Below are 71,502 nucleotides of genomic sequence, written 5' to 3'. Positions count from 1 at the left end.
CTTGACTGTAAACAATGCGAGGAGATGAATCTGGGTCACAGTCAGTCTCTGTGGTGCAATGCTTTTCCAGGAGAGACTTGACAAAACCTGTCCTCAGCTGCTGGAGGAATAAAAACAGGGACAACCTATGAGATAATGAGCATCACAGTCTGTGTGTGTGTGTTTGTGGATTTGTGTGCTTGTGCAAGACTTGTGTTATTTATGAAAATATATTTCTAATGACCTAACGCAAAATTCTGCTGCACTGACAACAAGAATGAATCATGAACTTTTCTAACCAGCGCATTATTCAAAGCAAAGCCAGGAGACGCTCGGCTTCTGCTGCAACAATGCACGTCATCTGTCCAGCTTATATAGTACCACGGTACATACAGTGTGTGTGTGTGTGTGTGTGTGTGTGTGTGTGTGTGTGTGCGTTGAATCAAATAGCAGAGCTGTCAGACTCTTATGGGGGTACTGTATATGGAGGGGCTCTGTTAGATGTTAGTTGTCTGCTAGAGCTGCACGGCCATTAATGGAGCCTCCAATCAGGAGAGTAGGCGACAGAGCAATGAGCAGAGGAGGGAAAAGAGATATAAACAGGCACTGAGAGACATGGAGAGAGAGGGAGGGAGGATGAAACGGGATGAATTAGATCTCACAGGCTCACAGATGGAGATTTACAGAAGACTCATTAAGGATATTTGGGGTCGTCTTAGGTCTTCATGTGTACAAATAAGTAAATTATGCAACATAATACAGTTATCCCAGCTATTCTCAGATAATCATTCTCACAACAGGCAGTCATTACGCTTTAAAAAAATAACTTGTTACAATCAAAGAACCCCCGAACGTGACAGTACGTGGCAGTATTATCGTGGATCAAGAGAACAACGAGAAATGCATGCACCTAAAGTGGTGTGTGTATGTGTGTGTGTGTGTGTGTGTGTGTGTGTGTGTGTGTGTGTGTGTGTGTGTGTATCTGTGAGCGAGTGTGTGTCTGTTTGAAATTTGAAAAGTCATATCCGGAGTAGCAGATCAGGGAGATGAAGTTTGAGGAGGGCAGGCGCTGGGGGCAATGCTGGGACGACTCCACCATGGTGTGTGTGTGTGTGTGTGTGTGTCTGTGTGTCTGTGTGTCTGTGTGTGTGTGTGTGTCTGTGTGTCTGTGTGTCTGTGTGTCTGTGTGTGTGTGTGCTCGCTGACAGGAGGTCTGTGTGAGGGTTAACTAGATTCCAAACCAGGGCCTCACTGCTACACACACTCAACACTCACACACTTAGAGAGAACTTGAGAGCTTCTCCTTGTCATCAGATTCTCTTTTGTTTGCTCTCCACATTCTGTTATCATCTTCTCTTCATTTTTTATTCAATAAATTCACCAAATGTTTTCTCAGCAGATAACAGCAGCATAAAGTCACAAAGAACAAAGAATAAATATATAGATTTTGGTCAACTACTTTTGTCAAACCTAAGATGTGAAATTAGAGTTAAATTGAGAATATTTTCCCCCCAAAAAATCTAAAAATTATATGAATAAAGTCACAATATTTTCGGAAATGAATTTGAAATGTTATGGGCACAACTTTGTTTCTTTTACTTTGAATACCTCAATATAATTATCCAAACCAAACTTCAGATGCTTCACTAAAATTAACATGATGAAAATGAAATGACTTTTACTCAAGTATTCTTCTGCAACAATCTCTATTTTACTTTATCCACCGCTGGCCAGTATTTACCTGCACTTGTCAGCCATTTCAAACTCCTAACCACAACAAAATAAGCAAACTTTGAGGATGTGCTTCTGTGTCTCACTGAAATGTCACCCTTCCTCTCTCATCTTTATATTATGTGCGCACGGCCGTCAAACTTCCAAAGACGCCCTCAGTTTTCCAAAAAATAGCATCTTGCAGGAACCTGGTGACATCTATTAAATTATCATACCCACTCCTAGATTTCTTGAATCAGCTGTATTTTACCCTTTACGTTAGAGGGCTGAAAAGCAGCATTTTGAGAAAACAAACATTTCTTTATGTGAACTTTGAAGGTAGCACTTGTAGTTAAAGGGTAAAGCTTTTGCCCGAGTGTGGAAGCACCTCACCAGAGAGCTTTTCTTGATAGAAAGGAACTACCGTAAATGTAGAGATATCAGAAACAGCGCCACCTAGAGGCCCAGACTGCATGTTCAACGCATTGGATCACACCAAATGAACTTTCCTCTGTCTTCTTCGTCTCTGGATCGGTGTGGTGATGGACTCTTTGGACCCTGCTGTTATTATTTTGGGCTACTAACGGCCCACCATGGATTGATGCTGGCTTATCAAAAACTAATCAGCAGAGTTTCCAGAGTTATTGTACGGGGCCTAAGGAGAACAACTTGCATAGCAATGCTAATAGATTATCATTAATTGGAAAAGTACATTCACTCTAAATTAGTGTCTCTATTTTTATTAGTTCAATGGAGACAATTGTTTAGTTCTGTATGTGGAATAGTTTTGCTCTGTCATTTTTGTAACTGCATGATTTGTGCATAGAAACCTCTTGCGTAACTTTAGTTAACTCAACACATTTCTTCAGTGGCACCACTCACACCATTACATCAATCGCTTCTTCCTGAGACTGAATGTACAAAGTGTATGTATGTGTCTGCAGTTGTTGTAAGAGAATCGGATGCAGCCTAATTGATCCTGTGGCTGTTTCCTGAGGTGAAATTGCAGCCTTTGGAGAGCTTTTTGGATAGAACCAAATTGACCACCTTTTAGCTGGCACTTTCCTCCTCCATTACTGATTCATGGCATCTAAGGGAATTACTCGCGAACCAGACAGACAAATTGTTTGTGGAAAAAGCAAGCCATACGTAGAGGTTGAAAAGGGATAAAGGGGAACCTCAGAAATACACCAAAACACATCTTTTGAATGTGTGTGCATACGGCAGCACAACTGATAATGAAAGCTGACACAAGAACCAATTATAATTTGTACTATGCTTCAATCAGCTGCGTGACAAAGAATTTTATCTCATTTTTACCACCTATCCAGTGACGTAATGCAAGAGGACAAATCCCTCCAGAAGACCATGTTGTGGTTTGTAGCCGGTCTTCATCCCCTTGTTGCAACATCGTGTTCTCCTCCTGACCTACATACAGCAACCATTTGCATCAGTGCAGCAAATTCAGCAGCAGTGCTTGTTTTCACACCTTTGAATAACAGAATCCCTTCAGCTGCATGTGGTTGCGATGTCAACTCTCATGTTCAGGGATAATCCTTTTCGCATTTTATATACATTTTGCATGACTCCTAAAAGGGCAACCAATTTGTACAGGGCTTCCACATATCAAGAAATATCAAGCTTTTTTGTACAGTGTGCTGCCCCATTTCTATTTTAGGCTGCAGGAGTGTGTGCTTGCGTTTCATCACATGAGGAAGTATTCACAAAGGTAGTCGAGGGAAATGCAAAACAAAATCGTAGCTGCACACGAATTTATGTAAAGAGGGCGATTTTACTTTGCACAGATACTTTTGCCCACGTCGAAGTGTGCAGTTCCTGTTCTAAAATATGTGACATGAGTTCAAGTGAAATGCTATACGTTAATAGCCACAGATTGTGCGTTTACATACAGATTATGTTTCGCTCTCTCAGCACAGAGCTTTAAATTTCTCAAATTTTTTCCACAGCCCACATTGTCTCCGTCATTTCCATTTTATTGTCTTTGTATACATTTTGCCCTATATACTGTATATATACTGTCAACTGTACATATTTCTGCACCTTTGAATGATCATTTCTCGCTTCCCTACAATCTGTATGCAAATAATACGTATACAGCATTAGAAAATACTGTATGGATTTATTTGTAATCCCACATGCAACATGCAGCTATAAAACCGTAATTAGTAGTCTGATTATATATAGGGAGACCATATATTCCTTCACACCCAGAGTACTGCTTTGAATTAATCAGTCTATATTCAATAATGTGGCATGTCTGAAGCATGAGCTTCCGGTGATACACCCCTCAGCAATACAGGAAAGATGCAGGATAAATGCATTACATCAAACCATTCTAATCGTGTTGCAGGGCTCCAACCGTAACACAATCTCATAGATTAGTGAGGCAGAAATACCAATTTATAGTGACAGAAACCACTAAAGTCACACAATGTGCCGAGGCAATCTCAGCCAACAGTCTTAATAACGCTTCTCTTGTTGCATTTTATGTTTCCATGGAGCTTTAATGCTATCTTGTCCCATGCAGGTAAATTCAAGTTTGCTGTTTATCTTTTCAGTGACAGACACGTCTTATTGGAGGCACTACGGCGCAGGTTACACATCTGTTTTATAAATTCAAATTGTGTTCCCTTCTTACAGAGTTATTCGCAATGTAGTGTCAGTTTTTATGTCATATATTTTATGCAGCCTCTCTCACTTCAAACTCCCGGGATCCACCAGCATAGACTGGATAAGCAACAAGCAATTCATAAATTACTGTCTGTTCCATTGCACCACTCAGAAACATCTGGGAAGGGATTCATTTAACATTTGATTAGCCCCGGCAAATTGACTTGCAGACTGTATCTTTTCCAGTTAATGCATATATAATTTCCTGTAGAATCACTTTGGTACCTACAGCAAAGGGGGGATATTGCAGTGTGGCTTTGTTTAGACATTCAGAAATCACAAGTACATATATCAGATTTTGAATGACTTTCTTTAAGTGTAAAAGTAAAATTAATGGACATTTGGTGAACACAAACAGGATACGCTGCCAAATTACAACAACGCTGTGAACTTCATAGATAATAATAAGTAGTATGCATCTAGAACAGCAAAGCAAGGACTTCTATCAGCTCTATAATAACTTAAGATGGGGATAAATTAGAATTCATAAAGAGATAATCCTCAGAAAATCTGAATTTAACACAGATACTCTTTTTGTTTGTATGTTGTAAGCAGAGGGCAGATTCCAGTTGTGAATCCAACTAGGGCAGATTTGGTTGCTCAAAATAATAGCAATAAGAATTTGTGTGTAGCATTTAGCCAAGCATTAGAATGGTGTGTTTGAGGTCATGGGTTTCGTTGGAATTGGCATTATGAAGTTTTGATTAAGATGACACAATCATTCAAATTTGGGGCTGATGAATCAATATCACTTCCAAATCTGAAGAGCCGAGTTCTAGACCTCTCTGTGTCAGGTAAACAGAGACTGATTAATCAAATCTTGAGCGATGAGGAGACCATCTGTGCATGTAAAGTCAGTGCAGCAAACGAGCAGCATCCCAACTCACTAACTCTGAAAGCTTTACCTGCCATGCGTGCATCCTTCATCGTTCTCAGTCACGGATGCCGTCCTCTCTGTCACTCTCCACAAGTGTTGTTTACAGTGCCGCAGAAATATGGCCTGACAGCTGGAGAAAAGGGGCGTCCTTGGCTTACACCCACAGGGAATTCTAATGAGTTATAAAGTACCAAAAGTGCAAGAACTTTCAGACAGCAAGGCAAGGAATTTATCCACAGCATAAATTACCTTGTTATTGTGCAAAAGGTGCTCTCACAGTGTCAACAATGTCCAGGTCAAACAGACAGGGGCCAAAACAATGGATTGCCCGGGACCATCATGAGGATCTAGCACAGTGACCCACTGAAACAATTGTACACACTCTCGGTCTGTAACACACGCACACACATATACAGTATACACATATGCAATAATGGCCGTCCCCAGATGAATGGGCAGAGAGATGTGGTGTGACAGAATGCTGAACCCTCCGTGGCTATAATGAGGCCCGCAGCCAATGAGGATTGACTGGAGTAGGTAGACCAGTGTGTTTCTATTACTACTGGGATACAGGGGCTGCTGAGGATCCTGTAAAAATGACAGAAGACTTGTGGACCAGGGCTGAGACCACAGCACAGAGGGATCCAGAAACCAAATGTAAAAGTCTATAGAGGCTGAGACGGGAAACAACAATGTGTTTTTTGTAGCATCATTGCTAATTGTAATTCCAGCGTTAAGGGAGGAGATGAATAATACATCCTGTTAGAATGCAATAAAGAGACGTATCAGGGATATATTTGTCCGTTCATTTGCATGGGATGCTCGTCCCAAGTGTGTCCTAAATGAATAAGGGAAGGTTGTGGAAAATTGCCGTGTTGGTTATTTGTTCTCTCATTTTGGCGTGAGCTATGCAATAGCACAGCTTAAGTGGAAGTATAGCAGTGTGGTGTCAGTAGATGTTGTCAAATAAGTGGCAGATCTATGCATCAGCACATGCAAAACAAATCATTTTTGCGAATACGATTGTGGAATGACGAGTCCAGCACATCTGTAGACAGAACTTCTGATGTAACCGCTTCACTGCCGCTGCTCTAATTTCAAAAATCACCGGAAGAGCACAGACTGACGGCTGTGAAATATTTAACGTGAGGGGATTCAAACATCCATCTAGGAATATTCCACCTCCGCATCTCCTTTGGCGCTGTTCAACCTGCTTCCGGAGTATTGATCGTATCCATGTGAAATGTCACAGCCTGTCATGAACTCACTCCAGCATCTCCGCCCCCTCCCGCACATTCAAACATTCAAGACCACAGGAAACAACCCCATCCACAGCATCATTCGACAAGAGGCCCCTCTGTCTCTATTTTGCCTTAGGGGTGACCTGAGAGAGTCCTTTAGGGGAACCCAGGGCACCTCCAGGCTGAGTCAACTTGACGTGAAGAGGTGAGCAGGATAAAATGAGAAGAAAGCTAAACAAAAGGGTAAACAGAGAGCATGAGAGGGAGCGGAGGGAGGACTGATAGTACAAGAGGATTGTCATTGTTTGGGTTGCGCAAAGGGACGATTTGAAAAGGAAACGTGGCAACAAAGAAAGACTGAGACTCAAGAATCAGGCACAGCTCTCAGCTTTGTTGTTGTTTTGTCTAATTAGCTTTTGGATATAGGCCATGGTTTTTAATTGTATTGCTTCTCTTCACTCTTGTGCATCCATTAAGAATATTATTTTTCAGTAGTTCACTGAAGTGAGCCGTGGTGCTTTATGTTACAGCCATTACATAAATACCCTCCATTGTCCCTGTTGGGCTCTTTGGTGCTTCATGGCTGGTTCTTTAGCTCCAACATCAGATAATACTTGTCAGTGTAGGATGCATGAATTCAGCGCCGTCGATCCATTCGGGCTTAACATCTGGAAGGGGAGAAATTTAGATTGTTATTATTTGGGTTTGTGCTCCTCAGACAAAGGCAGAGTGCAGTTCTGCAGGGATAGAATGTGAGCAAAGTTTCAAAGAAAAAAATAAACAAAGTCAACCAGCCCAAACAACTATTCTGCAGAAAATGAATCAGCTTGAACAATAGCCTTCAGTTATAGTCTATTCATAGTCTTAAAAACAGTAAATTACACACACTGTGCTCCACATTTTGGCCAAATGGCTGAAAATCAATGCATTTGTGTGTGTAGGCCCACAGTCAAAGAGCTTATTGGTGTATATAGCTTGCACATATACAGCATGCATCACAGATATTATTTTTGATATGTTCATTTTACATTACGATCATTTAGCAGACGCTTTTATCCAAAGCGACTTACATTACAGTACCACCCATTACAGAGGGGGGAGCAGTTGGGGGTTCGGTGCCTTGCTCAGGGGCACCTCGGCAGGGACTCAAACCGGTGACCCTCCAGTTCCCAAGCGGAAGTCCTACCGACTGAGCTACTGCCGACTGAGCTACTGCCTCCCCATTTCATTCTCTTTGCAGGGCTTTCTATTTGTATTTTTCTATAGCACATCCACAGCCGCTGCCATGACCCAGTTTCTGGTCAGAGATGATTAAACTTTCATATAAATCCAATCTAAAGGGAATTAAAACAGAACAAGACTTTCTGGTTTTAACTGCGCATCAGGAAAGTCCGGGCCTGAAAAATTCACATGGTCCATTACATAGAATAAAAAAGAAAGAGAGAGGACATTTATGGATGTGAATCTCTGTCTCTCTCTCTCTCTCTCTTTTTTTGAGAGAGAGAGAGGTTTTTATTTTGAACTCAACAATGTGATATCTTTTATGTCTTCGTGTGGTTGATGGTTGGTGTGTATTTTCTACATATTTTGTTGTTCTTGTGACAGTGCAAAGGGTTGAACTTCAATTTCAAGCCACTATCTTTAATTTCAAGCCAAAAGACTAACAAATATCCCTGTCTGACAATTAATTCCCTCATTTCGTTTAATTTCTGTGCACAAGATAGATCATTTGTTCCCACCATTTACGATTCCTTCTCTTGTTTTGTTTATTTCACACACACACACACACACACACGCGCGCGCACACACACACACACACACACACCCTTAAATAAAACATTTCCTGGATTTCTAATGAATTTTATTTCCCCCTTATGTTCCCTGCCGGAGCACCGTATTCATCTGTGGTTTCCTCTGAATTGTTTCTTCTTAACTGGCTGCCTTCCATCCACCATTGGGCTCCTTGATTTTGGTCCGCTATGGATGGTTGGAGCCAAATTGGCAACGGGCTGTACATTTGAGGCTGCCGTGGAGCCCATACTTGGCACAGACATCGCAAAAGATCACGTTCAGGCTGCATAGGGTTCAACTCGTGAGCACTCGGGATGTCTCTCAGCACCCGCAAATGAAGCCCACACAACCCAAACCCACACTGACTCCACCATTTGGAAGAGGAACATCATTTCTATTTCACCTTAATTCTGTGATCAGTATCCAGTAACAGCTGACGCTTCACAATTCCTCTATCGGTCTCCCTCTCAGCTCTGCGGCTGCTGGCACTGGCAGAGGGGTCGGCGGCACTGGTGTTGGGTATTGAAGGTTGTATAACTGCACTGAGTTGTGGTGTTCGGGCTTCAGCATCTTTGTCAAAATACAGGCCTGCATTCCAGTTGAGCAGCCTCTGCTTGGTGTATAAACAGCAGGGCATTGTGCTGTAAAAATGACTTTTTGCCCTTTATCCCCCTCTCGTCTGCTGCGTATTGAGTCTTCTGACATAACCGTGAAAGATCCAGCCTGGCAAAGTGTTTCTGTGTTTGACAGCTCAGCCTCCACCTGACCACCTTCATCAGCACTCTGCCACGGGGACCCAGCTGGAGCTCACAAAGACATTTTAACACTCGGGCCGATGCACAGTTATGTACAGTCACTACACAGAGGGCCAGTATGAATATAACATGATACGCACAAGGTCACACCTTGGTGAACCGACCGTGTAAAATGCATATAAAACAAATCAAAAATGAAAAGCTTTATATACATAAGGTATGATCACAGAGAGGCGTGCTAGTCTCCACACACTCATAAATGTGCATGAATAATTAAGCTGTGGCTTTGTTCAGTGGCGTGCTATGCTACATCAGGCTGTTGCCAAAGGAAGGAATTTTCTACACACACTCGCCTGAGGGTAACCACGAGTTTGACCAATGAATGAACAGGAGATAATCATTCAAGTTGATGCCCATGCTTGCTTGTGAGTTTGACAAGATCACAGAGGATGAAAATGGAAGCGATATATCTAGTCGAGTCTTCAGAACATATTGGACACATACAGGGATGGTGGAAGTTAAAATATAAGCTGCAGGACTAATTTGTGAATATGCGATTGTATGCGACAATGCCTTCCTGCTTGAGATTCTGTATGTGTTGTGCATATGCATAAGAGGACATTGAGGCAAACATTGTGCTTTTTTATTCAAACAGCCTCTGTTATCTGTTTTTTTTTCAAATTGAGTTTCCCTTGGAGAGCCAACAAAGCACTAAACAAACCCTTTTTCAATAAACAGGTTTCCATCATTGAGATCCACGGATTAAATTATGCTTATGGGAAGTAAGCAGGGCCACGGGAGCGACCACACACAATCACAGTGGATGGCCTCAGTCCAAATTCACCAGCAGACAGGCTACAAAGAAAACAAACAATGGGCAACTTCTTCACCTCTGAGACGATCCCACTACAGCTATTCCCAATTCTCCCCGGGTGCATCGGCCTCAAGGTACGCCAAGAAACTCAAAAGCCTTTCTCAGCTGAAGATACTGCTCTCCTTTTACTCCCTACAGACAAAGAAGATCACATCGTCGGTTAAACAGCTGAGGGGAAGAAAACCCCCTGTGAGCACAGAGTGTAAAGAGAAAAACACAAATAAGAAATGTGTGATCAGCTCCAATGTTTCACATAAAGAGCTGTCATTTTTCCAAAAATATTTAACTTGACCGAATCCCTAGGACTGCATCAAAACCACCTGCAAACCATAACCGGTGCAATTAAACTGAGCAGAGAATGTTCATAAGACTTACATGATGGAGGTGTAATGCAATCTGATTATTCATATGTGGGAATGTATCGTGTTGCTCTGTGTGCCGTCAAAAATGGTGCCAATTAGAGCTCAATTCATATTCAGATTCAAATGAATGCATGTGAACCGCAAAATCTTAACATGACCTTGATTCATTATAACTGAGCTTTACCTGTCAGATTCAACACGCTAACATCTAAAATCAACCTCGAGACTGAGCTCAAAGTCAGAATTCTCATTTACTTTTCTTGAAAGCAGCTTTCTTCCAGCAGAAGTTATGATGATGATGGAGGGAAAAGTTATTCTCCCAACGAATTGACAGCCAACTAGCCCGGGTGAATTCCCAAATGTATTGGAATCGAGCAACATTTTCACAGGTAAAAATAACAATCACATTGTTTTCTTTCCATCAAAATTCTCACAACAAATAAGTACACACATGGAACCCCTAGAAGTACCACATATGTTGCTGCAGTGTGTGTGTACACCTGTGTCTGTGAGAGAGAGCGACACTACTAGAATGCCTGAGGGATCATCTTAAATAAACTGATTAATCAACTGAATGGACTTTGATTCTTTTTTTATTCATCACCAACACATGCCCAGGATATACAGTTTAGACTAAAACCGGAATACATTTTTGTGTTTGATGAATAGCTTCACCAACATGCAAATGAGGAAGCACCTGTTTATGAATGAGGAAACATAGTTGCCTGGAACTGTTTCACTTCATTGATTTTATAATTTACTCAATTGGCTCCACGGCTGTAGTTTGCTGGAAAGAAAATCTTCCAAAATCATCTGCATCTGTGTGTAAAATAAGAGCATATTTTTCCATTTTGCAACAGAAAGCAGACACGCAATTTAAGGCAGCAAAGTTTTGCAAAGCAATGCTGTTTCTTATTGCTGCATTTTAAATGGGAGTTGTTGAGGTTTGACGTTTCCACTCGCACAATTTCCAGTGCATTTCAGCTGCAAGCGCCTCAGCAGCTCTAAGAAGCTATTAAATACTACCTCTTGTGGTTTAGATTCCATGTCCCTTCCTCAGCGTCTCTGAGGGTCTCTGACACGCAGCCTGCATGGAGGACGCTGTGACCTTTCTGTGTGCAGTTTGCATGTTCTCCCCTCGTCCGTTGGGGTTTCCTCCCACCTGCCCAAAGACATGAAGGTTAGGTGAAGTGGAAACTGATAAGTGTGAGTAAGCTTGTCAGTCTGTGTGTGGATCTGGATCTGCTCCAGCTCCCCCACAATCCCAAACAGGATAGGATTATACACAAATATACACAATATTTTATCTGAGTAAAAGCATGTTAAGCTACAGATGCATATATGTGCGTTTCTTCAGCTGTTAACTGTCTCGTCTAGGTTAGGAACTGAGAAAAGTGAGCCAGATGAAAAGGAAAGTAGGAGAAACAAACAAAATCTGCTTTACCACTCAAATGTCTGCTGGTTAAGTTAAGTCTAGCTCATTTTTGGAGTCAAGCGAGTAAGCTCATGATTTTCCTGAACTGAGCAACAAAGATGATTTTGCTTTTGCTGTGGACATATTGACACACATGAATGAGCTGAAGGTGAAACTACAAGGGAAAGATCAATTTGTGCACAAAATGTACAACAATGTGAGAGCCTCCTCGCCATAAATGGATACAAATTGCACTGTAGTATCCCGGACGCACATGTACACACGCACGCATGGCGGGAGGTAGCACCCCTAGTTGTTGGCCAGGGAGAGACAGGGAGGGGTTCAGTTGTGAGAGTCAGTGAGTCTCTTGTTGTTTTGGGTGCGCTCCCAATGCTTAGGTGTATAAATGGGGAATAAACTTGCCATTCTGTTGACATTAACAACATCTCTGTATTCCTCTCTAATAATAACAGCATGTTGAACACGATTGCATGTCGGCAATACAGAAATATATATAAACATAAAAGAAAGAAAGGACAAAAAGTGTCCTTCACACTGGCCAAGCCCGTCTGTCAAATTTAAAAATCATTGTGGCCCCTTAGCCAAAAAGTTTGCCCACCCCTGCTGTACAATGTTTCCGTTTACAGAATTATCCAGCAACAGTGAAATAAAGCTGTGTTGAACCTAATTTCAGGCCACTGTGTGTTTTTAAACTTGAGTAGGCTTGTTCCCAGTAAATGTTTAGGAAAAGGACAACTAGTCTATTTGAAAAACAATGAATGGACTAACACATATACAGATAAAAAAAACATTCAAATATGGTTGTTGTGGAACTCAAAATGTTAACTACCGTTAGTAGTCTATGCCCATCAGATAATTAGTGACTTTAAACACAACATAAGAAACCAAAGTATAACAGTAGGTGATTCCTTAGTTTTTAACTGGCCTTTATACTACAACAGCGTCATAGAAATCCTGAAATTTAGTTACTGCTTTTGATTTTAGTGGGCCACCCCAAGAGTTTCAGTAGCCCCACTGCAGAAACCAGAGACAGACCTTTACTGCCCCCCACTGATAGAGATACATTACATATTATCTACAATAAACCAGTGGCAGAGACAAAGTTGCAAACCTTTGATCTTACTGGAAAAAAGAATTAAGTGTATATGATCATTATGCCATCTAGCCGCTTTTAACTTTTGCAGAAGTACTTTTGTTTAATTAGTGCAGATTTAAATCATTTCGATTATGGTAATGTGACTAGCTTGTAGCTGAATAATGAATGAATAATATTTACATATATTTAATATCTACACTTCTTTGTAAACACTTTTCTTGCATTTTTGTAGAGGATCATGGTATGAAAAAGTACATCTCTGGAACATTATGCCATTTCTGAAAACCTGTAGGCACTACAGTGTTGTCTCCTAGCAACCAAAGGAAAGGCCTGGCAATGTAGAGATGAGAGAGAGAGAGAGAGAGAGAGAGAGAGAGAGAGAGAGAGAGAGAGAGAGAGAGAGAGAGAGAGAGCGAGGGGGGGGGGGGGTATTATCCCAAACCACCATCCAATGATTTGGTCTACATACCAGACTACTTGTATCTCCATGTTTCATTACAGAGACTATGTGACTGCACACACGGGAGTTTTCCCTCTGTGCTTGGTGCAGTTAGACTGGAGTATTTGCCACAGCAACAGTCCTGGAGCAGAAAGAAAATGGTTCAATGATGGAGCATCAGATAGTTGATATTCTGCTGACTGTGCTGCAGCAACACCTTTTCTGCGCCTGAAGAAACTGCAAATAATATGATCTATTGTTTTCTATTCTGTGGCTAATATGATAATGTTTCAATGATGAAGAATTAATCCCATTTTGCCCCTAAATCAGTTTCAGCTTCAGCGTGGTCCAGTTTGTACCTGGAAAGCGAGAAACACCAAAAAGAAGATTACCTGTCAAAAGCCAGTCGACTATATGCTGTAGTCTGCTGTATGATGTTCCACGTCCCTTAACAAGCTTTAAGCTCCATGCTGTCATCTAGGAGAATAGGAATGAAAGTAGTACAATAAACCATTTTAGCGCATTTTAAACCTTTGGAAATGCTTTAAAACTCTGATCCACTTCGATTTCCTGTTGCTGTTGCATCACTTTATACACTGAGTGACAACAGCCTTTGAAAGCAGCCCTCTCTTAAAGCTATAGGTGAAGGAGCCAGGGTTCCCTTAAATTCTGACTGCAATGTAAATTAAACTTGAAATTTACTTTGCATTTACATTTTAATATTTGCAGACAACGTTACAGCAATACAGAAAATGCAAAGCAAACCTTTACACAATGATTTTGTACATGAATGAAGAATGCTGCTGTTTGAGTTATGCCGCTGCCACTATTCCATACTGCCACAGGATAAACACACATACATAATGTTCATATTACGCAACACATCTGCAGTTCTCAAGTAAACAACACACAGCCTGAGTGAATACATGGGAAAACCCATATGCATAAAACACACACACACTCTCTCTCTATCTCTCTACACTACCCTTAGCCCTGGTGAGACATGCATATTTTATAGACAACCTTTCACTCCGGTCGCAGTACTGAACTCATGGGGGCATTCTGGGTAAAAGTCACATCGACTAGGCAAACATTTTCTACCATGCTGCCAAGAACTCAGCAGGATCAATTCCATGAGTTGTAATTTTGTGATTTCACAGCCTCCTAGAGGATCTACAAGATCAGTGCTCTGTCTCTGCCTCCGACAAGATTGTTATTGCTCTGTGTCATCAACAGATGTGGCCCACAGAGCCAACTTTCCTGTGTTTGCGTGTCCTAAACAACAGTGTCTCAACCGTGGGTGCTCAGGGACGGAGGGGGGAGGGGGGAGGGGGTGAACGTGCATGATGTCATCTTTTGCTTATAATGAGGTAGGATCCAGCCCCAGAGGTGGTGTTACATGGAAAAATAAGGGACATGTGGGATTTCCATCCCTTTAGGAAACGTAAGGATCTACACAAACACGCCCAAAGGGACTGTGGGTCCACCAAATGAGTCAGAAGAATATACCGTTACTTTAAGGGGAAAAAACCATAGTGATCCTCAGAGCAAAACAAGAATGAGCACATATGGCTTAGAATGTACAGCTTTAATGCAAAGCGGATAAACCATGTCGTATGTGTGAGTTTTAATCCTGAACCGTGTTATATTTTTCTGAATTCTGAAAGGGAAAGGGAAACCTTTCCTCAGTACAATGTTTTACTCAAGTTTTTTTCTCTGTTTTGACATGTATAAATTTGGATGATATATTCAGAGGTTTTGCAAGATCCAAATGTGCGAAGGCGTGAAGGAGGGTGCAGAAGTCTCTCTCTCTCTCTCTCTCTCTCTGTCTCTGGAATATTCCCTGAATTGGAGAAACGGGGTCTGAAGGACAGCTGGGCTCGGCCTGCATGCTGAGAGAGAAATTAAATGTACTTTCCTCGCCAATCAATACCTCACCATGTGGAAATGATAGAGGTTTGTTGGGGTGAGAAGTGCTGTGTTTATCTAACACGTCCTCAGACCAGGAGGGGTCATCACGTTCCGTATAGCTGCAAACTTAAGCCAAAATGCTCCACAACTCGATCTTTGGTTGACCTGTAAGACACTAATAAATTCCATTATTGTAACAAACTGGGATTTCTTTTAATCATAATTGAAAAATGTATCTTTATGGATCCTTTGGTGGCACGGCAATCATTCTTTTCCTCTTTGCATAATTGTGTGAAATTTTATGCTGGATCGCTTTGTTCCTACCTCACTAAATGCAAAACAAACTTAGGTGCCATTATTGTTGCATGCAGCATTTTAAACAGACACCAGCCTTCACCTTCTCCCACACACTTTCGACTACACAACAGCTGCCCATCGTGTTCCTTTACAAACATAAAATAAAGTTGCTATATGGGGTCCAAAATAGCATGAAAAATTAAAAACACAATCAATGTGAAAAATATCAGCGTGCCTCCTTTGCCTTGTGAATAGATGTAGTAAAGATTTGTCACCATCCAGGGAAGGTTCATTGTGTTCTTGACACTGAAAATCTGTTATGCAACACAGCCACCTTGTGTAACATTACAGTGCAATGCCCTGAATGTGCAGTAGCAAGGACGTAAACCTGTAATAATAAATATGCGTAGCACAGCAAAAGTCTTTCCGAGCAAGGCTGCAATAAGCAAGAGAGCCAAGTGAAATAGGACAACTGCTCATGTTGACACTGTGGTCAGCAGCTAATTTGCTCCCAAACACTCCTTTCCCCAGAGTGGGATACAAGCATGGATTAAACCCAACACAATCTCAGTTCAAAATTAAGATAATTCCTCTTCTTGAGGTCTCCGCGAGTTTAAGGGCTTGAAATCCACACACGTGCAGTTCCAGTTGCTGTGGTGTATAATAAAGCCAATCATTTTCTATATTGAGGCATATATTTTGGAGTGACAGTTTGTCTGTATCTGTCAAAGATCAGAAAATCTTCTCACACGCAAGCCAATATGTTGCCCATCAAGAAGCTTATATTTACTCATAAAAATAGCGGAACTGTAACAATTGTATGCAGGGATTGAATCCAGACGCACCAGCTGAAACACGATCTACATGACCTTTACATGCATTCATTATTCATTAATTTGTCTGAATAAATTCTATACCCGGCCACAGATGTGTCTTGTTTAGGCTTGTGAATAAGACGACCTGCACGGTCAATAAATTCAATAATTTAGTCGAGTATGCATAAATCTGTCTATTAAAATGCAGCAAACACCCACAAGGTGTCACACACCCAGCTGTCTGTCAGTTAACTGCCAGAATAGAGTAACACATCCACAGTTATTATTTTGCACAACAAGCTATTTGTTTGACATAAAAGGTTTGTGGACTACAAAGGTTCAAACTAGTAAACTTAAGTGTTTTCTCAAAATGGGCCTGCAGTAAGATTGAATCTTTATGGCTCTGCTGTCTAAACACTGCCCCATATTTGTCGTTTCATAATGAACCCTGGTTGAATTAAATGCAATGCTGTTCTTTGGCTGTAAATCAGCTCCGTTGGTACGGGGGTGGACTCACGTATATGCATAGAGTGCACATGTCTTGGGGACGGGAGCACAGCTGGAGCCTTTGTTTCATCGCCAAACACCATTATGGAGTTAGCTCACGTTGGTCAGCCCACGCTAACCTCATGTTATTGTCCTCATTTTCAATATCTATCTCTTGTGATCACAAGGTCTTCACTGTCTTGTCATGCCTTAGGACTGTGATGAGGGAAAGGTTTAGACACAATCTCACTTTGTGGTTGGGCCTCCAAATGACCCTGATCAGCTTAAACTGTAAGTGTTTCAAATACTCTGAATTATCCTGTAAGGCACTGGTCTCCAACCTTTTAGTCTCTGTGAGCTCCTTTGACAAAATAAAAGTGTCCGAGAGCTACTCATGTTTAACATTATAAGTAACATTTATCCACATGGTTGATTCTCCACCCAAACCAGCTGAATAAGCGTCTTTTGTGTGAACATTTACAAAATGTTGATATCCAAACCTCACATTTTGTATCAAAATGCACTTCAATTCAGCAACATAAGCGTGTTTTTTGCTGTATGCATTTTCAGTGTCAAGCACACACTAATAAATTCACGTCATATTCATCTCATAGAAAACAAAACAATGTTATTATTTTCTTTATATTATTAGTTGCTAATTTTACTATTTTACCAATACAATACCTTTCATAATTCACATTTTATGTCTGTCCACATATCACTGTCACATTTCCCTTCACATTCTCTGTAATTCAGGGAATTCCCTGTAGTTCCCATATCATCTGTACTTCACATGCATTCAGTCTGTTCTAATTTTAATGAGATGACAGAGAGTGTGTTACTATTTTCATGAGGAATTAAAATAGTTCTGGAATGTTCTTGCAGTGAAGCACGTTCTCTGTCATACAGTTTTGGAGTGTTTTCCTGTTTGGAAGAACACACACTGGATTGAGAGCCTGGGCGGATTTTTTTTTTTTCTTCCAACTGAACTGTTGGATGCACAGTTCTCATGTCTGTGAAGGTTTTTTGTGGACCCTGCTCGACGTGACGGCTTCTGCATTCTGCTTTTATGTTGTCACAATTGTTAAAATCCATCCATCCAAATGCTGCTTTTTTCAAGATGTCACTCATCTCTGCTTCTCTCTGTCTCAAACATTCAGTCTTCCCCGTGTTCATGGCACGGAGAAGACCATCCTATCATTCTTGTATTAAGTTGCAGAAAAAATTAAAACGGCTCTCGGACCGGAGGTGGCTCCCATCATTCACCTAAAAGAGCCGGCTTTTTGAGCCGGCCCGTTCCTGAACGACACATCACGCCCTGCTAGCAGCCGGAAAGTCCCGCGAAAAGTTGCTGTGGACTTTGGTGAAGTGGCGCTCCACAGACGCGTTCGCACCGCAAATGACACACGCAGACACTTGACATTCACATTCGGACATTTTTCATAAATAATTTCATAAATTCCTCATGAATTCCTCTATTTGTTGCCTTTTATCGGGGCGGTCATCCTCAAATCCGGCTAGCGCTTGCTAGCCGAATGTTACCATGTCACATAACCAAACTTGACAGCAGCGTCAAGTGTTGGACTGACAGCTGATTGGTTTATAATCTTTTTGTGACAAAAGGGGACAGAATGTTTGTGAATTTGATTGGATAGAAATTTAAATTTACCAAGTGACGTTGTGTTGTCATATTGTTTGAACCTTTCGCGAGCTACGTGTTGGCGACCTCTGCTGTAAGGCAAACAAAATAAAAGACGGATGACAATGAGGTCAAGGGTTTATTAGACAATTAAACGGGTTCCTCTTACCCTGCAGACACAAACACAATCTGTCTTCTAGGAGGTCTTTTTTGAAACAGAAAGAGGGGGGAAAGGAGAGAGAGATAGAGAGAAGGAAAGAAGGTTGTATTATTGTTATAATTGTTGTTGTTTAACTTTTTTTCGAAGACCCTGAGGTAAAATAGGCAATATGAGGTACAAGTAGATTGAAAATGAACCAGCAGGAAGCCACGGCCGCTTGAGGTTGTGAGAACATGGCGCAGTACCGTGGACGTAGAGTCTGTCTGTCTTCTAAAACTTTACCACATACAGAATCTCAAACCAGGTTGATGATATGACCTCAAGACAAATTTCTAATTTTCCAAACGACTGAACTAATAAATTAGATCATTTGAAAAGACTCATTGAACATCAAAACCCAGTAAAAAGAGGAAGCATATGTTTGACCCAATTTTATATTGGATTTATATTGATTTTATAGAATGGTCTTGTGTGTTACATACAGTATGTGTATCATCTGTCATAAATGTTTGACATTACATGGTCCCTTCACGCAATGGGGTATTTTATACTTTTGCTGCTTTCATTGTCAAATGAACAAACTAAGCTAAACCCCCAAGACAACCATGGCGATGACGGGGCCCAAGGCAATTACTTGTCTTGCTGCACCACACGTCAGCAGTGATTGCCTACAATATTCTTGGTTCAGTTGAACTGCGGGAAGGAAATATCAGAAATGAGCAGGCTAACCATGCTCCAACTCACGCCATACATCTGTAATGGTAATCTGACAAAAATGCTTTTCTTTCTCATCATTGCTGCGCCTGAAGCTACAGAAAATCTCACTTCCACACCACCAGCCGTGACTTCATACACATGCCAACGTGACATTGTGAACTCTTTCTATTTGACAGGAACATTAAAGAAAATAATAGCCCACCCAAATGGCATTTTGAGCCTTATATCAGTTTCATTTTGGTTCATAAACATCAGTCACATCAGGTTCTAGTGGAGGAGATGGTGCACAGGGAAAATAGATAAATAGATTGATAAGATTGAACTTGGTGATGTAATTAATCAAAACCTGTTACTGCACTATTTTCCCTCAGTCAGATTCCACACAGAGGAACAAATGGAAAGCGCCACAGTGAGTCTCTGCTGCCCCCTATAGCTGTAACACAATGAGTTATGATTACTGTAAAAATAAATGTCTCCCCTCTGAGGCAATAACTTCATATTGGAGCTCACCTTTTAGAAACATACAGAGTTTTCATGTAAGGAACTGCTGCTGATGCTGATAAACAATTCAGTGCACTTTTAATTGCTTTTCATGGCGTACTTACTGTTTCTTGGACTGCTTATGGGGTTTCCTGGCTCTTGAAGACAGAGGCTTCAGATCCCGAATTGGAAGCCTCAAATAACTTTGCCGCAATGAAAAATCGGAAATGTAATGCCATTATAGAGCGCTAAACAGCCAAAATAGACTGTACACGGTGCTGGGCTGCACATGGTTTGTCATCACTGAGGTATTTTAAGCCTCTCGGAGAAAATGATTACTTAGGTAGAATGTTATGTTGTAGCATATCCATGACAGAAATTAGCTGTGCAGAAGCTTACATAAGAAAATTTAGCATAGCACTGAGACACAAGGAGTTCATTAAAAACAAACCTGTACACCCTTTGGGGAACCACTCCCTGATTCACACTGTGGCCCAGTCTGAGGAAGAGTCAACCCATTTTTCTGTCTATGCATATGAAGTAGGTTCATTATGATTCCCTTTTCTGTCACCTGTTCTTTGTTTACATCCCTGTGGTTGATAGAGGAGTAGTTAGACGTCTGTATTAAAATCTCTCTCTCTCTCTCTATGTAGAGTCCTTTGAAGCCGCCTGATATAAATACATTCCGACATGAATCAGCCTATGATGAAGGTGTCAAAACATTACATAGCTATCTCATCCAGCAGCAGCCCTCTGAGTTGGTTGTCAGCACTAACGCCTGAATTCTGTCTGCGCTGTTGCTAATGTGTTTGTTTGAGGTTCCATACTTCAGAATGTCTGAAGAAATATGACATGAGGAAGCTGTATTTCAGCCTTGCACAGTGTGGCTGGCTGAGAGCTGCAGGCAAATGAACACCGCCAGGGGGTCAGAAATCTTCCTGTGGGCATTTCAGATGTCATATAAAAAAGAAATATGAAGCAAAAGGGGAAAGAAATTAGTATTCATATTTCTTTATATGCATATGTTCCCTCCCTTTCCATCCCATTTCCGAGACTAATGGGATGTCTTTGATATTATATGTTATATCTACGTCATTTTTTTCATAACTTGACATTTACTCTACTTCAAATGTTAATCTTATTTTTAATCTATTTTCATGTTGTGCAGAATTAAAAGTCCTTGGCTGTGTTTTAGGGGGGCGCTATGGTCTGACACAGGGTTATACTGCCATCTGGTGGTAGTGAGATAGCAGGCATCCATTCGTCAATAGTACCTCTTTATAGAATAGAATCTTTATTGGGTCAAATCACACATGCAGATCCGGCAAATTTGTCTTGCGTGCCCCTCTAACACACACACACACATGCTTTTTACAGAGGGGTCAGCGCAGGGCAGCCATGATACGGCGCCCGTGGAGCAGTGTTAGGGGTTCGGTGCCTTGCTCAAGGGCACCTCGGAAATGCCCTGGAGGCAAACTGGCAACTCTTCAGCTGCCAGTCCACTGTCTTGGTTCATACGGGACTCAAACCGGGGACCCTCCGGCTCCCAAGCTGAATCCATATGGACTGAGCTACTGCCGCCCCCATAGTCTTATGCAGAGAACAATATTCTAAACCTGATGATTGATTGATTGATTGATTGATTGATTGATTGATTGATTGATTGATTGATTGATTGTTAAATACATTATTCACTTGGTGGCCTCTCTGTATGATCTAAGGCTACAAGAGTTGAATATATGTTTTCAGGCTGATGGATAAATAAGTTAGCAGATCAATTGCATTCAACCGTCATTCAACATCATTATCGCTTTTAAGTTCCAGAAGTATCTCAGAAGGCTCTGAGAGTTATACAAGATGGACAAAAAAAAAAGGTCAATGCTCTATTACAAAAAAGACACCAAAGCTTCCTGGGAAAAGGTGGATTTTGTATTGCGCATCTATGGCCAATAATAAAACATTTTATGGTGGGGAAGGGAGTGGAGATGATGACACATGTAGGAGCCTCACAGATGGGGCTTTCAGGAGTGATTAGTAGTGAAAAACAGAGAGCTATAGAAAAAGACAGAGTGGAGTGAGGCAAGGAGAGAAGAGTTTATGGGCTTTCTCGTAAATCCATCTATATTGCATGCTGTGAGCACTCCCCCTTGCATCGGGGCTGATTCATGGGGGACCTACTGTTCTGTAATCAAGATATATAACATAGCTCTTTGTAGACAAAAAGGCAACCCAATTATCCAGCTCCAGAAAGAGAAATGCAAGTCATGGAAAATGCAATCCCAACTTCCACAAGCCTCAGTGTATCCCTCTGATTGGCCCCCTGCACCATCTTCCTCTCCAATGACTTTGTGTTCTGGGCTTACTTGTGAATTCAACGGGCCTCAATGCTGATTACCAGCAGAGCCATCAGAGCTGAACAGGAAGAACATGATGTTCTCTTGTTGTGTGTAGATGTGTGCTGCTGTCCATGGTGCTGAACCTCATGTCATTCCATGTGCAGAGAGAGAGAGAGAGAGAGAGAGAGAGAGAGAGAGAGAGAGAGAGAGAGAGAGAGAGAGAGAGAGAGAGAGAGATCAGCATAATCAGTCTTCTCCTACGTAACCTTCAACTCTGCCATGGAGGTTCATGCAGTGAGATGGGTGGGACATGACCCGAAGATTTTAATGATATGTTAACTTTCCAAAATACTGTAGACTACTCGAAAAATACATCAATCTCAGAAGGAATAACAAATCTGGTCTAAATCCCATGTCCACATCCAGATAAATAGATATTTGGAAAACTGCTGTTCCTTATGACAAGGAACAGTACTGTTAGAAGTTGTCTTACTGTTAGTCATTTCTTACCTGTTGACACACAGACAGATTGTCCTTGTTTCAAACCACAAGCAAGCCCTGATCCTTTTCTTAGAGAAGCTTTCAAAGAAGTTAGGATGATGATTGACCACATAAAACAAAGGAAACCTTCATTATCCAGTTTGGGGCCTCCTACATGCCATCTACAGCAACGACTAGGGGCCATGCACCACTGGTTTGAAAATCCACTGTGTTATTTATAGCAGCAATAAACACATATGAGTTACAATAGATAACTATTTATTTGAAAGAGGCTTGTTCAGCCTTGGTGTGTCACGTTATGCAGGACAGAGGACCCAAGTGCAGATTCACAGGTACAGGAGTTTAATAACAGGCAAAAGTAACCAAGGGTGCAGGCAAAAGGCGGTGTCAGGGACAGGCAGGTTAATCCGTGGGCTGGGGGCGAGAGACGAGGTCGGGGGCAGGTGTAGGTCTGAGGGCTGGAGACAGGAGGCGTAGTCAGGTTCAGGCGTAGGTCGATGCACTGGGATGGTAGACATAAAACGGGGGACAGTAACAGAAGTACGCAGGTAACAGAAGCAGACGTTACATCAGGTAACAGAAGCAATCTGACGCAACGATCAGGTAACTGAAGCGTGCAGAAGCAAACTGACGCAGACGTAACTGAAGCAAACTCACGCATACAGAAGCAAACAAACATCAGGTAAGACTAGCCACGATCTGACGAAGGAACCATGTAACACAGGGGTACATATACACACCAGACAGGGGAGGAGACAAAGGGACACAGGTGAATCACATTAGGGAAGACAGGTCATCACAATGATGGGAAACACATGGGCAGGAAGTAAAGACACCAGGGACATGGACAAGACAGAGTTTCACAACAAAACAGGAAGTACGCAAGACAGACCCTGACATGGTGGAGGAATTAGCTACAATGACCGCTCCTCTAGATTTGTAAGCATTAAGGTACATCACAATAACAAAGTATTACCGTTCAATTGGTCACCTAACGTAAGGAAACTCAGGAAACTAATTCTCAGACTTCACCACAAGAGGGCGACAGACAAAAGCTGCTATACAGTATAGCAGGCGTTTTTCAGGCCAAGGACCCCTAAACTGATGGAGAGATGGAGCAGGGACCCCCTACTATATATATTGTATAAAATTGTGTTTTATATCAAACTGGGCCTAGTGCCATGTATAAATATAGCTACCCTGTTATTGTGCATTCAATTCTAAGCTATTCAAGCCAGTGAGGTGCGGTGAGTTTCGTGGCTGGGGAGGCACTGACTCTTTCAAAGTTAGATTTACAAATATGTGAATTCAACAGAGTAGCATAAATTCACACTATTCAATTGGCTGCTTGCACATTGACTACTGGTTATGTTTCATATCCCATATCAGCATTCTTTACACACACATAGGTACATATTTGGCCAAAGAAGAACAAAAATTTATAGCTGCTCAGAGAGCGCATTTGTCTTCTTAATTTGACATCACAATTCCACAATTCATACTCATTCAATACAAATGAAAGTACACACAGTCCACAACAAAAACACAAATGTAGTTTTATCCTTTAAAATAACTTAATTTTCTTTTTTATATTGTGTTATATAATTTTTTGTTTTTACTATTAAAAAGGGCTAGTCTTTAATTTTTGTCGTGGACTGTACAGCAGTGAGTGTATGCATGTCTTACGTTACTTGTAAATGAATTCCTGGCCTATACCTCTGGACAAACACCTCAATGACTTTGGTGTAGAAGTCCTCTTTATCTTCTTTTAGTTTTAAAAAGTCTCACTGTCTCAATAGAGATTATTGCTAGGGATGAAAGTCGTGATGTGGTGGACTTGACTTCCTCTACCTGACTTTTTTTAGCTACCCACAATGCCATTTGTCTGTAACACCTGAAAAAGAACAATGGCAGAACAAGCCCGTGCACACACAACCCTCCTGCTTTTTCACTGCAGCGTCATGTCAGATCAGCAAGACTAAGCTGGTCGAAAAAAACGACATGAAAAAACCTGACATGATCCCAAATTTGTAGTTTTTGTCTTTTTTGCATTTTTTCACTTTCAAACTTCATCCTGCGGGCCGGATTGAACCCCCTAGCGGACCGGTTTTGGCCAGTTTGTGAGGGATTGCGCAATCCGAGAGGAGGCTCAGCCAGTCACTGCCTCCTTTTGCGTCGGTCCCCTATATTTGAACAGAAATTTACACAAATTCAGCGATTTTGACTATAAAAATCATAAGAATGATTGGAATCATACAATAATTACATTTCTATCACAGATCAGTGGACAAATATTTCTATTTATTTATTTTTATTATTTTTCTTTTATTATTTTATCATTCATTATTTGTTTTTCACATTTCACCTGCCTCCCCTGTCCGCACGTCACTGATTCAAGCCTTCAGCCTGTAACATGCGGCCTCGTGATTGGCACAGCAGCGATAGGGGCGGGTCCTCCTATTTGTGTACAGGAGGCTTAGAGGGAAAGGCTAGTCTCGTGCTGTGAGTGAACCGGTGCCCAGCCTGAGAGAACTCCAATATCTTGGATTCATGTTAATGTGTATTTAAAGACATTTAAATTTGTGGGGGAAAAAAATGGTTTAAAAATAAAAAATGAATAAATAAAATTGTCTAATCAACAGCAAGTTTCGCGATCCCCCCTGCAGTACTTCCACGGACCCCCTGTTGAAGACCCCTGCAGTATAGAAAGTATACAACCACTCTGAACATGGGTGTTTTTTTGTTTCGTTTTGCTATTATGTTTTTATTGAAGCAAACATTTTACATGACAGTGCGCATACAGTTACAGGACATTTTGGAGATTTTTATTTTTTTATACAGAAGAGGGGGAAAGGAGAGAGATAGAGAGAGAAAGAGGGTATTATTATTATTATTGTTGTTGCTTTTTTCGTAGACACTGAGGTAAAATAGGCCCCCCTGGCCCCCTGCTGGTGGCGCCACTGGTTCAGATCACTTTTGGTTGAATCTTTCCGATTATATAATAATATATAATATTATAATATATGATGTATGTTGTTCAACTTACTTTAATTTCATTTAAATCAACTTTGCTATTCTTAATGTTTAAATGCATTTTGTTGTATGCTTTTATCATTTCAAGGTTTATTTGTTGTTTTGCAAAGAGCAACACAAAGGTCTTGTGCTTTGTTGTGTCTCTGAATATATGGCAACAGTGCAATTACATTACCATTTGTGCCATTAAATTCCCTGCAGTGAATATGGGAATAATGGCATGCTGCTGAAGTGAGGGCTCAGCAAACTGTGAAGCCTCTCTTTCAGTCTGTATCCCAACTACAATAATAACACACCTGCTGAAACCGTCAGTCCTCTATGTTTGGATGTTTCGATCTTTTAAATTCACCAGGTCAGACTTTGGCAGTAGAAGTAGAAGAGATATGCCTCTACCCATTTCAATTTCAGTGAATAGAACATGATAATGTAATGCATCCGCTCCTTTGGTGTGGGTGGTAGGTCAAAACAGAGAAGAGAACGGTACATTTTCAGATACTTCCTTCTGCAATTACCTCAGTTCTTCTTATTGATTTCTGTTAGATGAGCTTATTCCTTTCAGAATCCTTTCGGAGACTATTGAGTCATGGGACAGCACAGCCCATGTTTTGATGATCCCACCTGAAGGAAGAGACAGACTGACTTTTACCACATGATCAAAAGACACTGTCTAACTCAGTGGTTCTTAACCTGGGTTCGATCGAACCCCAGGGGTCGGTGAGTCATTCTCAGGGGTTCGGCAGCGGTCAAGACACAAACAGTATAGCCCCGTTCACACTGGCAATTGACTGCCGACAATTTGGCAACACACAATTTTTCTTCGCCGTGTTAGATTACAGATGGTAAAAAATGGTTTCATCCCACCCTAGCAAATAAAACAACATCCATCTTTGATTTTTACGACTATGTCAAATCCTATTTGTCTCCAGTTCAATTGTGTATGGATTGAGGATTATTGCAAAACTTGTCAAAAACCTTTGACATTTGTTTTCTGTGTTTATGCGCCATGCTGAGTGCCAGAATAAGCTCAGTCGAACATGAAACATGGGGGCCAGTGTAAATGTAATGTTGGACCACTTTCTTGACATGAAGCTCCACTATTCTGTCCATCAAAACCCAACAATCCAAGGATGCAAGACAATTTTAAGACTCGTTGCCACGCAGGGTGTGGGATTTATAAAGATGATCATATATGTGTGAATGCAAAAGCTACCAGTAGCAGGGCCCTCCCGGTGAGCAACAACTGTATGTGTGTGTGTAATGCTTTAAAGAGGGGTCATGCAGGCGGGACCGCAGCTAGGCAACGGAGCAGAGAATAGTCTAGACAAAAGAGTGATAACAGACCACAGCTGTGCCTACGCAGGTAAATGTAGCAAGTGGATAAATGTAGCAAGTTTAAAACCGTCAGAATGCAGAATAACGGGAAATGAGAGCTAGGCCGATAATGCTCGCGACCGGGGCCCAACTGCATTATATGGCCAGGGAAGTGAATGTGAGGAGCCATGTGGAAAAATACCAACAAAGAAGAGGCGGGTTTCCGCGTTGCCAAGGGGCTTCCCTGTTCTGTCTGTTACCCTCTGGAAGGCGATACAGATCACTGAACACGCGCACCACCAAACAGAACAGAGTCATATCCAGCATGGGTGAGACACCGGCTCACGTTTAGTGTTGCGACAGCAGATGTCAACGCCGAATACCTCGACAAAATCATTGAACTTCAGCAGAGCCAGCTTCAACAGCAACTCATCAGAACAACAACGCCAACACAACTCAACGTTTTGGTGTCACCAAATCGTACCATACCCTGTTATTGCTAAGAAAGCCCTTGAGATAGTCACACCGTTTGTTACAATGTATCTTTGCGAGCAATCCTTTTCGAGGATGGCAGACATGAAAACTAAGAAAAGAAACAGACTTTGTTGCGAAAATGATATGAGAGTGGCACTTCCCAAGGTGAAACTCTCAACTTGTATCTAAAAGGCAACAGCAAAAGTCACATTGATTTGCAGTAAATATTCATTGAGTTATGGTTTTGTGTGAAATTCATGTTTTGTTGGTTTTGTTCTTTGAACATAGTGATTTTGTGTGCAACTGATGCACTGATAAAATATATACCTAAGTTTTGAAGAAATCATATTTTATTTTTCTGATTACAAAGGGTTCGGTGAATGCACTGATGAAGCTTGCAGGGTTCAGTACCTCAGATAAGGTTAAGAACCACTGGTCTAACTAGAATATCAACTTGTTTTTTTTCCAGTGAAAAACCACAGATCTTCCTTTTGTTCTTTTACATTTGCTGGACTAAGGACGATGTAATCAGATCACTTTGTTTCTAAAAAATGTCCTAGATTTAAGGAGATGAAACAGCCCATTAGCACAATCACTAACAGCCCCCAGTGTTACAATGCACAATGTGGACGACTAACTACGCCTTGCTTTTTGATGAAAAATGATGATTGCTGGGATAAATGATCAGGATAATTGACTTTGTATGTTAAGAGTTTGTGTTAGTGTCTGTGCATTAAAACTTTAGGTATATTAAATAAATTATAAACTGAATTTTCATTGAACTGTGACTTAAAACTGAAATGTTTTTTCTGTGCTTACTATTTTCTATGATTATTTACTGGCCCCTTCAGGCTCTTTCCTCAACAACTTCACTCAAAATGTTCACGCTGCAGCCTAACCTTGTAAATGGTCATTGTGAATGTCAGCCAGACAGGGAACCGCCATCTGACAAAGTTGAAGTGAAGTTCATCATTTCTGTCATGGTGTGGCTTCTTGCTGACAAATATCAGTGTTCACTTTTTCTTCTTCCTCTTGCCTCTTTCACCATCATGTCTCCTTGTATGTTCAACCTCAACATCATGATGTGTGATATTGGGCTGCTACGGGGGTTCCATCCATGCGTTAGCTGTGACATTATGGGGGTGCTACAGTAGCTCCATTCATGAGTCTACTATGACATCATTCCTGATGCTGATGTCATTCTGGGGGGGGGGGTTAGGGAAGTTTGGAAGCGATTGATTGGATGAATGGTGCTCATTTGCAACTCAACACAAATTTCAACTCAACACAAACACACACACACGCTCCAATTATAGTAGTAATAATAATAATATATACAATATAAATGAAGATAGATTCAACTGAACATAATACTCTCCACAAATGTATCCACTGGTTTATGGGAATGTAATATAGTAAATCACACTACAACACATCCATTGAGGTTCTTTATCGTACTTTTTAAGATAAAGTGCAATTAAATAATTATGAATGTGTTGCCTATAGTATACTTATATTCAAATCAGATGTCCAATCTGAACACTTCCTGAAAGAGACCCCAAACATACATGCTTTAATCAAATCTATGCTGTTGATGCTGTGAGTTAGGGTGAAAAGCACAGGTGTAGCTCATAAATTAGATGAGCCAACACACACATAAAGCAACCACTATAGATGTTATACCTGTGTTACACTCCACAGGTGTGTTACCTCAAAGTTTATGGTTTAATGGATTCTTTTCAATCATTCATTCAGACGTTGTCGTTTCCCATAACCTTTTATTTCTGTTAGGCGACCACACATAAAGCACAAGTTGAAGTCTTACAGTCTTAGTTATGCACAACTTTTACAATGCACTTGTCACTTTTACTTGGGTTAAAATAATGACACAAGTTAATACACGTTTACTATATAAATCTACATTGTATGTGCAACCTAATATCACATAAGCTAATTTCAATCTGCCTTAGAATTCTTTATTCATTAGCAAACTCAGCTGCCTTGGAGAAAACCCGAACAATAACAGACGTTACTTCGTAAAAAGTATATATTTCCATGACTTAAGATTGCACCCTCAAAATGAAAAATACCAACTTCAGCGTTTATAAGTGATTAAATATGAAATGTAGCGATGTAAAACAAACAAATCCACGCGTGTTTCCCCCCCCCAGGAAACGGGTTGATGCCATATTTGAAAGGGTCCACGCTTGGCTCTATGCTCGGTTTAAAGAAGCAGGTTCGCCCGGCAGAGAGACGGAGACTCGACGCCGGCAGCTTGTGGCGGTGAGTGCGGGTGCGGGACGCTGAAAAAAAAATAACTCCGCCACAATTTCCACGAACGGCGAAAATGAACCGTCTGTTATCGTAGCGGTCGCGTCGTGGGACATTGAGGTGAGTTTAACGTGTAAAATAGCGTGTCTGTTTGAGGGAAAGAGCCGAGGCTTGGTGCCTAAGCTCTGGCTCGATACAAAGCCTTTCTTTGCTGGAGAAAATGCCGGGGCTGCAGCAGTCGGTAGGCCCGTCTGTGTCTTTCAAGTCACCGACTAGCTGCGTTTACTGAGCCCGTGTGTCGCACATTTCTCCGCTTTTGTCCTCGGCGTTTGTCGATAATGTGTTAGTAAAGGCGGTGAATGACATATGTCACTTTTCGCCGTGGTTTCAAACGGTGTATCGTGTGTTTTGACTACCACGGCCGGTACCAAGAAACATGGTTGCTCTGCGGTGTCTCGTAGCGCTGCACGCCCGGCATCAGTGCAGCTCGCGCCGCTAGAGGGTTACGGGGACAACCGGGGTTTCTCTGCGGCAAACAGGAAAGCGTCCGGCAGTGAAAATCCGCGCAGCAACACGGTCGGTTACGTAACGTTGTAAATTGCTTTTAGTTCATGTTGTTGTTTTTGATGAAACTTTTTGCGCTCATATGTCAAAGAAAGTTCAAATAACATTATAGCTTGTGACGTTTCTGCTCTTTTTCTGCGATTTTCTGGTCTATTTTGCATGGCGTCTCGTGTGATCAACCCCAGGTTTCGTGCCGGGAATCTTAGTGCCACTTTGTTTATTTGATTTCACTTAAACGCATGATGGTGATGACAAGTTGTCGTCTGCTGTCTTGGTGGTTGACATCTTATTTGGTGACGCGTGCAGCCTATCGAGCTAGAATGGAGGATTTACATTTAACTTAAATCGTAGCAAAGGCTCATGGGGGTGAGGCGTCGATCTGGAGCCGTGTGTGTGTGTCATGCTTGCTGGCTGCGTCCTCGTAAACGGAGGCGCAAATGACTTTCGAAGTGTAACTTTGGTTGATGCAGTTGCAGTGTTGCAGCCACTGTGTCTTCTTCTGCACCATCGTGGGTTCAAAGACAACTGCTACGTTACCATCCAGTATCTCCTTTTTCTCCACTTTGATGCAATGGAGTGGTCACTCCATCTAGGGGCCGTGTAAGGGAGCTAAGAAACTAGTCCCACAGTGTGGGAGTCACACTCATTTTAGTTCGGGGCTACATTCAGCCCAATTTAAACTCAAGTGGGCCAGAGCAGTAAAATCAAAGCATAATAACCTATAAATGGATGTAAATGGACAAGTCAAAGTTTTCCCTTTGTTTTAGTGCAAAGAAGTACAATTTCATATTGCAGACTTTTACTTTTATTTAATTATGTTTTTACAAAACATAATATGAACAACCTGAAATTGCTTAAGTAAAACAAGTCCAAGACCAATTTCAACAATTAACATTACAGTATATAGAAAACAACTTGAAATGATTTTAAATGTACATACATTTCCACATCTGTGTAGAAATGTGAACTGAACCAACTCACTATCTGTGGATAACTCCAAAAAAGTCTTGGAGAAACAGAAAAAAGTTTAATTCTGCCTGGACAGTCACAATTTGCTTTCACTGACAACAATACAGGAGAGATATAATAATAATTAATAATAATGTGCTTGCTATGAGGGGAGAAATTAGAATAAGTAAGAGAAGTAAAAGCCAAAATGTTTAAAGACATTTCCAGAACAAACATGCAGCATTTACTGAAAAGTAGGGGTGGGGTGACGCGCCGACGTAAATCATCTACTCGACTACATAAATTTGTCGATTTGCATAACAGTGCGCCGACACGTCATAATGACGTAAGATGGCTGCGCCAGGTGGAAGCATGCAAGCAACCGGAGAAAAAGCTGCGGCGAAAAAAAGTTGCCCACGTTCTAAAGCAGGGTTGGGGAACCTCCGGCCGGCGGGCCGTATACGGCCGTATACCCCTGGTCTAAGGTGCTCTTTGGGGGGACAGGCAGCAAAGCTTGATAAATACAACAACAAAATAACTGATACACAAATTATTACAGACTATTTTGGTGTTCTTTGATGCAGACATGTTTATAATCCTTATTAATGGTAAAAGTAATTATTTTGTCCCACTTTGGGCGTTTGTTGTTAAGCACAGTGACGGTGGGTTCCCCTCATTGTGTGTGAGCATTTTTCTCATGACTTGTCTGACCTTATTATCAAACTTTTGTCGCACATGTTTGCTGTAGCCTTGTCTTTGTTGTCAATGTTTATAACAGGACCATAAATCAAAGTAAATATCTTAATCCCCAGGAGGGAAACTGAAATTGTGCATTGTTATACTCATGGTGAACCCATGCAATAATCATGCAGAGAATGCAAAAACACAGAATCCTCGTTAACCACCTCTCCCTCTCCTACAGTCGATGTTTATGCCATTTTCCTCGCTTATATGATTATAACCACATTAAGATTACCAAAGTAAAGCCATACATACACACACACACTACCCTCTGCTCTCTATGACAAAAGGTTTTTTGCTTCACCTTGTAATGTGGCCATTCAGTAGATATGTAGTCACGTTTTCCTTCCTCCAACTTGAGTCTCATGGGCTGCATTGGACGAAGCACACGGCAGCTGTAATCGGCATAGTTACAGCTAGTCATGGTTACAATGAGTCCACCCACATGGTGGCAGGGTTGTGCTGACCTCCTCCGAGTCTGCTGAATAGTCACGGTTTGCAGCAAATTGGCTGGATATCTATTTTTTGCATTTGTGCCATTTAGGGTTGCAAGATATCGATAAAAAATGCGATGTGCGATAAATTGTTTGCGATAACGCTATGTGATGGGATAGGTCACATTAAGGGCTACAATATCAGTGCCTCCAATTGTGCATGCGGCCTCGTATGCACGAGGTATACATGACTCACAATTGGGATTACATATATATAATGTTTATTTACATATAAATGCAATACATCGCTCAGAACTAGTGCCAAACTGTCAGTCAACCTACGTGATCTTAAGCTGAGCGACGAAGAAACGGAAGTATGACAACATGAACTATGATGCTGGTGCCTGGGGTGAATACTGCCAGTACTTTAAGACAACTGAGTCCATTACGTTGATTGTTTCCTGTATATTCTAATGAAACACTGTTGAACCAAGTCAGTCAATTTAATACCTAATAGTTTAATAGTTGTACTGTGCCGCATGGTAGTAATGCCAATGAGAACTTCAAATCAAGTGATGTTGTTTTTTGTTGTTTCCTTCTCAGATTGAAAAATGTGATCGGAGGCCACTGCCCTCCAATGGTTCCAGACCTCAACTTAGTTCACTAGAATGTACTTGATGAATGTACCGCCTGTTGCAGCAACCCGCACAGAATGGAGAACATGTGGCACACCAAGAGGCTATAGCCTTCCGATCTGCTTCAATGACTCTGACACTGAGGTGTCCACCCGAGGCACGCCTGTCTCAGATAAGGTCCAGATGATCATAGAGAGCCTAAGGAGCACCCAGTCCTCACTCGAGATGGGAGACGAGATTGAGGGAAATGTGCTATCAGAACAGGAAGATCATCCCCACGTCTGCAAGGTCTCAATGGGGTCTTTTGTGGGACCCAAGTCCAAAGGTAAAGATCCCACTGAAAGCCAGAAGGCAGAGTTTTCTTCGCCAATCTACCAAGAGAGGCATGACTCTGACAGCGATGATTCTGTGGACAGAGGAATCGAGGAGGCCATCCTGGAATACCTAAAGGAGAAGGATGATCACAAGCGCAAGGCAGAACCATGTACCAATAGCCTTCAGTCGTCCAAAATTCCCAGGAAAAGCTCACCTACGTCTGAGGTTTCCACACAGCATTCTGGGAGCAATACATTTTTGTTTGCCAGCAGCCAGTTTCCAAAAAGTATCAAAGTAGAATCCCCCACATCACCAGCTGTCATACCCATGAAAAAGTTCATCAAAAACAAGGCTTTCCTTGATGAAAACCCAGTTCAGAAAATGTATTTCAATAAAATGACAACCACCAGTACTGCAGCATTTATCCATGATCAGACAAACCCCCCCTCAAAAACAAACAGCATCTTTAGCAATGTAAAGTTCCCGGTTAGAGTTAAAGTGGAAGAAGACTCCTCTGATTCCAGCAGTGACGACGGAATTGAGGAGGCCATCCAGAGATACCAGCTGGAAAAAATGGAGCAGCAAATCGGGGGCGATGGTGTCAAGCCGCAGGCGCTCAAGGAGGAGTCGGACTCCACCAGTGACGACGGGATTGAGGAAGCGATTCGATGCTACCAGCTCCAGCAGCTCAAAGAGAAGAGGCCGTTCTTGCACAAGCAAAGTCCTGCAAGTAAGTCTTTAATTCACGCTGCTGGAAGCACGGAATACCCCAAAAAGCCCAAATTCAAAAAGAAAAAGAACAGAGCAGAGAAGGAAGCCAAACCTGTTCTGACCCCTGCCTCACCTGGTGCCATTTCCAAAGATTCGCCATCGGAAAGCCCGAAAGGAATTGGACTGCTTTCTTTCAAAGAGGGAAGTTTTGCAGAGGAGCAGATCTCAACCCCTCCAAAGGTGAATACAACAGCAGAGCTTATGTGTGCTGAGGCGATTCTGGACATTTCAAAAGCAGTCATGCCCGTCGGATTCCATCACGATGTCGGCCTCATCAGCTGTGCCCCTGTCGCGTCACTGTCCCTCCCCGGTAGCAAAGACGACGGAAGTGATGACAGCTCCATTGACAGCGAAGATGGGATTGAGCAAGAAATAAGGAGGTTTCTGGAACAGAAGGCTCAGATGCAGCAACAGCCATCAGGCTCTTCTGCTATGGCGAAAGGGCCAGTGAGCGCAAATGACCCAGATAAGGTCAAACCCAAACAGACGGCCCAAAAGAAACCCTCACGATTGTCTTTGACGCAAAAGAGAAGGTTTAATGAAGAAGCCTGCTGTGTTACTAAGGAGTCGGCGATAGATGACAAGATGAATGAGGCCGCCCTCAAACCGACGCCGGAGCACGGGAAAGAATCAAGCCTGCTGGTATTAACTCAGAGGAATCAAGCACTGGAAATAACGCAATTACAAAAGTTTGAACCAAGTGGGGACAAGAGCAGCTCACTGGACAGCGATGAGGACCTCGACACGGCAATAAAGGACCTGCTCAAAACGAAGAAGAAGTCCAAGAAAAAGACAAAAGACTTGAAACGTAAACCAAGGAAGTGCCTCAAGGATGAAGGACAACCGCCAGGAGACGCATTAGAGACCAAAAAGTTGAAACCTGTTCCCATTTCCAAGCGTAAGACCAAGGATGACGCGGGAGATAAATGTAAATTGAGTAAGAACATTTTGCAATACAAACAAACTAATGAGAGGAAAGAACAACGCACGCATGAAGGTGAAACAGTCAAAGGGGGCGAGAGCCGAGAAAGCCTTTTGCTGCACAACACTCAGGCTACTTTACAGATAAATGAAGATAGCAGTTCAGTAGACAGCGATGATAGCATTGAGCTAGAGATCAGAAAGTTCCTGGCTGAAAAGGCCAAAGTTTCCAATGTAGAGAAAAATGAAGAAGTAAACTTGTCGAGCAATGGTAATGTCCTGATTTGTACCCCACCTCAAGATAGAGACATTACACAGGAAAATCAGCTGGCTGAAATTCCTACCAAATCTGTCAGTCCCTCCCCAGGCCAACGTCCTCTCTGTATTAGTACACCAGACGCAGGGAGAGAACCGATACCACCGTCTCCAATGCTTGACAACTACAACTACATCTCCACTGTGAGCACATCACCACGCCTCTCCTCAGTCCTGGCCAGGAGTCCTAGTCTCCTGGAGCCTGCAGACGGGGCAGGGGCTGCCCGGGCTGAGCAGCGGAAGGCCGGCGCCGGCGGCATCCAGGATGTCGCCGCAGAGGTGTCAAAACCTCAGCTAGTTCTGAGTGCCGACGCAAATCATTTTCAATCGATTAAGTGGCGCCAGAGCCTGGGACTCCCCACTACAGACTTAAAGAGGCTTAGTCGAACCCCATTCCAAATCACCTCCTCAAAGATCGGCGAGACTGCACCGGCAGCTATGCGTTATCAGGGTGAGGGTGTCAGCCGCAAACCCCAAACCCCAGTCACAGTTTGGTCCACCATAAGGAACAGTAGACCCCTGGTCCCCCTCCCCTCCTCTTCAGAGAAAAGCGTGAATACCATGTATCATTCCCCCGTCTCCAATCTTATGTCTACTACCCGACGGCATTCGGTGATGTCCTTTGCCCAGAGGCCTGCACCTGGAGCATGTAGAGCGCAGTGTCCCGTAGAGGGGGAGACTAAGAGTACGGTGCATATGGCCAAAGACCAGAGTGTGTTTGTTGAACTGGAAACGAATAGGACCAACCACGTCCAGGTCCGAAGCAGGGAAATAAGCGAGGGAAAGGAGAGGGAGGGCGTGCCAAGCGAGACAAAAAGAGGCGAGAGCAAGAGGCTAGATGATAAAGATGTGCACCTAGAAAGGACAGATGAAGACTTTGTAGATGAGACAGATTGTGAGTCAGACAGAAGAAGTCCAGAGAAGAAGCAGGGATTTTCCACATTGTAAGTATCAGCAATTTTCTTTGGTTTATATGTCCCATAGGAGCATAAAGGAAGTCTTGAGTTCATTTCTCGATTGTGCCCTGCTAATTAATATTTAAAAAAAAGTATCATGTAGGCTTTGATCTAGCTTATTCATTTATAGACATGATGGGGGGGGGGGGAATCATACATTTTTACTGAGTTTGTATATTTATACAGCTATGTAACATAATGGCACCAATTTGAAACACTTCTTTTGTGGTCTGAAGTTAAAATCATGTCATTCAACCTTTGAAAAGCAATGAAATAATATTTTGGTACACTAGGAAGCCATGCATAGGTAATACCACCGCCCCTTGTTCCTTCACACTTTACTGCAGAAACTGATGTGATACTAAATGTCATTAATATTTATAAATGACCTAAACAGAACCTCTCAAAAAATACAAAACAGAATTAAGTCACAATACTAACTAACTTACTGCAGCGATGGGACAATATGCTTCAACAAAGCCAGCGTCAAGATCTAATACAGTATGTACATAATTGTACACTATCTCAAGTCAAACCACTTCTTTGTGCAAAGGTTCAAGTCTTAAGTGCTTGTTTTATCATCATAGGTTATCACTTCATTGATCAGGCGGGAGAACATTTCACATTTGTTGTTGTCGTGATTGCAGTTTAAAGTCATTCCATTTGCAAACATTCATGGGAAACAGTACATTCACAAACTACTAAACTGTGTTGCTTTGTGAATTTATCTCTGATACGTGTACGTGTGTCTCACACTCCACTAGGTGACAGTATGATGAGTATCCCCTGATGTTTTTGAGGCAGATCTGAAATGGACTGATTTTAGTTGTATTAAGTATAGGTTGCGTCTCTTCTCCTCCTTCACCCTTTGCCTTTTTAACTTCTGCACCAAAAGAGAAAAAAAAGCCACTACAAATAATGTTAAAAAACAAATAATATAACCCAGTGTTTCCAAAACTTTTTCTTTCACGCCCCCCCTTTGTAGATCAGAACTTCATCCACCTTCAGAGTGTCTTTTAAGACACGTTGACATTCGCAGTCTCGGGCCAGATGCTTACGAAATTCATACAGTTACTCCTCTCTCATCTTACTCTAGACTTGACATTTAGCGTGTTGATTTTGTTAGTTTTCATGTTTAAGGTTTTCTTGAATTTCTTATGTGATTAAAAAGGTTATTTATTTTTGTTTATCGAAAAAAAAGAAAGACTTACTGAACATGCTGTGCATTGCCAGTTTTTGTAAATATTTTCTAAAATGTTTTTTCTTTTACTCTTTCAGATAAAAAAAACCTTATGCTGTGTCTTTTAAGTGCAACTATGTAATAAAGAGTGGAATCCAAGCAATAATGACTCTTGTTATTAGTAGTGTGTAATAAGTTGATGTCTATTTGTTTTAGTTATTGGTTGGAAACAGCAAAATGGAAAACAATGAGTAGAGCGTTGCGTAATTCTTGAGGATCGGTCTGATGCCTCTCCTGCTCTGCCTTGTCCAGGTCTTTGTCCAGTGCCATTGACCCTGGACTCGTCCTCAGTCCTTGCATAGCTCTGACCACAGAGGAGAGAAGCAGGAGGTTCAGCAGGAGGTACATGGCTGGAAAATGCAATCAGGTACCATAATGTACAAACGTGACAGTGGTGGAGATTAAAGTAACATGCCGGTACATCCTCCACCATGTAAATAATCGTTTACAGCACAATCATGGAAAGCAAGGATGTTTTATACTGATAGATTTCTACATAGATTCCACAGCAGTGAAGTTTTGACTGTGATTCTTGCAGGAGAATCTTTCATTCTGTCAGATTCCGGTACGTAAAAAGGCTCTGAGATGCGTCAAAAGAAGGCTCCAATTTGTTACACTCAGGCGGTATGTGATGTGATGGGTCTTTTAATTGATTCATGTCCATCTGAATCCTGCTCAACTTAAACAAGTTTCATCTTTTTCAGGAGAAGTGAAGCAACCTGCCAGCACAATGTGATTTAATAAAAGCTCAAACTCAGCTTTTGTGTTTTGTTTGGAGGGATAATTGAGCTGCACTTTATTATCTGATGTCTGGGCTTTTGTTTAGTTTGATATTGCATAGAAGTGGCAATTTGTTTTACTCAACACAAATTTCATTTTGGGTATTGCTAGTTTTTGTAATGGCCTGTAATGTTGTACATTATATAATGTAAAGTTAAAAACTGGTCACATACTGTCATTTTTTGTTAGGTTTACATAGCCACAGGCCGAAATCTTAATTTTTCTTCCTAGTTTTGGCATGTAAAGTGTAACAGAGCCCAGGAAAGCATTTCATGTTAGGAATTTCCCTTTGATTCTTCCCTTTGTTCCAGAATGAATTCCATAGTATAATAATTTCAAGCTATTAGTTAATTGTTCATATTCAAAACGAGTTCATTTACTGTCATCGACTAAAAGTCAGCAATATTATTCATTTATAATTTTATTTTTCCTTTCACTCCTTTATTTTATTTCTGTTTTACAGCTATTTTTTTCGTGTAAACCAAGGCATATGTGCATTATTTAATTTAATTTATTTTATTAAACGTTTTATAGCTGCAATACCTCGTTCAAGGTCCTTTGTTGGCTGTTTCCTTTGTAATAAATACAGTTGAGTAAAAAACGATTCGATGTGTTTGTGGGAATTTGAGTCCATCGTTTAGATCTATCGCGACACTTGCTGTTTTACGGTAAGACATGAACGGCCGCGCATGCGCTGTTCGGTGACCTTCTGTGGGAAGCAAGCATGGCCGCCAGAGCGCTAAGCAAAGGTATCTTTACATATTTGATTCAACTTAGTTACATGTCATGATGTTATAATAATATGTCGTCCGAATGCCTTAAATGTAACGCATCTGCTGTAGCGGTCTTACTTCTTATTATGTGCTTGTCGTCGTTAACAAACTTAGCTAACTGACTAACGCTACTAGCTGTCACAATACCGTTTAATGCAGCGAAGGTAAACTCATCGTTGTCTCTATGCAAGTAGAAGGAGATTACGTTCATGAAACTCTGAGTTCATGTTGGTAGTACACATATTTACAGACATATGTATTATAGACAAACTGAAGCAGCTACATAGACATAGAGCACTTTCATGTTTATATCAGTATCAATAAAATATAATTTGTAAAATGAATCTTTTCATCCCGAAACTAACAAAACTAATTAAAAAATATAGAGATTTATAATATCTGTAGCTTTATATATTCTTTTAGATTTCATTGTATATTTTGTACATTGTTATGAAGAGTTTTACTGTACAAACTCGGCTGCTTTCTGTGTTCCTCCTTATAATTCTGCTGCATTTGTCCTTCAGGTTTTTTGGGGCTACGTACATCCTGCGCCGCTCCGTTGGGATACTCCTGTGTGGGATCTCACTATGCCACAGCAGCATCTATCCAGGTTTCTCCTCCAGAGACTGACATTAGCATTAAAGGTGAGCTGGGATATGAGACGGACACACACACGCCCGGCAACAATATTTTACCAACATGCCGAGTATTGATTTGCAATTTTGAGTGATGACATTTCTCATACCTGCAGATAAAACACTGAAGAAGTCCCTGGAGAGTCCAGACTTTTTCCGTGTGTCCGAGCTCTTCACTTTGAAAGAGCTGTTTGATGCCAGAGTTCATCTCGGCCACATGAAAGGCTGCAGGCACAGGTTGGAACAATTCCTCACAGCGCATCAGTTTTTTATTTGATATTTGATTTGTATTTAATTTGTTCTATCTCCCTCTTCTTTAGGCTTATGGAGCCGTACCTCTATGGGTGTCGTTTGGACCAGGATATAATTGATCTGGATCAGACTATGGAGCACCTCCAGCAAGCCCTGAACTTCACCGCCCACGTAGCGTACCGGGGCGGCGTCATACTCTTCATCAGCCGCCGCCGACAATTCAGCCACTTGGTGGAGACCACGGCTAAGGGCTGCGGGGAGTATGCCCACACGCGCTACTGGCAGGGGGGCCTCCTCACCAACGCCCACGCCCAATACGGAACAGGGGTCCGCCTACCTGATCTCATCGTCTTCCTCTCCACTCTCAACAACGTGTTTCAGCCGCATGTTGCCATCAGAGACGCGGCGAAAATGAACATTCCCACTGTGGGAGTGGTGGACTCAAACTGCAACCCCAGCTTGGTCACTTACCCCGTGCCTGGTAACGACGACACTCCCATTACCATGGAGCTGTACTGTCGATTATTTAAGATGACTATCGGTCGCGCCAAGGACAAAAGAAAACAAATGGACATGCTCCACGGTTTATCAGCGTCTAGGGTCATGAGCCTTTAAAACATCAGGACAGTCCGCTGAGCTTTGGTTAAACTCGGCTGTACATAAAGGCACAAATGAATCTTGTCTCTGTCACATGTCGTCTTCGCAATTAAATGCTTTGTACATCATTAAGCTTGCATCATGTCGTAAAACTGTGACCAAAAAGACTGTCTTGTACAGTAATGTTATTTTTTTGCCGCAGCACTGTATGCAACAATGTTGTCATAGCTTCCTTCGAGCAGTTCAATCTTCCTGTCATGTTGTCATGACACGTCACTGTTCTAATTTGCTTCATATCAAACAGTTTTATTACAGTTTATGGATGTTTTAACAGTTATATTTAGCCATATGGTGTATCAGCTGGCTGAACATATGAGATGATCCTGTTCAGATGATCCTGTTCACTGATGGGCTTTTGATGGAGTGTCGCCAGAACATCGTCATTATAGTGTTCCATTTATAAAACAGATTTAACATTACTCCCTGTTCACGTTTTAAGAAATTATTAGGTTAAGTTTTGATTATAGAATCTGTAAGTGACTGAATTGGTCGCTGACAAATAATTAAATGCTGATTGAATGATTAGACAACCAAAAACAGGTAAACTATTGAAAACATGCAAACATTGATTGACAAACAAGTTTCTTATATCAAATTTTCAGACATAAGACATTAGGATGATGTGCAATTAATAATGACAACCTTTTATTGTTGTGCAAAGCAGTGATAGTACAAAATGTTCTGTGTTGCTTGAGGAAATTGTGACAACTGAAGGATGTTTACGATTGTGATTATATTACATCAAAATAAAAACAGTTGGTGGTGAGCTGAAAGTGATTCATGCCTTATGTCCTTCTGAGGCTTCCGTATTCGGTTTGACATTTCTCCGTGAACCAAACTAGTCAAACAAGAAGGTTAGTAGAACACATGGCTTTCAAAACGGCAGACTTTAGCTTCATTAAGTGTTCATTGTGTTTATCGTTTATATATGTTGCTGTTTTTATTTGTTTAGTTCAGTTTTTAGCAGTTGTAAACATAGTGTTAATGCGCAAATTTGTTAAATTACCTTTTCCATGTATTCCAGTGGTCGTGGATATATTAAATGCTTTAATTTACAACAGGTAAGATAATTTACTGTTTGTTCATAGATTTTACTGAAACAGTAGTAGATGTTAAAGTTATTTGCGTGCGTGCGTGTATGTGTTTAGGTGTGGCAGTGTGTCACTTCTGTATTAATTAATTTACTTAATTTACATTTAGTTGAATGTTAACATATATTTTGCAAATGAGAAAGAAAGTTCAAACTTGTACTATTTTGCTGTGTTTGACTGTGTAGAAACTTGGAGGTTGTTGCACATCAAAAATTCAAATTCATTTTTTTTCTATTAATTACATGTTTATGATGAATCTTGTCTCTGTGACTGATATTAACTCAAAACTACTATGATTTAATTGGTATGAAATGAGATGAATCTGCTTTTACATATGAATACTTTTGTATTTTAATGTGTGTGTGGGTTTTTTCTGCTCCATTTTCTGCTCTTGCTCATGTAGGTACTTGCACAGTGAGACGATGCCATGCTTGCGACTTTCACTCAGACCGGTAACTGATCTATTTTAACATATAAGTAAATGTGGACTAACTTCTCTTTGCCCCTTGAGACGCAACTCTGGCTCCAGTGCCTCTGTTGCACAATAGGTGGGCTAACAGAGATCAGCTCACGATTGCTCAAGGTCCGCTGCTTGGTGGACTTTGGGCAGGGAACCGGGCCGAATAGAACTAACAGGCCTTACTTTACTGCCAGGCCGGTGCATTTATATCAATCGAGTCTGTGGCAATTCACAATCAAACTTTAAGGTTATTTGAGTTCTAACTGTGATCTTGCAGAGGAACAGGCCTCACTGTTAATGGACTTGATGAACTTGTTTTTCTGGAGCAGCAGCATCAACAGTTGCTTGGTAAATGAGAATTCATGGTGGTTTGACTCTGGCAGACTCTTTGCTCTAACCCAGCTTGCCCCTTGAGGCGTTGCAGTCCAACACTGTGTAAAGCCTGTGTCATAAGGTGGCAGAGAGTATAAGGTCTACATCTGCATCCGGTGCCTAGAACAGTGGGCGCTTTGAGAGATGGACTTTTTCCGACAAGTGTTTGAATTTTAATGTCTTGTTGAGATTACAAAGTTACACATCCAAACCCCTCTAACTCAAGTTTGTCTTTACAGATAGAAGGTGCCCAAACATGATCCTGTCTTTGTCGCAATGTGAATCTCTTGAAGCATCTTCATGTGAGCAGATAATATCGGAAGACCTCCAAACAAATGATTCAACAAATTAAGGCCTAAAATGTTTAATTGTACGTCAAAATGCTGTAAATATAAATAGTGGCTATAATTGAATAAATTATCCTCTCTTTTTTTCTATGTTAACGGTTTAATCCACAATGTGCTAAAAACTCACTGATGTGTGAGCCAGCTCAATGTTATTCATGGTCTCTGAAGTTCAGTCATTATGTTTAATCATGTCTCTTTGACATCTATTTGTCCTTCAGTCAGTTCAAGTTGAGTTGAACACAAGATCAATATCAGATCAATACCGACAGGGACCTTTTAATGGAACATTTTCATTATTCCATTGAAGATCAGGCCTGCAATCACTTTCCCTTCTGCCTTTGCTGGTAAATGACTTTGCAAAATAGTATTGTTTATATTGTTAAAAATGATCCAGCATGATTTTTTTATTTTGGAAAAACTATTTAATTTTAGGATTTGAAAAATAAAAGTATAGGCAAAGCCCTGAGAATATTACATTTACATAGATCAATGTGTAAATTTTGAAAGCAAAAAAATAAAAAGGGCTGATGTGATATTACAATAGAAGTATGTTTTATCATGTAATTTTCTCATATCCTTATTTCATAGTTTGCTGTTATTCACAGTTATTGTTGATTTAAAATGTAACATTGACATTCCACTCACTAAAACATTTGGCAACATTTCAACAGCGTTGTCTCAGTCTATCTAATAATTCACTAGTATAGAAATACAGCTTTATGTAATGGTTGGATCTCCTTAAGAGTACTGAGTGTTGGAGATTTTCTTCCACAGTAAGGTCTTCAGGTTGTTGAGTACTAGTGAATGATGCACCTCCATCTGGCTTGCCAGGCCACTCAGTGTCACACAGGTGCGTAGCTGCTTTTCCAGGTCTCCATGGAGATCTGATGGTGCTCCGAAAAGCAGGTAGTCCTGCAGCAGTGTACACACCTTAGCAAGGTTGGGCTGTACTACCTCAGTGTTACACTGTTTCACAAGTCGATCACAGGTGGCTGTACAGTCCCGGCCATATGTGCAGTCTGCATTAGTCTCACAACGGCGTCCCTTTAAAAAAACCCTCACAACTGCCTCTGATGCCACATTGCGCAGGTTGGCCATCTTGCAGTCAAACTTTGCATTGTAGCCCACGTGGCGAGGACTGGCATCGCATATTAGGAAACTCCCATAGGCCCCGTGGAAGACCTCCTCCACAAACTCCAGCAGGCCAATGGTGATGCGGGCCCTGCGGGGCCAGGATGGTGCAAGCCAGTGGTTCAGGCTGGAACTCAAGGCTTCTGGAACCAGAGTCTGCAAGTGGCTGGGCACCTTCAACCTGTAGAGGGAGCTGTGGCCCACATGTTCTGTCACATACAGATCCCCACAGAAACCCAGCAGCTTGGGGGTGTGCTCCTTCTCCTGCAGCGCCATGTTCAGGAGGAATTCATTGATCTGGAGGAGAGCCCAGACAGATTTAGCCTCTGCAAGGGAGACTTTCCGATCCTGGTTGACATCAGCCATGGTAATGATCCTCTCCACCAGGGTGCTCAGGGACGGCTGTTCACCAAGGTTAGCCTGCAGGAAGGAGTAAGACACAAGCAGCTTATTATGGTTAATTATTAGACAAGCCTTTATTTTCTGGTGCGTTATCCTCAGCTCTGGGTTATGAGGTTGAAGGATGATTCCAACATTCTTGAAAATATGCTTAGTTAATCTTAAATGAGCTCATTTGCATCTCTGATGTTTTGGCTGTAAACAAGTGCATTTTCCAAAATGGCGGTAGATTAGACTGGTAAAGTTGCTGTGTGTAAGAAATTATTACAGTATGAATATTAGTCTAAATCCTGATCTGATATTATGTTTATACTTTAAACTGAATCCCTGTCATCAAACCTTTTAAATGTGAATTTATTTACAGTTTTAGAGCTTTTGAGAACCTTAAGAAAGCTGTGCAGCATCTCTTTAAATTCATCCATTGAGGTTCCACGGGTGGGTTTGTCGAATAAGCTCATCTCCTGTTGTAGCACCGCATCCGGAACTCCATCACCCTTGACCAGCTCCTCTATGCCACATTTGATCACCACCGGTCTCTCCTTCCATAGCCCACTGTATACCTGCGAGCAGAGACACGTGAGATCATGTGCCTGTATGCATGATAGAGGGTTCAGATGTTGCTCGGGTAAGTACAGTTCACACTCTAATTCTGATACTCGTACTGCTAATGGGGATAATCTGTGAAACCAAATACAGCTCCTGTCTCACTGTCTGTCTGTATTTGTCGCACAAATTGAAGAACGCTACACCAACTTAAGTTTAATTGTCTGTAAGATTTAGTACAATCATACTAAGGTTTACTTATCTGAAATTTGATTGATCCATCTAAGGACCTGGTTTCTGAATTGGTTATAAAGTTTTGATAGAGACTCTAAGTGGCTTAGGGTTATGCATTTTGTGTTTTCTTGTATTTTATAGTGTAATACAATAGGAGGTGTGTGTTGAACATGTCCACATCACTGCAAAACATTTCATGAGATACCCATGAAGTGCAAGGCTATGGCAAGGGACAGTACCTAACACAACACTATCTGTTTTTCACTCATGCACAACAGGGCTGCAGGGAAGGAAAGAAGGAGTAGACATATGCATTGTTTTAGCACTTTAAAGAAATGCTAATGTTAAAAAACAAGAATAAATTAAAAGAAGAACCTGGACATAGCGTATGTGTAATATGACCCCTTTAGTGTGAAAACGGATGAATGAATGTTTAATACATGATGCCAGTAAGCAGATGAGGATCTCACATTACATTGCACGAATAATTGGGTGTGTATGTTTGTGTTGTATACCTGGTGTGTGGCAGAGGTCGACAAACAGCGCTGAAAGGTTAGAGTTCTCTGATCACACAATGCATCGCAGGATGAGCCCGATATTATGCCCCTTCTGTAGTGATCACACTGCGAAAGCAAACAGGAAATTCACAAAATTAACTACAGGAAATGCCCAGGAAGAAACTGTCCAGGAAGAGCGTTTTGTCCTCTCGCAAAGCACAAACCTAAATTTAGATCACGTTTTGCAAGATTTTTTTTTATCTCAGCCCCCAAGGTTCCATCATCGGTCACTCAAGGGTTTGCAGATTGTATTTCTGACGTGACAGGAGGTGAAAAGAACCAACGGCAGTCTTATCAATAAAAAAATCTATATTATCTAATTTCCTTGCAAATCTGTTTCTAAAGGTCACATTTTCTATTTTGGTATGTCGGCTAGTCTGTGGTTCAGGCTGGGTCCTTGTGAGGCCACAGCACCTCATTATTCCTCCTGTCTGCAGCACCAAATCACAACATTGTTAATGTTTCCTGCTGTTTCACATATTCAGCTGGCATGCCCTAAATGGAATGCAGCCATTATTCATCTCTGCAGTATTGGTGTCTGCAGTTTGAAAAGTACATTAACATGGATTTATTGATGATTTTCATACACTATATTATGTCCAAACTTGTACACAGGCACGTTTGCACAGGGAAACATGCGCACACAAACTCACACACAGTGCAGACAGGACCCTTTACTATAATCAGGTTATGTTGTTGACCTGTCTTTGTGCATTCATTACCCTGATTAGCTTTTCTGTTAATCACCTTCCTAGATTTTAATTTTTTATTAAATGATTTGGCCTGCTAGCTGAATGCCCGAGTGGAAACATCTGGGCACAGCAGTAATGCTATTTCATCTACAGTCCTTACTCAGAGGAGATGCACTAAATGAAGGAGGCCCCTTTTTGTCTTTCCTCCTCATCAAAACACTGTCCAGTTACTTACAATGACCATGTGGCAGACGTGCCCACGGCAGAGCTCGGAGTAAGCGGCATACTGCATGTAGATGACCCAGCTGGTGATGAGGATGGTCAGCCATGCCAGCAGCAGATACTTCACCTTGATAGCTGGAGTCTTTCCGGTAGCACAGAGAGTAGAGAGTGTTTGCATGATCAGTCAAGCAGACTAAAACAACTTGTGTTACTTAAGTACATGTCTTATACAAATTTTAACACAGGTACTATTTCTTTGTTTTTGTTGACTTAATTTTCCTGTAATGTGCCTGTAATTTCCATTACTATTTCTAACATGTGCAATTTGGAAAAAGATGTGAATAGTCTACTTTTCAACCCTCGAATGACCATTTGGTTCTTTGAGCTTGTGAAAAATATGACAAAATGTGTCTTACTATGATGGCCAGCAAGTTTGTATTTTACATGTTATTTTAGGACTCTACATACACTACACTACACTTGGACATGCCATCGGTACAAATAATGCTTTGTAATGTGGAAACCAAGAACGAAGACAGCGCACTGTACTTTGGGTATTAAAAGACGATAAAATAATGTTGTCAATACCTGCAGGCCCTTGGACAGGGGACAGAAGAGCCCCATATGGACCAGTCTCCTCAAAGCTCTGGGCATGATGAGCGACTCTGCTGGGATGTGGTCGATCCAGATCAGAGAATCGGGGAACCACGTCCCTGCCGGATCACATCTTTATGGCACCTTACGCCATGCGTCACAGAGAACCGACTATTTATTAAACGCAGCATATGCCATAATATTTCCATCCGCCAGTGAGCCTGTTTTGACTGCAACGACGCTCACCATGCAGCATTTATTTCCTAATCGAATTTTTCCACACAGATCATTTGTTCATCACCATTTATGCGTCCTTGAAACGGAGCAATTTCAGGTCCAGAAAATCTCAGCAAACACAGAGAGGAAGATTCTTTCCGCGTCCAGCTGCGAGTGCCAGAAAATCCGATTCATTAAAAATACGTTTCTTCATTATCTAATCAGATTAAACTGGACATATTATGGCAGAGAAATAGCTGCCCCGTTCAACACACAACCCCCTGTTTCACTGCGATCGTCACAGCGCGTCATTAAAGGGAAGGACGCGCGGTGTCAACTGTGTGATGTTTTCATACCGCCGACAGAAATACATCCTCTTATTCTGTCTAAATGGCTGAATTTGATTGGATTCCTGTCGGCAAAATTAGAATGTTTTCAAATATATTGTTATGTTGCATTGTTTACTTTAGTATTACTGCTTCTTTTACTAAACAATATAAAACACATGTCATATAGTATTATTAATGGAACATGTTGTCAGACGAGAATAAAGTGGAAGGCAGAAGCAAAGGATCACAGAAACTAAAAAATAAACCGATTAATCACTATGAATCAATCGATAGCTATCAGATGCAGCAATTCACATTTCCGTTACACTAATACAAGAAAATCGAGTAACTGCACAAATTAACGGTTTGTTTTTCGTCAGAACGCCTTGTCTCGATAACAAAATGATTTTTTTGCCTTTAGAACGAAGAATTTTGACGGAGGACTTAAATTCTTTGCTTTAATAGGCGGATGCAACCTCTGATAAGTGACATCTCTGTTGCGTTCAAGGACTGTCGGAAAAATTATATTTATAATTTAGGAAGAGGTAAATCATTATTTTGGAATAGTTTTGGACCTCATTTTTTATCTCCGATGTCACAAAATGACAGCGTTAATAATATATTTAATAAAAAGTGTATCATATCATATATAATTGCAAGTCCTATGTCTATGTCTGACAGTCGAACGCACTCAATGCCGATGACGTAAACGCACCGCTGTTGTCATGTGTCGCAAACAGATGGAGGCTGAGCGGAGGGCCGGGCCGGTCCGCTACTGAACAACACAGGGACGCCGATACATCCTCACACTGCTAGTGTAAGGTAGAACAAGCCGCAATGAAGCGTACCAGTTTAAGTTAGTCACGACTTCAGTGATAGTTTCGCTAAAGAACAAGAACAGACGAGTGACGTTTGACAGGCTAACCGGGGGCTTGGGCTGTCTGCAGGTAGCTAGCCCGGCGTTGACAGGTGGTGCCACTAGCAGAGACGCTAGCCTCCAGAAATGCTATTATTTTGTCTATTTCGTTACTGTTAAGACACTTTTGCAGGATGTCAAGCATGTTATAGTTACACGCTTTGCTCGAGCTAACAAATGCGTGTAGTTGTTGGAAGCATTTAGCTCAGCCGGCCATTTAAAAGTAATTTTGACCAGAAAACACTAGGATTCATGCTTCATAGTGCAGCCAAGTCCTGCCCAGCAGCCTCAGCCACACCGTGTAACAATGAGTGATCGACTATGAGTGATCATTATGTGAAAGTCAAGGTTCAATTCGAGCAGATGAAGTCGTTCGGAGAGGATGCAGAGCAGGAGGGTGTGGATGCAGAGGTGCAGGGGACGGATTCCGTTTCACCGGTCACTTCTAGTATCACCACACTAGGGACAGATTCACCCAAGACCCCCATCAGCTGCAAACAAAGGAGTAAAAGTCGCAGTAAACCGAGTAAAGAGGAAAAGAACAAACACATCTCTGATTTATCACTGTTCGGCTCTGTAGCTGCTTCTCATGTTGGGAAGAACTTGAATAGATTGCATCATGAGAGGATGCTTCACGTCAAAGGAACAGGAAGGATACTGCAGGGCAGGTCAGAGTCTAATGGCAACTTCATGCTCAACAATCCACCCAAACATATGCAAGAAACCCGGCGTGGAGATGGAGCCAAGCTGGCGAAGAAAAAAAGACCCGTGACAGTGGACACCTCCAAAGCCAAAACCTCCCTGGAGGCCCTGAAGATAAGCATCAAGCAGCTGAAATGGAAAGAGGTCTGCTTGCATTCTATGATATGTTTGGTTGTTTTGGTTGTTGATTCACAAGTATAATCTTCAGCAGAGGCCATTCCATTCTTGCAATAGGGTTATCGTTTCACAAAAGAGATCATAATCATACAATTTCGGTTAGTAACTAGGTATCAATAGGAACAGTGAAGTTTCTCTTCTGCGAAACCTGATGAAGAGCCTGGCAATTTGCCTTTTCTTTATAAATAATATCTGCAAAGACTAATTATCTGCTTGAGTGTGTAACCTGAGATGATTTTATTCTCCTTGGCATTTCACAGTATGTAAAAGATACTGGAATCTGCACTGTTGCAGTCTATAAAAATTAATGACATGGGCAGTTCAGATGGGTGTATGATCATGGAGATCATGTGGCGATAATTGCTCTACTCCACTTCCCCCTCTTAAACCTATCCGGTCTGAATAAGAGTTGAGATTATGCTTTTTGTTTTTGTTGTTGTTGTTGTTGTTGTTGTTGATGTTCTAGGTTCTGTAACAGTTTATTTCTTTATTTCGTTTCTTACTGAGTAGTTCTGCGAAATCATTTTTTTTTTTAATGTTAGTCAGTAAGTGTCTCCATGGGTTTCATCTGGGTGCTTATGTTACCTCCCACATTCCACAGATATGCCGGCTAGTTGCACTGGTATCCCATAATTTCCTTAAGTCTGTGTGTTGTTGCGTGGCAACATGTCTGTGTGTACTCTACCTCCCGCACAGTCAAAGCAGGTGAATTTCATTTCAAGGGGCTATAGAGGATGGTAATATTACAGACAATTTGAAAGCATTATTACTATTTCGGTTACATTATGAAATCTCTGATGTTTCGTATTTGTAATTCTTCACAAATGGTGATGTTAAGTAGTTGATTGATCTATGCTGGCACATTATAAGTGAAACGGCAAACACTTTTAACCCTCGTCACCATTTGACACCATGACTGAAAGCTCTTCCAAGTCTTTGAAACATTTATGAGAAGGTTAAATGAGCAAGTCCCTCTTACTCTGATGAACGCCATCTGGTTAGTTCCAAAGCAATTTGCATGCAATGCAGTTAATACCCGATAGTGGCCAGCGTGATCGTGCTCTCTATTATGCATGAGAAGTAAAGAAGGGGAACAGTGACGAGTAAGGTAAAGCCTCAAGTTATTTCTGTGGCGAAATGCTGATATGTAGACCTCTCCAGTTCCAGCAGGCCTGGTGGTGGAAATGGTAACCAAAAAGCCTATACGTTATAAACGCAGTCTATATAATGTATAGCTCACACAGTCTTTGTACGCATTCTGCACCCACGACAATGTGAAGGGAACCATAGATCCTGTATGATTTTTCTGAAGGAGCCGAAACTCCAGTAACCTTAGAATTTAAGTTCTGGAAAATGTTTTCTTCAATGTGAATAGAAATGTCCAAACTCTCGGTCACTCAGGGTGATGCTGAATGTCGGATTATATTTCATAGCATTTCTTTTTAGCAGGAATTGCAGCTGTCAATTGAGTATCAGCATATGGCATTCTCTTAAAAAGGTGGGAAATGATTAGACATAAGCTCCTCTGATCCAATTGAGTTTTAATACTCTGTGAGGCAGAGAGAGAAAAGCAAGAGAGAGGGTCTGAGTCACAGCTTTGGAATTAGAGACCAACAGCTGTCTGTTTAATCACGGTGTTTGTCTTTTGATAAGGATTCAACAGGCTGAAAGTTGGATCCCCGTCAAATGTTTTTTGCCTTTGCGGAGTGACGGATGGGACCACTGTCAAAGTTAACAAGTAGTTTCTGTTTCTTTGGTCCCACATTAGCATTTCTGTTTTATCAACATTGGGTCTCGAGACAATCAAGTAGGATTTTATGAGCCACATTGTCGAAGGCTGCACTTAGATCTAGGAGAATAAGTACCAAAGAGGCACCAGAGTCAGCGGTGAGAAGTAGGTCGCTTGAGACCTTTGTTAACGCAGTTATTTGCGTCAAAGTAATAGGTAAGCTGATTTGCTACCAGACGCTCAAGAATTTTAGAGAGGAAAGGGAGATTTGAGATGGGTCTATAGTTATCTAAGCCATTTGGTTTTAAGGTGGGCTTTTGTTAGAAGGGGTTTAATATCAGCTGTTTTAAAAGCAGCAGGCGCAACCCCAAAGAGAGCGACATGTTTATAACTTGAAGAAAATAGGCCCCAAGCACCGGGCATAGGTCCTTTATAATTTTTGCAGGGAGAGGATCAAGTAAGCAGGTAATGGGCTTGGAGCAGGCAACTATTGTGTTAAAACTGGCCAGTGAGACTGTCTCAAAAATGCTTAGTGTGCAGGTCAGAGGGTCCCTCTTAGGGGCCACATCAGAAAATGGGAGAAGTAATGACTAGTCATTAGTTTGTTTTGAATAATAGCTTATGCGTGCAGAACCAAGTGCTAGTTTATAGTCTAAAAGGCTATCAGACCAGGCAAGTTGAAAAACTTCTTGTTTGTTCAGATGCCACTTCCATTCTAACCGTCTGCATGCCTGTTTAAGTGACCGGATGTCACTCGAGAACCAATGGGCCACTTTGTCTCATTTGCAGGACCTTTGCTTTAGAGGAGGAATAGACTCCAAAGTTCTGGCCAGTAGGGAGTTCATGTTGTCTGTAAGAGTATCTAGTGAGACCTTATTGGGTTTTAATACCTCTAGGGCAGGAGTGCCCAATGTGTCGATCGATCGATCGGTAATGTGGGTAGATCGCATAGCATTGAAAAAAAAAGTTAGCCTATCATCCATCCTTACTATGGCATTTGCCACTTGATAGACGTACAGGTAAGCCAGTCTGAGATCTCATCTTTTCTAACATGCAGTTCACCACGCATGTGCGGTCAACCGCGCCAGCTGCAAATCACTGGCGGGCTGATTACCTAGCCTTCCAATTTATACAATTTTACTTAAGAAAAGTAAAATTGGCTGGACCAAGTAAGAAACCAAAAACTTACAACTTCCATCCAGAATGGGAGGAGGATATATTCAAACATATTCAAAGTGTGTTTGTCAGATCTGCAAATCTACAATCGCTATCTCGAAGAAGGGAAAATTGGAACGGCACTTTCGGACAGCAGCCACCTTCCATCACTCACAGTATCGCGCACTTGCCCCCCCCCCCCCCCCCCCCCCCCCCCCCCCCCCTTATGTAGGTAGATCATTTTGACTTGGTCATTTTAAAAGTAGCTCCCAAGCTGAAAAAGTGTGGGCACGCCTGTTCTAGGGCTTGCGATAGTTCCACAGCAAGCTGGTTAATGACGCTAGGACCTATAGCACGGCTAAAGAAGGCATTCGGTTTGCCTTTGTCACAGGTTAGTCCCTCGACAAGGAAGATGTTAAGAGAATGAGCCGATAATGTGGGCATAATGGGAAACATTTTAACACTGGTCACCCCTAACCCATGTGCCAGAACTAGATCGAGACCACCTCTGTGGGTTGACGTATTCTTGGACGTATTGGGAGAAGCCCACTGAGCCAATGAGGGTAGTGAAAGCTTTACTAAATGAATCGTTTCAATTTTTTAAGTGGATATTAAAATCTCCCAGAACTATGATATTGTCGACATGAGTTACCATGTCTGAAATACAAGTGGAGAATTCATCTAAGAACTTAGTACAAGTGGTAGGGTGGAAGGGTGATAGATGACCACCGAACAGAAGGAGGGTTGATTTCCTGCCTTGGAAGGTGCTGGATTAAGGATCAAAAACTCAAACGACGAAAAGGTCAGAGTTAGCGCATCTCCTGGTGGCAAGGTTGAGAGAATGGTTAAAAATAAAGCCTACACCACCACCCTTTTTGGAGGTGCATCCAGCATTAGCGTGGGTGAAACAGGGAGCAGACGCTTGGTTTAAAGGCATATGGTCATCGTCCTTGAGCAATGTCTCGCAGAGGCTCAACATGTCAAGGCTATGCTCTTGAATCACATTAACTAAGAGTGATTTGCTAGCTAGTGTTGCATGCAGCGATACTCCTTTCTGATGAAATGCAACCCTGGATTGAAATGTACATAGATTACATTCACAGTCAAGTTACCCATAACCACTAAACTAAGCATTTACCAGAAGAATTTTTTTGATATGTCCATTGTTTAACCTCTGTCATTGCCTATTTTAATTTGATGACATGAAAATAATATGATAGTGATACTGATTTTGGTGTAGTGAGTTTAGACGTGTGTGTGTAGGTGAGGGCAGCCTGTGAGGAGTGGACGTGCAGAGGTTAAGCGTTGCGTGTCATGCCAGCTGTCGTGCAGGATTTCCCCCACCCGTCCAAATCCCTTAACAGTATCACTTCCTCTTCTTTCGCAGCTCTTTGCAACAGATCACGCAATTGCCACCATCGTTGTGCAGATTATCCCCGCGCTCTGGGTTCGCTGTGGGGACAAACACCCCTCCTCACCCACCCAGCACCTAAGTCATTCTAGTTAATCACCAATACAACCTTTATCTCCTCCTCTTTCTCTGACTCATGGATGGTATTGTGTCTCAGGGCTCTGTGGATCACTTAAATCAATCTCAGACACCTGTGATAATTTGTTTGCGAGGTGAGCCCAGTCAAAGGAAAACTACTTAAGAAGGATGTTCCATATTATTAAGCAGGCAACAGGTTTCAAGCAATATGGGAAAGAAAAAGGATCTCTCTGCTGCCGAAAAGTATCAAACGCGCAATACCTTGGACAAGGTATGAAAACATAAAATACTTCACAAAAACTTAAGCGTGATCAGACGGGGTCGTGCAGATAAAGGCATAATGAGGAAGGTTTCTGCCAGACAAATTCATCGGATTAGGAGAGCAGCTGCTAAAATGGCATTGCAAAGCAGCAAACAGGTATTGAAGCCGCTGGTGCCTCTGGAGTTCCGCGAACCTCAAGGTGGAAGATCCTCCAGAGGTTTGCAGTTGTGCATAAACCTACTATTCGGCCACCTAAACAATGCTCACAAGCAGAAACGGTTGCAGTGGGCTCAGAAATACATGAAGACTAATTTTCAAACAGTCTTGTTTACTGATGATCGCCATGCAACCCTGGATGGTCCAGATGGATGGAGTAGTGGATGGTTGGTGGATGGCCACCATGTCCCAACAAGGCTGCGACGTCAGCAAGGAGATGGCGGGGTCATGTTTTGGGCCGGAATCATGGGTAGAGAGCTGGTAGGCCCCTTTAGGGTCCCTGAAGGTGTGAAAGTGACCTCAGCAAAGTATATAGAGTTTCTGACTGACCACTTTCTTCTGTGGTTCAAAAAGAAGAACCGTGCCTTACGTGGTAAAATCTGCAAAAATGCATAACAATGCACCATCTCATGCGGCAAAGAATACATCTGTGTCATTGGCTGCTATGGGCATAAAAGGAGAGAAACTCATGGTGTGGCCCACATCTTCCCTTGACCTCAACCCTATTGAGAACCTTTGGAGCATCCTCAAGCAAAAGATCTATGAGGGTGGGAGGCAGTTCAGATCAAAACAGCAGCTCTGGGAAGCTATTCTGATATCCTGCAAAGAAATTCAACCAGAAAGTCTCCAAAAACTCACAAGTTCAATGGATGCAAGAATTGTGAAGGTGATATCAAAGAAGGGATCCTATGTTAACATATAACGTGGCCTGTTAGGATGTTTTTGATTGAAATAGCTTTTGATTTCAGTAAATATGACCTAATGCTGCAAATTCAACAATTCATTTTTAGTTCTTTACAACCTATAAAATGTTTTGAAACTTTGAAAAATACTGTGATCATTGGGAGGTTTGTTCAATACAATTTGAATCATACTCTAACGGTTGATGTATTGAAAATTATATTGAGTGTCATTTGCATTGACTATTTAGGAAAATCTGAGAAAAATATCATTTAAATAATAAATTGGAACGCGGTGTGTTATTGTTAAAAATGGTGCTTATTCATCTGCAGACTGTTCTGTCGCTCTCACCCCTCCTCTCTTTCTTTTGTCAGTTTCCTCTGGGACGTAGAGCAGCCTGTGATATCTACTGGCACGGAGTTTCCTTCCATGATAATGAAAATATAAACTCAGGGCAGGTGAACAAGTTCCCAGGTATTCATCTCTCCTATAACCTCCTGTTTACATCCTGCACCTCACTGCAATGCTTGTTGTACTTGTGTGTAATGGCCTGCGCTTAGGTTTGTGCGGAGGTCATGCCAAAATGTTATTGTTCTTTGGACTTGTATAGAATTGATTTCCTTACACTGAATCTCTCTGCGTCTCCAGGACAATGTGATCTTCCCCGTGGGCTGTGACATTTTGTTTTATTTTACAGATGTAAAGCAGTTCTTTGTGCAATTGCAGGTATGATTGAAATGCTGAGGAAGATCAACCTGAGTCGGGCCGTGAGGACTACGCAGGAGCTGTTCCCGGAGGAGTACGACTTCTATCCCCGCTCCTGGATCCTTCCTGAGGAGTATCAGTTATTTTCTACACAGGTATGCAGGCAGGGTGTGCACTTGCTCCTCTTGTCGTTATAATTACATACATGATTATTGGGGGAAAGTATTGAAGCAAAATTGACAGACTTGGATACCTGCACTTGTATAATCAAAGTTTTCTGATACTGGATGGGGAAATTTGAAGCATTTGAGAGCATTCATTAGACTTCTGTGTTTCCATGCAGTGCATAGCGATTAAAAACAAGAATATGTTGTTTGAACACGATTTCAAACAGGGTGTAGCAAAGGAACTCGCTACAGGAAAAAGTGTGTGCCCTCCAGAGAGGAAGCTGGCAAGAGATGAAATATTTTAAGAGGTGTGTAAACGCACATTCCAGGAGATTAGAAGGATTTTTGCCATCTTGCCTCTCAGTTTTAGTTATATCACACTCATATACTGTTCCTCCTCTGAAGAGAAACTCTCCATTTTCTATTGCACTCCCTTTGCTTTGGATTAGGTTTATGTCACACATTACATTGCAATCATATTCTACCTTCAAAAGCTATTGTGTTCTGCTGTTTATTTAAATCATGGTACATAATTATGTGATTTTAATTACCAAATCCAAAAACCTTAGTATTTTAACTGTGACTCAGAAACTGTGAGGGATGGTTGAATTTATAGCGTTTAATGTTTTTATCAATCACTTAATTGTTTGTGTCATCGCAAAGGAAAGGGTCAATAATTTAGCTTTACCAAGTAATGAGTATTTAACAAGTGCAAGTTTTTTCCACAAGAGGGCATCAGACTAACATTTAACTTCCATGTTCATTTAGAACAGACAGTTGCAGGGTAACACTTAAGGTGAAAACTTAACTTCTTTGTTTTCTGTATGTTACAGTGGTAAAATAAGGCACTTTCTCAACAAAAATGACTATATGAACAGTCTGGATGGAAGAGGGCTTTGAGTGTGAGTGGAGCACTAGCAGCACTGGTGATTCTGTGCAATTGCTGAGGAGGGCACTAATGTATCACTGTAGAAATTTGAAAACAACCCTCAGATCTCTGTAGACTTTGAAAGATGGATGCAGTGACAGCTCATAGCTCAGGCTACATCCTAATGGATAAGCTGATTATTATGACACCAGGTTTATGTGAATGACACAATGTCTCGCGCTTTGACTACACCTGTCTGGCCTGACTGAAATGATATGAAGATATTCAAAATCCCGAGTAAATGCAAACCTTTTGAGCATTCTGTGAAAATAAAATAAAGACGTCTGCAGCACACAAATCTTTATTCCACGCCTCTAATTTATTCTCTAGGCTTTCATTCAGGCAGAAACATTCGGGAGACAAATTGTCTGAGTGCAGTGAGGAATGATAGAATGCTGTCTTTTCATTAACACCATTCTTGCATATAACACCTTTTTTAGATTATTTATTTTATTATTGATGGAAGCCCAATGAATTGCAAAAATGCCCAAGGCCTCAATTCTAACCTCAAAAGAGATAAAGTTGTTGTATTTTTCAGGTATATCATGTACATCTTTATTATTAGTACAATATATGGTTATTCAGAACAAATTCATGCAATACTCAGTTCTGAAGTATTTCAATAGTCTGTTATATAGTTTGTCGCTGCCTTTAAATCAGTCTCAACAAGAGGTAGAAACTGAGTAACACAAAGTGGCTGTATGAGGCTTTTCACATATCTACTTCCGCTGAATCCATTTTTCCAAGCCAAAAAGAATGACTAACCATGCAGTTTCTCATGTCTAATGCTGGAGTAGCCAGATGCTGCTCAGAAGATCTCTAGTTCAAGTTGAATCAGTGTAGAAATTGCTGATTAATATCTGATTATAAATCAACCGGGTCAACATGATGTAGTTATTGTTATTCTAATCAAGAATCATAGCTCATTGTGAAACAGTGACCTTTAATAATACTGTTAAAAAATGTGGCGTAAGGCTATGCTTAGAAATGAATAATATTTTATATTTTATATAATTATTTTCAACATATAATTTGTTTTTGCAAGTGTTTTATCATTTTGTCTGGTACAATGACCATTAACTGCAATATGGCAAATTTTGTTCCTTTGTATTAGGTACACTTTAAACTTATGACACATAATGAATGGTTAGATTCATTCAAAGCATCACATTTGTTTACAAACTGTAAACAAACAATTAAACAACAAATTGTAACTTGTGCGGTATGTGATTAATGATAGTGAGTAATGATGATATATGCAGTGCTTAGTAGTCCGAATTTTTGTTTTGTTTTTAGATGCGCATGGTGAAGGAAAACGACTCAACTGTGAATCCCACATTCATCGTCAAGCCGGATGGGGGCTCTCAGGGGGATGGCATCTACCTCATCCGTGACCCCAGTGACCTAAAGCTCATGGCGGGTTCACAGGCCAGACAGGCTGTAGTCCAGGAATACATCCAGAGGCCTTTGCTCATCGACAAACTCAAGTTTGATATCCGGCTGTATGTGCTGATCAAGTCTTTGGAGCCTCTGGAGATCTATATTGCCAAGGAAGGCTTGACGCGGTTTTGCACCGAGCCCTATCAGGTAGCCATGAAGATCTTAATGATGATCATCTTTTTACAGCACCAAACATTTCAATTAATATGAGAATGTACGATTTTCAATAAAGCATTCAAGTATGTCAAACACATCCTTCCTCTTTGCTTCCTGCATAATCAAAGTTTGGAGGCGATTGTAGGAGTGATGTTCATCGTATTGACACGCTTACACACACAATCTCCAATTATAGAAATAGGATATGTTTGAGTTAAACTTACACCGATGATTCTCTCCACAGAGAGATAGGTCAGCATTCTTAAAAATATGCTCCTAGGTGTTTCCTTATTTGATTTTTACATATTGATTTTTGTGTAAATGGTGTCATTGCTCTGTTTGCTACTATACATTTAAGCCAGGGATGTCAAACTCATTTTAGGTTGGGGCCACATTCAGCCCAATTTAGATTCAAGTGGGCCGGATTAGTAAAATCATACCATAATAACCTAAAAATGGATGTAAATGGATAACTCCAAGTTTTCCCTTTGTGTTAGTGCAAATAAGAACAGGTTCATATTGCAAATGTTTACTTTTATTTAACTATCTTTTTACAAAACACATGATGAACAACCTGAAATTTCTTAACTCAGTGGATCCCAAACTTTTTCTGAAGGGCCGCCCTTCTGTAGATAAGAATATTTTCTTGCCTCCCGCATGATTTTAAATGTACACACATTTCCACATCTGTATAGAAATGTGAGCTGAACTGACGCACTATCCGTGGATAACTCCCAAAAAGTCTGCACAGTTACAATTTGCTTTCACTGACAACAATACAGGAGAAAAATAGTAATATTTAATGATAATGTGTTTGCTGTATGGAGAGAATTAAAGAGAAATTACAATAGATAAAATATTCAAAGACATTTCCAGAACAAACACGCAGCATTTAGTGAAAAGTACAAAGCAGGAAGTTAACTTAAAATAGCGATTTGGATACTGCTGTGGAAAGCTGGCGAGAGCAAATCGATCAAGAAGATCGATTTGAGAATATTGTAAGGCACGGAAAGCCGTTCACAGACGGAGATTACATGAAAGAATCATTTACGGATGCTGTCACTTTGCGTGTCACAAAATCGACATGCGCTGTGGGAAATGTAGTTTATGGACAATTTACGCTTAAAAGCTCTTTGCTCTCCCAGGCCACATAAAATGGCGTGGCGGGCTGGATTCGGCCCACGGGCCTTGAGGTTCACACCTGTGATTTAAGCACATTAGTGTTTACCTGTCTGGTGGCATATGTGATCTGACTCCAAGTTGTGTTTTAATTGATGCACTGCTACTGATACTGGATTGTATTGTAAAACTTTCCGTGTTGAGAGTATAAGCACATCGATCGGTTCAACTTTTAGCCAGTTCATAAGGAAGTGTATTGTATTGATGTTAGTGCTGTATAGACACTGTACTAGCTGAAGTTGGCTTAAATGTGTTTTTTTGTGACATTCATCCATATTAGCGGGCAGTAATACACTTGTGAAAGAATAAGAGGACTTAATAAAAGTTTAGTTCTATCAGGCGCAGATAATATAAAAATTGCGGTGTGATATAACTGGAAGAAAATAAGCTTTATCTACATCTTTTATTTAATACATACTGCAATCACATCATCTCAATTGGCTATATCTGATCAATCCCATTTAATTTAGTTTGAATGTTAAATTTACTGAAACCTGCAAATGAAATAATTCCATCTCCATGTGAAATATCATTTTTTTCCCCTGATTGTACAGGAGCCGTGCCAAAAGAATCTGAGTCATGTGTTCATGCACCTGACAAACTACTCCCTCAACGTCCACAGTGGCAAGTTTGTTCACTCGGACAGCCAGAGCACGGGCAGCAAACGCACCCTGTCCAGTGTGCTGTACAGGCTGGCTGCTAAAGGCGTAGACATCAAGAAGGTGTGGTCCGACATCATATCTCTGGTCATCAAGACTGTGATTGCCGTGGTGCCCGAACTCAAGGTCTACTATCAGGCTGATATACCGCCTGGCAAACCAGGACCCACATGCTTCCAGGTGGGGAGTGTGTGTGTCATTTCTGTTGTGTTAAAAGTGAAGTGTGTTTTCTATATGTTCTGTTTAGTTAAAAGTGAACAATCTGGTGTGTGTGTGTGTGTGTCAGATATTAGGTTTTGACATCCTGCTGATGAAGAACCTAAAGCCAGTGTTACTAGAAGTCAACTCCAACCCCAGTATGAGGATAGAACACGAACAAGAGGCAAGATTGACTATGATGACACTGGTATCATTATTGGTATTTTATCATTATTATTATCTGTGCTTGAATAAACACTTGTGGTGTTAATTCCAGGTGACACCAGGAGTGTTTGAGTTTGTGCCCAGTCCAGTGGATGAAGAGGTGAAAGTGGCTGTAATCAGGGACACACTGCGCCTCATGGACCCCGGTCACAAGAAGTTTTCATTGTAAGTTTTCTTTGTTTGCTGGTCTTATAGGGCCATGGCTCCTTACTGCACCTCTTTCTCTTCCAAGACCTTCTTAAGGAACACATTCACGCCAAACCTCACTATAAGCGTGTCAAGTGAAAAAATTACATTTAGCTGAGCTTGGTTGGACTTTCACACTTGATCATACTAAATGCAGTGTTTCGGTGACTCTGGCAGACCGACCAGTCTGTCAAATTTCTCAGGGCTTGTATTCTTCTCTCCTTCTATTTTCCTTCTCCATTTCCCCCTTGCTCCTTCCTCGCTTCCCCTCTGAGATCATCCTTCGACAGATATTTGATCTGATTTGCTCTGCAACTGAGAGGAATTGCTTCTAGGGATAAAACCCTCTTAACTGTTTTATTCATGACCAAGTGCGTATTGGTTTAGTCCCCATATAATATGTTTAGTCCGTATTCTTCCTGTATCGGGTTCAGGCTGGATTCATCAGAGCCACATTGCTTACTTGATGCCTAGATGTGTACACCAATGAATTGCTGTACACATCCTAACCTTGTAGGGTAATGTAGTACATTGATTTGTAATTATTTTTGCTTCTAACCAATTCCCATCCATTTTGTGAGACACTAATTCCTGAATTTAATGTTGAACTTCACAATTTACAACACTTGAGAATATTGAGACATGCATTGAGACATGCCTTTCTATGGGAATTTAACTGGAGTAGTGGTAGTGTGTATTACAGTTTGGGTATTACATGGAACTGTTTTCATATACTCTTTAAATTTACCAGTTACTTCCTTCTCCTCTAATGCTGACCAGCCGTTGAGAAAGAAGTGGAGAAAGCAACATGGTTCAATATTCCCCAAGCAATAGGTAGCCATTGTAATATTGGTATTTAATTAAAAAGCGTGATGCCTGGGATTATATTACATTTTGGACGTGTAAGTAAGTGGAAACACATTAAGGACTTAATCTCCAAATTTTAAATAATTTAAGTAGTGAAAGAAAATCCTTATCAAATGACCCTGTGTAATAAGAGTATCCACAATCTGCGATCATGTAAGGAGACGGATCAATAAAGGCAACACGGCCATGATCTCAAATTATGTCATTAGTCCTCCTGATAAAAGTGAGACACTGCTCATAGTGAATTTAGAAACATAGTGACACTTGCATGAACAGGCTTTCGAGTGCGATGTAAAGGAAGTAACGAGCAATGATTTCAGCCCACCTGTGTAAAAATAGTGGTAGTATTTCAAAATATGCAGATGTTTTAAATAGTGCACAACTGTACGCAGCGCACAAGAAGTATAGTAAACATTTCAGTTTTATGGCGTGCGTGCGTGCATGAGCAGAGACCTGGAAGGGTTAGACTGATATCAACAATTTGGATGACATATTTGGACCGATCAGTATGAGGCGGTTTCTATAAAATAATGATCTAGTCATTAAATGCCAGTAGTGAGTCTGTTCTCTCTTTCAAGCGTGGTAAACGTAAATCATGGGTGAGAAGTACAAGTGCTTTAGATGCCATCAGTTGAACCTCATGCATGTTTTACTCAAAAGATTTAGAAGCCCATGGCTGTACTGTCTCATTGTCTGTATAAATGATGAAATCATTGCGCAGTGATGATTCTAGAAACTGCGTGAGCGTTCATGCACTAGTGTTAACATTCATGTCAGGTTGTGATAGCAGGGAATTGTACTGCCAGGTTTGCAGATTGTCCCTGATTCTTGTGTTTAGGAGTTGGGGTGAGGTAATCAATAATGCAGACACACTTATCTTTGAGGGGAACACACCGCATCAGCTGATCGGATGAATCGGGGCTTCTATCTATAACGGCTTTCAATTACAAGCGCTGAACTTTAACTTTCATTCACATGCATGCATCAATTTCAATATCATCATATTCTGCTGGCAACAACATTAATGTACCGAACTGCTCGTACTCCTATCTCATGTCCTGCCCCAGTCACACAGATGTCACACAGATGCTTCCAGTCAGTTTTGTGCCCAGGAGCTACATATGATAAACAACCTAACAGAGGCTAATCTCACAAATCACTAAAACATCTCTGAAACTCTTGAGCGCACCACTCCTTCAAGCTTGATGTTTTTGGTTTCTCTTATAATAATTTCTGCCTGCAAGACCGAGTGGCTTTGGATTGTCAGCCACAATTACTCATACACTTAAGTTGAGGACATTTGGACATTCAATTGCACTGTGTCCCTGCATTTTAGTAAAGGCACATTATAGAATTACCACTACTCGTACTACTACTGAATATATTGAATAATAACGATTGAGTCTCGACGTTAAAAGCACAAAGTGTCCCCTACGTTGCGACGGGAGGTTAAGTGATTTGTTTACTGCACATATGGTGTGTGTTAGTAAGTACCTGTGTTGTGTTTCCGACAGCTGTTCTGCCGTGGGATGGATGAGATTCAGTCTCTCAGAACGTTGAGTTCTGCATAGACGGAAGGGAAAGTGGTGAGAAATGGCCGACCATCTATAGTACAATGCTGAACAGAGGCAGCTGGATCACAGTGGTGCTGCTGCTGTGTAAAGGAGATGAAGTGAAAACGTATACGAGAGAGATAAGGGAACATAAAATTGCAGAACAAAGTGGGATTTTAAGAACACAGGAAGAGACAAATGGACAATATGAGGAGGAGGGTGTGATGGTATCGGTGACTCTCAGATATGCACTTCTTGCACCCATCTTGTTAATCCTGTGTTTTTTCTCAGAGGGTGATTTATGAGCCATTATGAAGTGTGTGTGTGTGTGTGTGTGACACCGATATTCACAGGCACATACCTTAAAATGTGTGTGCTAGACACAAGATTACAAAAGCATCTTCCATACAAAAATGAATAAATGCATTTTGTCTCACAGCCGCTCTGCAGCCCAAAGATAACAATGGTTGAACTGGCCAAATGCATTTTAAATTTCAGATCCGTCTTAATTGTTCATAAAGTTTGGACGCTCATTCTCCTGCAGCGAGACAAAGAATTATCGCCTCATTTATTTACCTGAGGCGGGATTTATTCATGTCGCTCCTCTTCTGATCCTGCGCAGCGCCCCCCACTTTGGCAACCACTGACTTAGACCAAAGCAGTTAACAGTGTCCGTATGGGTTAATTTTAAGGTTTTCAAAGTTTGAAAAGTGCTTGGATTTTGAAAACATTTCTTGAAATTAAATTGCAATTGCATTATATTTATAAAAAATCTGGTTGAAGAATGTGCTCTTAATAATACAGTGAGTGTATCATGACAGTGGCGTCTGCCTATGATGTGCAACAAACCCCACAAATGGCATTTTCACCTGAAGCATACCGAGGATCAACTACTTTGTTTACCACATCCACTTTAAAGGAGGAGATGTGTTGCTCTGTATATTTATTGGACCAGATGCAAATGTAACAACGGCATCACCAGTTTGTTCTGTCTTGGAGCTGAAAGCTTTGATGTTGCTGAAGTGAATCTGGCTCTTTCAAAATAATAATTTTTATAATAAAGAATGCACTTGGTTGATTTATTTATCACCATACATGCATCTTATATGAAGATGAATGAGTCGTGATAAATCATCTCTGCTGGTTATGGCATACAGAGGGTTGTGTGTGTGTGTGTGCGCGCTTATTGTCTACCAACACCTCTGTCAGTGTGACATTTCTTGTCAAACATTTCTTGTTTACATGATGCACTAGTGGCATCAGTTTATGGCTGAACATTCTCTGGAATAAATGAAGCTTTATGTTGCATTAACTATTTTGTTCATGTACAATATCAGGAACAATGAAAAATAATGCATTCACTCACGAATGTCTTAGACAGCTGGCTTACATAACCTTGTGTGTGAAATAGAATACAGAATATGACATAACTTCTACAGTATGAGTCTATAATATGGTTTGATGTGCCTCAGTATTGGCTCATCAGGATCAGTACTGGTACAATTAGGAAGGTTGAGGATTTATTCTGGGCTTTGAGTTCCATCCAATGTTGTGTCTTTTCTGCAGACTGCTGTGGGGATGTTTCCTCAAAGTGAGAGTTCTCAGGTTTACTCATCGCTTACCTTTAAAATACTGTGTATATTTGTTCTCTGAATATCAGATTGAAAAAGAAGCACAAAGGTATACAAGAGACGAGGCAATTTATTATTATCTTATACTCAGATGTTAGTTTAGAATATTGCCGCAAATCCAGAGTCAAACACTAATTTTCCGAATCAGAATTCCAAGGTAGTTAATTATGTTTTCCTAAGAGACTTAAAAGCTGTTTGATTCTGCCGTATTTTTGCTTCTGTTTGTTGTTGTTTGCAGGATGACTCAATAAGTTACATTTACAAATTACAGTTACATTTTGCTGAAAGCTGTAGTACAAAGAAGTTTTGTTAAAACATTTTGAGAGGTTGGTTGATAAGATTTTGAGGTGAATCCCCTTTTACTTTATGTTATCAAACAATCAAACTGCCGTTCTTGATTTGCATTTCTTTCCTAAACTAAATATAGATAATATAAAAAGATAGATATAGACTTCCCATCCCAAACATGGTGGAGCATTTCCCTTCAGAAGAGTTTGTAACAAGTTTGAGGGACAAAGCCAACCAGTAGCCAAATCATAAAAATGTTTTGTATTTATTGTGTCATGGTTTTATGTATAAACCTTGGAAGCGAAATGCATCTGTCTATTGATGCAAGCAGTGGGTGCAAGAGAATGCGTGATGAGGTTATGAAAAGAGGAGTTAAAACTTTCAGTTATAGTACCGCATACAACATAATTCTCTCCTGCTCGCCTACTTAGATGGAGTATAAATGCAGACTGCAGTGCAAAGCTCTGTGCATTTATCTTACTCAAGTGGGCCGTCTGTAAATCAGTTGATAAAGGTTCACTGGCCCGGCCTTATGGTCCTGTGGTCCTGCAGGCCATTACTCAGCCCTGCTGCTGGAAAACTCTAATGTCCAATATAATGTCCAGACCTGTGTGTGCAGTCTGTGAGGCTCCACAGATGCTAGAAGAATCTGTAAGCTATCTCGCTAATAAAATAGAACTGAGGTCTGTCATTGAAATTCGATTGAGATAGCTACAGCGTAGTTAAGCAACTTGTTCCATTTACAACCAGACCTCTTTCTTTCTCTCTCTATCTCTCTTTTTTTATGCCATACTACAGCTTTCAGCAAAATGTAAAAAGTGACGCCCAATCTATACAATGCAACCTAGTATTCATGAAGGAAGGAATGAATTCCATCATTTGTTTCAGATTCGTCTCTCTAATATTGATTTTGTGATTTCTGAAGATTACAAATACTTTAGTGTATCCAAACTCAAACTCTGTTTATAGTAATGTTGTAGTTTCTGTCTCAAAGCTCCCAACCAAAGGCTGCATTCGAGCAGGGGGCTGAGATTCCCATCGAGGCGGAGTCACAGGAGAGGAGCCCAGATGAAGGCGGAGCTCTGCCCTCCCTGTGTCTGAAGCAGGTTTACCCCAAATACACCAAACAGTTCAACCATCTGCGGCTGGTCGAACGCATCGCCACTCTGTTCATACGCTTCCTCGGGGTCAAAGGCAACATGCGCCTAGGCCCGACTGCCTTCAGGACCTTCATCAGGTAGGAATCTTATAAGAAGTGTAGGAATAATGTCAGAGAAATGTCAGATTAAGTTTCCTAATGATCCTATTGCCTTTAGGACCTGCAAACTGAGCAACAGTAATTTCACCATGGCATCAGTCGACATCGTCTACATAGATATCACACGACGTTGGTCCGGTTCCACCCCTGAGTCTAGAGAAGCAGGTAACGCACACACACAGACACACAGACACACAGACACACAGACACACACACACACACACACACACACACACACACACACACACACACGTTAAAACACAACCACCCTTAAAGTGGACAGCTAGCTGGCTACCCTTGAATCTCGGAGCAAGTAATATGCACTGTGTAATATCGTGTCACTCTTTGTCAGATTCTCTCCGACACTCCCTTAAATTAAATGAGCTGAGATCACCAAGTGACAGCTCAGAAACTCTCCACCATGAATTATTCAAAGACTGCACCTTTGCACAAAATGTTTGCAAAGCAGAACCGATGGATGGAAATCACATGGACCAGGATGGAGTGGCCTGTGGGGACGAGATTGCGAGCTGCATGTAGAATTAGCTCATACGTATGCAGAAATGAGTCATGTCCTATTTGTGTCTTTGTGCATTTAAGTAGTGGAACGGGAACAAGCATAAAGCAGATTTTTACAAATTGCAACTGTTTTGTTCTGCATAATGTGAAGGCTGAATCATGATTTGGATAGGAGTGTTGAAAGCCTCCACCCAGCTCCTCAGGAGAAACCCTGATGCCTTTATTTAAGCTTGTTTTCTCGCTTTTACTTCACTTCTTCACAAAGACGGTTTGATTTAAAGGCCAATACTGCAAGGACACACAAGACAGCATGAGATAAAGAAAAGAAACAATGAGTTATGAAGGAAATTATACCAGTGCTCCTTAAAAGTCTGGTGGCTCCAGGAATGAATAACAATTTAACAATTAATACACCACACTTGACTGGATTTCACCAAACAATAAGTCCTGCATGAATCTCCATTTTGGGAATGTTAATGTGAATAAGTCCAGGGTAATTTCTTTGACTTTTAACTCTTACCTCCCACTGTTCCACCTGTGGGTTGCTATCATAGTACTATGTACCCCTAAACTGTGGTCATTTAAAGTGACAATACATAGAAGTGGTTGCAACTCCCATAATTCAATGCAAAGAGCAGCTGTCATGGTGAGGCGATGTGACTTGTTGACATACACCAAACAAGTCATGTCTTTATGTGTTTGTTTACCCCAAACGTCTCCAGACTAGAAGAAACTGTACATTCTGCCACCTACTGGGCCGGAGTAGGCGTAGCAACCCTTCTTCGTCACGAAAGGTTGACGTGCGTCATTTTCCCAGGAATGATTCACTGTGTTTGGGTTATTTTTTGCTAAACGTTTTCATCCAGGTTCCTCCTCAGTTCTCATGGCTCACCTCAGCCACTCTTTGTGTTTCCAGGTATGGGGCTACATGCGTTTGTGGAGGCCTTTTTCTCCCTGGCAGCTCGCAGGTTTAAGTCCCTGGTGCTGAAGGAGCAGATTGTGTCGCTGCTGGATCTCTGCGAGGCTCAGCTGGACTCCCCGATAGGCGAGGACCGGCGTTCTCTGAGTTGCAGCCGGGCCATGCCGCGTGCCTCCAAGACCCAGGCCCACCCTCAGCTCAGCTCGCCGGCTCCTGCACGGAGAGCGGCCAGCCAGGACCAGAGGCTCAATCAGAGACTCAGGTCTATCACACTCAGGTCCAGTGTAGAGAACTGACGGGGGGGGTAGGCGGGGGTGTGGGCTTAAACCAAACAACTACGCCGCTGCCTTCAGCCTCCTCTACAGAAGCAGAGATTAGACATCCATCTCCCCTCACTGGGCACGATGGGAGCTGAGAAGAGGACCGGCTCAGCCCCTGCTGGCTGAAGACTGTTCTGGGCTTGATTGCTTTTCCTTCAGATGAAGAAGATGTCCACAGGGGGCTGGACTAGTTAACAGAGCGAGGGAGATACAGGGCTGGAGCGCGGCCTCCCCTCCCCCTGCTGTGATTACATATGGTCAGACAGAGAGGTCCAGTCAGGGAAAGAATACGGCTGCTTTTATTGTACTTATTTATTCTACAGGGCAGCTATTTGCTTCCCTTCACGTTTTTCATGCAATTCTACCAAGACAATCAATACACACCTAAACACACACACTGACAAACATTCTTTTAAGGGATAACAGTGGATATTTCAATGCATATACAGGTGCAGCTCAAACAATTACAATATCCTGGAAAAGTTCATTTATTTTAGATTCATTACACACAAAGACAAACATTTCCAGCCTTAAATTGTTATAATTTTGATAATAATTTTGATGGCTTATAGCTCATGAAAACCCCATATTCACTATCTCAGAAAATAAGAATATTACATAAGACCAATAAAATTTAAAACTTTTTAATACAGAAATGTCGGCCTTCTGAAAAGTATGTTCATGTATGCACTCAATACTTCAGTCTGCATTGTTGGGTATGGTCTCTGATCTTCCTTCTGACAATACCCCATAGATTCTCTATGGAGTTTAGGTCAGGCAAGTTTGCTGGCCAGTCAAGCACAGGTAAACCATGGTCGTTAAACCACCTATTGTTACTTTTGGTAGTGTGGGCAGGTGCCAAGTCCTGCTGGAAATTGAAATCAGCATCTCCATAAAGCTTGTCAGCAGATGGAAGCATGAAGTGCCCTAAAATTTCCTGGTAGACGGCTGCTGACTCCAGCCTCAGTCCAAGCCTTGTGAAGCTCCCCCACATTCTTGAATGGGTTTTTCTTGACAATCCTTTCAAGGCTGCGGTTATCCCTGTTGCTTGTGCACCTTTTCCTACCACTCTTTTTCCTTTCTATGGATATGCTTGGATACAACACTCTGAACAGCCAGCTTCTTTAGCAATGGCCTTTTGTGGCTTACCCTCCTTATGGAGGGTGTCAATGACTGTCTTCTGGACAACTGTCAAGTCAGTAGTCTTCCACATGATTGTGTAGCCGACTGAACCAGACTAAGAGCAATGTAAAGGTTCAGGAAACCTTTGCAGGTGATTTCAATTGATTAGCTGATTAGAGTGTGACACCGTAAGTCTAAAATATTGAACGTTTTCATAATATTCTAATTTTCTGAGATACTGAATTTTGGGTGTTCATGAGCTGTAAGCCATACTTATCAAAATTATGACAAATATGTATGATGTAATTTATTCTCAAAATTGCATTATCACTCTTTGAATTGTTAGATTTGCCTAGAAATGGCTCGTCCTCGCTCCGGGTTCCCATTGTCGCTACCTGATTTGGACCCGGAAGTCTGATTTAAACCATGCATGCGTGTCACGTTTAGAAATGCGTCGACATCAGGTCTCCATTTTCCTGCTACAACATCTGAGAAAGTTGTACGTTGTACATTTTGTACGTTTAGCAAAAAGTACATTTGTAGCAGCTGTTCAACTTGTCGCTTGTTCAACTGCAATCCAACAATGAAATCACTTGCCTTCTTTTGTCTTTTACAGGATTGTTTCCTGTAAAATTATGGAAAGGTATTGCTGCCACGGCATGAAGAGAAAACCAATCACGAACTATTATGTGATACGACTTTATCATATATGATATGAGCTTATGATCCATCTTTCGCTATTCATTATTGACCATCTCTTGTTTGAATCTGTCGGAGTCAGATTTTAAAAACTTGAAACAGATGAACAAAATTAAGAACCTGGAACTAATTAAAATTTGATTCTAACAAATTAAAACATTGATTTCAGGGTCCATATGCCTCCGAATGTTAAATAAAACTTTAAATAAACGGATGTATCACTGAGCTCCTCGCTGTTGCCTTTGCTTTTGTGTGGCATGTTATCATCAGGATAAGTGTGTGTGTGTGTGTGTGTGTGTGTGTGTGTGTGTGTGTGTGTGTGTGTGTGTGTGTGTGTGTGTGTGTTTGTGTAGGAAGAAAACAGACACACGCACACAGTGTGTGACTTTGTCTTTACTTAATGTTTGAAGGCCATCGATATGAAAAGCCACGAGTAACAATGAAAACATGTTGTCCCTGTGGCTCAAAGTAGTAGGCTACCATCAGTAACGACACCTATCATGTTACAGCAGCAATGGGCCTCGAACTCACAATCTTGTGATTACCAACCATCAGCTTTACCCCAAATTAAAAATTTCCCCAAACTTACAGCATCCTAGTGCCATCTAGATGCTGTGTTTCCTCTCTTTCCTTGGCCAAGACATGGGCTTTTCACAAAAATAACCAATATGGTCCATGGGTACACACTAACATTTTTGTTGACCAAAATTCTAAATTTCCCCAAACTTACACCAATCTATCTTAGTGCCATCTACAGTTAGGTCCATAAGTATTTGGACATTGACACAGTTTTCCCAATTTTGGCTCTGTACACCACCACAATGGATTTGAAATGAAACAACCAAGATGTGCTTTAAGAACAGACTTTCGGCTTTAATTTGAAGGTATTTACTGTACATCCAAATCAGGTGAACGGTATAGGAATTACAACAATTTCTATATGTGTTTCAAGGGACCAAAAGTAATTGACAATTGGCTGCTGCTGCTGCTCAGCTGTTATATGGCCAGGTGGATGTTTTTTCATTCACAAGGAGCAGATAAAAGGTCTAGAGTTCATTTCAAATGTGGTATTTGCATTTGGAATCTGTTGCTGTCAACTCTCAACATGAGGTCCAAAGAACTGTCACCATTAGGATGAAAGCAAGCCTAAATTAGGAAGAAAAAAAAAAAAAAATCAAAACAAACCCATCAGAGAGATAGCAAAAACATTAGGTGTGGCAAAATCAACTGTTAGGTACATTCTTAATCATTTCCCTGGTGAAGAAAAACCCCTTCACAACAGTTGGCCAGATCAAGAACACTCGCCATGAGGTAGGTGTATCTGAGAGAAGACTTCACCACAGGTTTCCCC

At 41.3% G+C, this 71,502-nt stretch overlaps 4 protein-coding genes and 1 non-coding gene across 7 annotated transcripts; 4 read left to right on the top strand and 1 right to left on the bottom strand.

Moving 5' to 3' along the window:
* The first annotated feature begins 29,596 nt into the window (after positions 1-29,596).
* On the top strand, positions 29,597-38,901 carry ppp1r26 (protein phosphatase 1, regulatory subunit 26). 3 transcript variants are annotated; one of them, XM_076158635.1, is made up of 5 exons: positions 29,597-29,801; positions 32,972-36,269; positions 37,774-37,888; positions 38,060-38,145; positions 38,226-38,901. In XM_076158635.1, exons 2-5 carry the CDS (start codon positions 33,037-33,039, stop codon positions 38,260-38,262), a joined length of 3,471 nt encoding a protein of 1,156 aa, XP_076014750.1. In that variant the 5' UTR covers positions 29,597-29,801; positions 32,972-33,036; the 3' UTR covers positions 38,263-38,901. The 3 variants fall into 3 exon arrangements, with proteins under 3 accessions (XP_076014750.1, XP_076014752.1, XP_076014751.1); XM_076158636.1 differs by having other exon boundaries at positions 29,613-29,693; XM_076158637.1 differs by lacking the exons at positions 37,774-37,888; positions 38,060-38,145; positions 38,226-38,901 and adding an exon at positions 37,560-37,742 and having other exon boundaries at positions 29,598-29,801.
* Positions 38,902-38,964: 63 nt separating this feature from the next.
* On the top strand, positions 38,965-42,919 carry mrps2 (mitochondrial ribosomal protein S2). The gene is made up of 6 exons (XM_076158639.1): positions 38,965-39,050; positions 39,599-39,718; positions 39,826-39,946; positions 40,030-41,679; positions 42,113-42,161; positions 42,781-42,919. The coding sequence occupies exons 1-4, from the start codon at positions 39,026-39,028 to the stop codon at positions 40,574-40,576; spliced, it is 813 nt and encodes a 270-aa protein (XP_076014754.1). The 5' UTR covers positions 38,965-39,025; the 3' UTR covers positions 40,577-41,679; positions 42,113-42,161; positions 42,781-42,919.
* On the top strand, positions 42,572-42,698 carry LOC143007406 (small nucleolar RNA SNORA17). The gene has a single exon (XR_012964468.1). It is a non-coding gene; the product is annotated as a small nucleolar RNA SNORA17 (small nucleolar RNA).
* On the bottom strand, positions 42,689-47,770 carry dipk1b (divergent protein kinase domain 1B). Its single transcript, XM_076158638.1, has 5 exons — positions 47,255-47,770; positions 46,680-46,808; positions 45,711-45,818; positions 44,802-44,978; positions 42,689-44,439 (listed from the first exon to the last, which is right to left on the bottom strand). Exons 1-5 carry the CDS (start codon positions 47,318-47,320, stop codon positions 43,627-43,629), a joined length of 1,293 nt encoding a protein of 430 aa, XP_076014753.1. The 5' UTR covers positions 47,321-47,770; the 3' UTR covers positions 42,689-43,626.
* A 788-nt stretch (positions 47,771-48,558) lies between these two features.
* On the top strand, positions 48,559-70,359 carry ttll11 (tubulin tyrosine ligase-like family, member 11). The gene is made up of 10 exons (XM_076158619.1): positions 48,559-49,567; positions 55,507-55,606; positions 55,859-55,992; positions 58,229-58,519; positions 60,262-60,546; positions 60,653-60,748; positions 60,842-60,954; positions 66,309-66,551; positions 66,631-66,737; positions 68,008-70,359. The coding sequence occupies exons 1-10, from the start codon at positions 49,043-49,045 to the stop codon at positions 68,304-68,306; spliced, it is 2,193 nt and encodes a 730-aa protein (XP_076014734.1). The 5' UTR covers positions 48,559-49,042; the 3' UTR covers positions 68,307-70,359.
* The last annotated feature ends 1,143 nt before the right edge of the window (positions 70,360-71,502 follow it).

The sequence above is a fragment of the Genypterus blacodes genome, unplaced genomic scaffold (genome assembly GCF_046128005.1).
Source record: "Genypterus blacodes isolate CSIRO-AG114 ecotype Tasmania unplaced genomic scaffold, CSIRO-AGI_Gbla_v1 ptg000085l_1, whole genome shotgun sequence".
Taxonomy (NCBI): Eukaryota; Metazoa; Chordata; class Actinopteri; order Ophidiiformes; family Ophidiidae; genus Genypterus; species Genypterus blacodes.
The sequence above is the reverse complement of the archived record's forward strand: the minus strand, read 5'-3'. Positions and strand labels throughout refer to the sequence as shown.

Bases quoted from the DNA above. Each gene is read 5' to 3' on its own strand.
- dipk1b (XM_076158638.1), bottom strand. From the start codon at position 47,320: ATGCCCAGAGCTTTGAGGAGACTGGTCCATATGGGGCTCTTCTGTCCC. The intron at 45,819-46,679 runs GTAAGTAACTGG...TTGCTTTCGCAG, and splicing joins ACGTCTGCCACATGGTCATT to TGTGATCACTACAGAAGGGG. The intron at 44,440-44,801 runs GTTCTCAAAAGC...TCCTTCCTGCAG, and splicing joins TGCTGCACAGCTTTCTTAAG to GCTAACCTTGGTGAACAGCC.
- ppp1r26 (XM_076158635.1), top strand. From the start codon at position 33,037: ATGTACTTGATGAATGTACCGCCTGTTGCAGCAACCCGCACAGAATGG. The intron at 36,270-37,773 runs GTAAGTATCAGC...TGCCTTGTCCAG, and splicing joins AAGCAGGGATTTTCCACATT to GTCTTTGTCCAGTGCCATTG. The intron at 38,146-38,225 runs GTATGTGATGTG...CATCTTTTTCAG, and splicing joins CAATTTGTTACACTCAGGCG to GAGAAGTGAAGCAACCTGCC.
- mrps2 (XM_076158639.1), top strand. From the start codon at position 39,026: ATGGCCGCCAGAGCGCTAAGCAAAG. The intron at 39,051-39,598 runs GTATCTTTACAT...TTTGTCCTTCAG, and splicing joins CGCCAGAGCGCTAAGCAAAG to GTTTTTTGGGGCTACGTACA. The intron at 39,947-40,029 runs GTTGGAACAATT...CCTCTTCTTTAG, and splicing joins ATGAAAGGCTGCAGGCACAG to GCTTATGGAGCCGTACCTCT.
- ttll11 (XM_076158619.1), top strand. From the start codon at position 49,043: ATGAGTGATCATTATGTGAAAGTCAAGGTTCAATTCGAGCAGATGAAG. The intron at 55,993-58,228 runs GTATGCAGGCAG...TTTTGTTTTTAG, and splicing joins ATCAGTTATTTTCTACACAG to ATGCGCATGGTGAAGGAAAA. The intron at 60,955-66,308 runs GTAAGTTTTCTT...TCTGTCTCAAAG, and splicing joins GGTCACAAGAAGTTTTCATT to CTCCCAACCAAAGGCTGCAT.